Source organism: Chelonia mydas, chromosome 17 (genome assembly GCF_015237465.2).
Source record: "Chelonia mydas isolate rCheMyd1 chromosome 17, rCheMyd1.pri.v2, whole genome shotgun sequence".
Classification (NCBI taxonomy): Eukaryota; Metazoa; Chordata; order Testudines; family Cheloniidae; genus Chelonia; species Chelonia mydas.
In genome coordinates, this window is record NC_051257.2 from 8,149,536 (window position 1) to 8,214,307 (window position 64,772).

At 43.6% G+C, this 64,772-nt stretch overlaps 1 protein-coding gene across 2 annotated transcripts; it reads right to left on the bottom strand.

Annotated features, from left to right (window-relative positions):
* Positions 1–9,230: 9,230 nt before the first annotated feature.
* Positions 9,231–32,664, bottom strand: HEATR6 (HEAT repeat containing 6). Of its 2 annotated transcripts, XM_037880352.2 has the most exons (20): positions 32,404–32,664; positions 29,753–29,860; positions 29,168–29,308; positions 27,235–27,350; positions 25,496–25,610; positions 25,049–25,150; positions 24,344–24,481; positions 22,855–23,150; positions 22,257–22,434; positions 20,636–20,842; positions 19,946–20,045; positions 19,380–19,732; positions 18,520–18,642; positions 17,802–17,888; positions 16,495–16,629; positions 14,999–15,121; positions 13,414–13,538; positions 11,899–11,995; positions 11,091–11,295; positions 9,231–10,327 (listed from the first exon to the last, which is right to left on the bottom strand). In XM_037880352.2, the coding sequence occupies exons 1-20, from the start codon at positions 32,647–32,649 to the stop codon at positions 9,777–9,779; spliced, it is 3,546 nt and encodes a 1,181-aa protein (XP_037736280.1). In that variant the 5' UTR covers positions 32,650–32,664; the 3' UTR covers positions 9,231–9,776. The 2 variants fall into 2 exon arrangements, with proteins under 2 accessions (XP_037736280.1, XP_037736281.1); XM_037880353.2 differs by lacking the exons at positions 27,235–27,350; positions 32,404–32,664.
* Positions 32,665–64,772: the final 32,108 nt, after the last annotated feature.

Here is a 64,772-nt window from a genome sequence, read left to right on the forward strand (position 1 = left end):
GAGCTGCAACCTGATCTTTGAACTCACTCCACTGCTTGACTTGGAACAAAAAAAAAGGAAAAAAAGTGCCTCCCTCCCAAGGAAAAATGCTTCGAATCCAGGGCTGCAGATTGTAGCAAGTCAGGATTGGAACCTCTTGGGATTCCTTCTCAGCCAGGTGAGTGCATGTCCTATAAAGGAGAGATTTACTGAGTCACAACTATATGTGAATGCAGGCTACACAAGGTCAGCTGGGTAACTAATCCACTGGATTAGGAGACACCTTCAAAAGGCCCAGTCAGTCCTTTGGTGTCCCATTCACTGCAAAGCCTGGCCCTGGAGTTTGGGAATGTTCAGATCTGGGATTTTGGCTCAAGTTCATCTTAGTACAATCAAGACATGTGGCCTTTCCAGCTCTCAAATGGGGGCGATATTTACCCATTGATTTACTTCAGAGAGGCTGTCGCAGACCTTTTCTTTGGTGTCAATCCCTGCAGATCTACACTTTCTGGGTCTGAGTCCCTCTCACGCTTGTGTACATTGGGAGCAATTCCAGTGAAATCGATGATGCTCTACTGGGGCCTGATCTAAAACTCACTGAAGCTAATGGAAAGACTCTCATTGATTTTAATAAACAATTGTCTATGGACTAGGCCCCAAGAAGAGAGTCAGCCTGCATGAATTTCGGTTCAAACACTCTCTAAAACTTAAAGCCAAACCCAGGTGGCAGAACCTAGTTTCAGCGGGCTTTCTGTTCACCCCTTTCCAAATTTTGCATGGTTTCCATTGCAAAACCATAGCTGGATCTCCCCAGATTGGCTCAAAACTGGGCCCAGGTTCTCCTGGAGGGATCATTAACGTTCAACAAATCTAGGCTGAGTTTCAAGACTGGAACAAAACTTGAAACCAGGTGAGTTTTTATGAGGACACATTTCGCCCAATGAGTTTCGCACAGCTCTAAAAATAACCCTCAGATTCATGCTGTACATGCCCCACCTCTGCATACTAGTGCCACTAGGAACACACAAGTAACAATGCAGGCGGAGCCATTTTGAAGGCCAGGAAGGAAAAGAGAGTAACTCCTGATCTAAGAGCTCAGGATCATCATCCACTGAAGGTGGTTTCTGCATCTTGCTCTTACTTGGTCAGTTCTTGGTTCCAGCACCGGGAGTGGAGTTGTATGGGGCAGTTTTATTGCTTTATGAACCCCAGTGCCTACGTCACAAATCATTGGCACGTCATGATTTTTTAAATATAATAAAATTGCCAAGGGATTCAGCACACACAATGGCACCATTAAGTAGAAGGAGATTAATTTACAGTGGAAATGGATCTGTACAGAATCGGGAGAAAATTGGCTATGCTGGCATCTCCAGTACAGCCACAGTGAATCCCTCATTCAGTACAACACAGGTAAGTGCATATAAAGACGTCCACCGCCAATTAACGAGGGGTGAGTATGTCTCAAGAGCCTGCTCTTAAAGAACACTTGCAAGTTCTGCCCACTCACGACAATGAGGGTTGCATGGATATACATGAGGGCAGCATTTGGTCCTTAACTGATACACAAGGACTTGTGCATGGCCCATTGCACTGGAGTGACTTTTGCCCATGGACAGTATCCATCTAGATATCGTATTTTGGGGTGAACTACCCTCAAATGATTCTTCAAGTAGAAAAATCCAATTGTCTAGCCACATGCTCCATTTCATTATGAGTTACGAGGTTTGGATATTAAAGTCAATACGGGCTTGTCTACAAAAGGGAAACTGACCACAATAGTTCCTGGGCAATAAGCTATGAGAGCGTCCACACACGGTGCTATTTTGCAATAAATATTCAGGTCAATTTCCCAGTATAGACATGCCCTAATTTCCACCTTGTATCTGGTCCAATTATCGACAGGTACAGTAGGTTTGATAGAAGAGTCCCAGCCCTGTAACTAATCACAGAGCTGGATGGAAGAAGGTATTGACACCGAAGGCCTTTTATATTCCATCTACTTAGTGAACTTAGAAGAAAACAAGCTCTGTGCTAAAACATGTAGATTGCCTTTCAAAGAGCCGATGTGTAGCTTGAATGTCCCTTGCCACTTCTTTGGCTATAAATCATGCTGCATGTGATAAGGTAATTACCCTCTCCTTGAAACAATTCATAGAAAAAGCTATAAAAAGCCTGGCTTGTAAACAGAACAATAAAGAGGCAGCACAATAAAACCTCATTCAGGGTGGGGAGGGTACTACATTTCTGCTGGCCATTAAATGCCTCTTGTTTTTCCAGACCATGGGGCAAGGGATATGTGCGCGCGCCCTGGAACCTGGAGATGCTTTACAGAGGCCTTTGCCATCAACTCCCTGGGAGCTCCTACATTCCTTGCACAGGGACAATGTACCCGCTATAAAACAAAGAGACGGCGGAGGATAACACCACGACATCTTCTCTAGCATCAACAATGGAGTGTCTGCAGCCAGGACAGCCCGGCCAGCCGCCCAGCATGGGGCTTGCTCTCAGGCCAGGGAGGGCCGATGGGCATGGGCAGCCCATCAAAATTCACCAGTCTTGTCAATAAAGCTTACATTTGCCACCCAGTTACACCACTGTAGTCTGCCTGCCCCTTGCAGGCCAATGCCTCCGTGCTCAGAGGAGCTTCTTGGTTTTCCTTGTTCCCCTTCCCTGACCTTCTGGCTGATGGAAATCAGCTATAGCTCTTTCCAGAGCCAGTCAGTGCTGGTAGCCATGGTTAGATCATCCAGAGGAGAGTTGCTAGAGTGTTTTATGAAGCAACACCATGGGTTCCTCCCAGGGCCGGCCCACAACATTTTGGCACCCTTTGAAACTCTGTGTACTAGTGGTGCCCCCCCACAGTCTGGCACCTGAGATGGCCGCCTCAGTTCACCTCATGGTAAGGCCAGCCCTTGTTCCTTCCCCGCCCTTGCCAACGTAGCACTCGCTTTCTTTTCCAGATAGATACATTGTGGGGCATATCGTTTACAGGGGTGGTGGATTTCTTCACAGCCAATCTTAAAAACAGAGCAGCCATATGGCCATTAAAGATGCTATAGCTCTTTTTACAAGAGGAGAGGTTTGCCCTAGACCCCACTGATAAGAGATATAAGAGAGATTGCTAATGATGAGGATAACAGATTAGCCTCTCCTTTACCTGATAGCCTGGGGACAGGTGGTTGATGTTACAGGTTCTCTCTTTGCAGAAGGAAAGTGCATGATTGTGAAGGCTCTGGGAGGGTTATTCTGCCCTCTAGGTTGCCTTACAGACACAGTCACTGATGGAGATTATTAACCCCAACTAGGGGGCGGTTACAGGTCTGGCTCCTCCTCTGAGCTGCCTTTAGATTGGCCCCCAGATTAAAAGCTGGCTATAAAAGCATCCTTGTGGGTTTCCCAGGGGCTAACATGGCTTGAATGTCTCAACAGGACTTTGTTAGTGGTGGAGCTGAACCTTGGGTGGTTTCACAATAACTCAGTAAGAAGAAAGCTGATGCAAACAGCTTCCAGGAGCCCACTAGGCAACTTGGAACACCAATAATTGACTCAACTTGTCTGCCTCTTCTGACATGTTTGGGCCTCTCTGCACAAAGTGAAGATGCCTTGAACCAAGTATTTTCTGTCTTAAGTTTGGCATGAGGCCCAGCACATCTACGCTCTAGATGGGCATAGGTGAGTAGTGCTGTATGCATATAAGCAAGGAGCTCTGTGTAGAGGGAACCCTGTGCTGCGTCAGCGTCCTTGCTGGTAAATGGCTTTGAGCTCATTTAGGATCAAAGACACTCTCATGTGGTTTGCTGCTGCTCCGATTCAGGCCCTATGCTGACATCTCCTCTTTAGAACAATTGGCCCACCCCAATTAAACTTTTTCAGGCTGTACATCAAAATACAAGATATTTTCAAATCTACATTATTTGTTTTAAAGATGGGACAAGCCCACAGCTTCAAGCACTCCCAGTGTTCAGCTACGCAAGTAAGCTCTTCGGCTCAGGCCAAGCTCTGATGTTTTGGGAATAGCCTGTAAGTCCATGTAAAATGACCAGCAGATAGAACTGGCATGTGGCTAGCAGCAGAGTATCTGCTGCTTTATAATGTGTCCCCACAATACTTCTTAATAATAAGGGGTTCTTTCTGCCTGGCACCATAGGGTTCTCCTGTCCTGGACCATCACTATGTATTATTCTGTGCTGGAAAATTCAGTGGCACACATGCTTTTCTAGTATAACCAGGAAGAGAGATGCAAATTTAATTCCTTTCAAAACCAAACAGAAAAGCCCTACCCTGGACTTAATACACCACCACTCTGTGCTGACCCACCCTCCTCTGTTCCCATATTAAAGGCATAAGCCAGCATCAAATTTTGAGGTACACATTCTCAGTGCTTTGCAAAATATCTGGCAAATCCCTGCTGGGGAAGGTGTTGAACAAACCAATTTGCTTTAATCAATACCTAATACGTCAGTTTCCTCATTAAAAGGATTGCTGATAAGGGGAAAGATGGCTTATATCAGCTCTACTGAAGGTGGTATTTTAGAAAAGCTACCTTGAGTAATCTTTCAAAGATAAAAATATTCCTATCGTCCCTGCTGAGCAATATTAGCAGATCCATAACCACAGCTTAACGTGTGTATTGTGGAAATAGATAAAGCGAGATATGCTAAGCATAAAAACACTACAACCAAGTTTTCTGCCATAGTGGCATCTGCTGCACTGACACAGATGATTAGCTAAGGATTGCAAATGTTCTTTTATGTTTGTTACTCTCATCTTTCACCCTGGCTCGCTTGTTCGGCTCAGCCACTTGTTATGTCTCGTGCGTAGGATAGGTGTAGCTACACACCGCAGTGAAAAGCAATCTGCATCCGCGCTGCGGTGTGTAACTACATGTGGCAGCGAAAGGCTCTGGTGGTAGGGAGGAAGGGGGGAAAGACTCTGGCAGCGGTTTGGCGGCTGCCCACCCTCTCTGTTAAGAGTCTTTCCCTGCAGTGGGGAAAGGCTCCAGACCTGGGGAGGCAGCAGGACACTAGAGCTTGGGCATGGAGAGAGCTGTGTAGGATGCGTACCCTAAAGATCACACACGGCCTTACCCTACTTGCCTAACCAGGACCTCCCCGTCTACACTGCCATTTCTATCCATTCTAGGTGGGCGTGCAGCATCTATACTCAAGCTGACCACTCCAAGTGTGGACCTAGCCTTCGAGGACAAGGGCCAGATCTGTATAGGTATGTAGGCCCCTAAAGATGCAGTTAGCCCCTACGTGCTTTTGAAAATGCCACTGGGCACCCAGCTGCATTTTTAGGTGCCTAACTGCCTTTGAAAATCTGGCCTGAAGCTCTGTGGGGCAGGGGCTGTCATTTTCTGTGGGCTTGTGAACCCATTCTGTGCAATGTAGTGGTAAAGAAATAATGCTTCCAAAGGTTGTGGGTGACACAGCAAGGAAGAAAAATAAACACCCGTGGGCACATTCCAGAGGGGTCTCCTTGTTCAGTTTTCAGGGAGCTGAACAGAAATATGCAGCTTTCCATTAACGTTCCTCTGGGATTTGGCTTTTACAAACCTTAAAGGGAACGGAAGCCCTGTCTCGTCACCTTATTTTACAAACAGGGGACAGCCCGAAAAGGGCCACGCGTTTCTAGATTGCAACCCATGTAGCTTCTTAGCAATAAAGTAACAGCTCCTTTTCTCAAGGACTCTATTAACGGGCTTTTAAGTCAACTGTGGGTATTCCTCAGGTCTGAAACTTGGCATGCAATTTTGGCTGTTCTGCCTATCACTGGGTGTTTAAGCACTGGTCACTGTTGAACCATCAGAACAACCCATGGCTCTGCCTATTTTTCCGCCTGCATCACTGCTAAAATATGGGGGAGTAGGGAGAACAAGTCAAAGGAGAGATCCTTGGAGTGGGGAGCACATCTTATTCTATGTTCTGTACAGGCCCTACCGCACACTCAGCCCTCCAACAATGAGAAACCTCGACTGGGGACTGAGTGGCTTTGGCCACAGGCAAGTACTTGGGATGTGCACCTCAAGCTATCTGTACAGAAACAGGGTGTTGAGCTCCTCTGTGGGTCCGCATGTAACCCTATCACTAATTAAATAGTTGAAATGTTTGTGCAGCTGTTTGGGGAGGGGGGTTTAAGCCAATGGCTCCTTTGAAATATGATCTTTGATTAAACACTCGGTGTAAAAAAAATAAAAAAAGAGGAACTAATCTCAAGTTATGTTCTGTGTCTCCATCTTCTGCCCATGAGCAGGGCACTCTGTACATTTCAATCCACGCATTAGATGCATTGCATTTTCAGCTTTGAAACCTTCACAAATCCTGGGTGTGCCTCAGTACTGTCCCCTTCTGTCTAATCACAGTTTTATAAACAAACGAAGAGAGAGAAGAGGTTTGTTTCTAGAAGTGATACGAGAGACTGCAGGATAGTTTCCGAGGCTTGCCGCTCAAAGGAAAGCTATGGAAAAAGCAAGAATTAATAAAGTTTCATGCGTCTCCCTTCTCAGCCTAGAGAGCAGGGATAAACTAGAAAGTAGGCTGACAAACGAGCTCCGTTGCATTAACACTAAAGCCCTTTACACTTCTCGGGCAGTGTAAGAGCTTTAAGGTGGGTGGAAGTACAGCATCGGATTGTGATTTCCATAAAAGATCCTGGCTGCAACTCTTGAAAACAAGGCTGATGGTTATGCTTGACAGCAATAATTTTTGGTCTGCAGCAGTGCAGTTTAACGTACTCTTCCCCAGACAGTTGCTGAGTGTATCAATGCTTTTTAGCCAGCCTCGGATGTAAACCAGCCACTGCTGTGTTTGTTTCTGCTGTGGCAGAGTCAGAGGGAGACAGTTCAGCAATGGGTGGTAATAAAATGAGCTTTTCAAATCTACCTAGGGAATCTGGAGATCCAGTTCCATTAATTTGAATAGGAACTGGGCATTCAAATTGCTTTAGGCAGCTTTGAAAACTGCAGACGTAGATTCCAGGAGGGAAAAATGTTTTCAAGGCTGTAACAAGGATGGAGCGTGTAAATAAATGCACAAAAGCTCTATCTGAATAAGCTTCTGTAACAAAATTAAGACAGGGCATCTCTATTCTTTTTGTTAATTTAGGCCCAGTCCTGCAACGACCACTACATAGACAGACTCCTGTGGCCACCTGGAGCTCATGGTAGGATAGGGGTCTTAGCTCTTGAAATATCTAACATGCCTGCTTACCCCAAGGTACCATAACATAGGCATAGGTAAATGTGTAGCCCCCAAGCTGTTTGGGACCTGTGAAGTTAGGTATTTGGTACTCTGAGGTGGGAAAGGGAGGAATTATTTTGGGGAAGTTTTATGGCCTGTGTAATACAGGAGCTCAGAGTCCCATCACTGGCCATGGGAAATATTTGCTGCTAGCAGTTGAAGATTGGCTGCATACTGTTATAGGCAGTCTCATCAGACCATCCCCTCCATAAACTTATCAAGCTCAATCTTGAGTTTTTCCCTCACTGCTCCCCTGGGAAGGCTATTCCAGAACTTCACTCCTCCGATGCTTAATTTCATCTAATTTCAAGCCTAAACTTGTTGGTGGCCAGTTTATATCCATTTGTTCTTGTGTCCACATTGGCATTTAACTTAAATAATTCCTCTCCCTCCCTGCTATTTACCCCTCTGATGTATTTATAGAGAGCAATATCTCCCTTTAGACTTCTTTTGATTAGGCTAAACAAGCCAAGCTCTTTTGAGTATCCTCTCATAAGGTAGATTTTCCATGCCTCAGATCATCCTAATAGCCTTTCTCTGCACCTGTTCCAGTTTGAATTCATTGCGAAGATGAATGTACATAAAATATGAGGAGTTATGTGTATATATAAACTAAAAACTATGTTCTCTAGTCTGTAGTTAAAAAGCAGGTCAATCAAAAGTATCTTGTGTCGAACAAACTTCTCCAGCCAGGAACTGGAAGACACTTATCTGTATGGTGGACCATTGTGTATTGCATATTATACAACAGGAATCTATGGTCAAATGCTAATGAAGAGCTGGTGCAGACTTCAGAAGGAAATTAACAGGAAGAGGTAAACAAGGGGGGGAAGAGGGGACACACCCTATTTTCAGGTGCCAAGACACATCCTTGTATTCCTTCAATCTGTGAGGACAAGCCACCAGCAGGCCTGATCTTATGAGAAGGGATCTCAGCAAAACTGGCTGAAAACACTGGGGACAGGGACATGAGTTAAGCAATCTTATAGAGACATAGGAATGCCTTGTTAGTTAAGTTTAGGCTCCAGAAATCGTGTTATGAATTTGTTTTATATGAAGCGATTTGCTTCCAATAGTCTATCACTTGAATATCTGGTCTTTGAAAATAAGCGTATTCTTGTTTTCACTATCTCTGCATGTGTCGTGTGTTAAGGAACGTGATGATGCTGAGTTGAATCTTACCAGCTGGTGTGTATTATTCCTTTGGGAACCGTGAATCTAAGAGTTCCTGAGTGCTCAGTGGAACATGGGTTGATGTACGCTACGGCTAACCTGTACAGGGAGCGAGGTCTGTGAGGCAGTGCTTGTGTTGCCAGAAGCTCATGGTTTCAGGGAGCTGATCCACAGCAGGCACGGACACGACTTCCTCACGCGACGGGCAGGTGCGGGGCAGGTGCCTCACAACCCTGGGTACCCCTTCCCTCCTCGGAAGCACCACCCACAGCTGTGCCTATCTAAAACACAGATCGCTCAATGGGGAAGTCAAGCCAGGCAGCAGTCCTGCTGCAAGCTATCAATTGCAAGGTGGGAGCCCAGTACCTGTAAACATACTCCATAATAAAAGTAACCAAAATAATAGTTTATACTCAAGAGGTGACATGTCCAGCTAAATCGCAGAATGGGAACAAAAATCTGAAAGACAAAACCACGTAGTGCTTAAGCACTATATCTATGCAGAGATCAAATGAACAGAAACTATGCCTGGGATTTTCAGTACAGCCTAAGGGAGTTAGGCTCCCAAATCCTCTATGCCAAAATCTCAGCCCATATTCTATGAACATGGTTACCCCCAAGAAACCAGCTGCAGCTCTTGGGCTGGTCAGATAGCATCATGGCTGCTATACTGCACTATCAAACTTGGGACTAAAAATCCAAGACTCGGGCAGGAGTTTATTTTTGGAGAGCGATGAAGTCAATGGCCCTGCACTGGTGAAGCAGTCCACCTGTGCAGGAGGGGGGCTAGAGTAGTGTGTGTGAATTGATTTGCATCAAGCTGTTGTTCAAACATTCCAACTGATATTTGAGTTTATTGTACAAGGGCAATAAATGTGACAAAATGGCATGCTAAGAAGAGTATACCAACTCTCCATATTTAGGATCAATCTGATTTCCAGAAAAGTCAAGGCAGAAAATACCAATTCTGCCCATGTCCTCTGTGGGCAAGCTTTTGAAGATAGCAGCCAACTGTGATAAAAGGCTTTGGAAACAAACTCATAAAAGGCTCTGTTCTTATAAAATATACAAAGAATAAAAAGACATTTGTTATCAGAGTGATAACTCTATATCAGATCAGTTACCAGCCAAACCAAATGGAGACAATTTACAGCGAACTAAATAGTCAGAAAGTAAATGAGATTAAATGTTTTTTCTCAGCATTGTAGAACTTTTCTCAAGAGTTTCAACTGATTCAAATAAGTTTGAAATAAATGTTTTAATGTTGCCAATAGGAAATCTCTCTCCTGGACATCTTGCATACATGGAAGCAGTGTACTTCCCTCTGGATATAATCAGAAGGCACAATTTACTGGTCATTAAAGCAATGGATTTCTCTTCCTAAGCCTCCGTCAATTCAGTGGAGTTGATGTGGTTTGTCAAGATATCTTCTAGATAAGCAGCTACTACTACTTTAGCTTTGCCTTCTGACAGTTCCTCAATACCACAAATATGCTCAATAGCTCTTTTCAACAATCTGTCTCTTCCGTGGGATTTTGTGTGTATTCCTGCTTCATCTTCTTCAACCCCTGATTTCATATATTGCAAGACATAGGATCTGATCACATCCCCATTTTCTGCTATAGTTTTCCTAATGAATGGCAGGTCTGTACTGTTTGCCAAGCTTAACAAATGAATCAGAGCCTGGCAGATCTGCGTTCTCAGGCTGGCACTGTATTTGAACTCCAGAAAGTCCTCGGTGTCTTCACTCTTCTGCAAAGCGATAACCAAGGCACTCCAGATCTGGGAAACCTGTTCAGTGGTTCCGTAGCGCTCCCTTTGGGTAGGGATGGAGAGGGCCATGGCAGATTTGATTCGGACTTTGAAATTCTTGCATGATTTCACCACTGATGTAAGAGCATTATAGGCTTGTGCAGTCCAAGGAGCTTCTCCTGGGAAGCGCACAGGTTTGCAGTCAATAAAACATGCAAAATCAATGTTACAAAAGCAGCTGTTCATAGAGATTTATTACACTGATCAACCTTGTCTTCATTTGAAGACTCAGGATTTTTGCCATACACAGAAAATTATCAATTGATTTATTGAAATAAAAAATAATAATATTCTAGCCTTTTCCTCTATATCTGAAAAAAATATACTCAAGTGACGCTACATTTAGACTCCACCTGTGTAGCTTATATAACAATTCTTCCAGATAATCTGAATGATACTTTCTGGAAGCTCAGTGATTGAGTAGATGCCATTTATTACAAGGCAGAGGCCTTAACTTATTTTGTTTTGGTTTCACTGAAGGATGAAATTTATTAGTGAGTCCAATATTTTTACATTATTCTGAGTCACTAACCCTCAAATCTAGCACCTGCTATTGCCCTGATTCTTCAAACATGCACACACTTTACTACCATGAGTAGCCACATTGAAATCAATGTAGTCAAGTTAAGCATGTACGTAAGTATTTGCAGGAATGAGGTCTATTTAATTTCAAATGTACATTCTGGGCCAGATTCTGCCCTTGGATGTGAGAGAAACATTCAGCCCTTTGAGGGTTTCTTTCTTTTTTTAATTCCAAACACATGCATATGCCAGATCAATTCTTAGTAAAAACACAACCTTAAGATTTTTTTTTTGCACAGCTCGTTGTGCATTCCCCAAAGAGGTCAGTGAAAAAATTTTTAAAAGGAAGATTTTACTTACCAAGTGGCAAGGCAGGGTTTTTAAATACGTTTCCCAGCGCATAACATGCATTCCATCGTACTTTCATGGTGGCCTCACTCTGGACAGTAGAAATAAGGGCCTGAATAGATTCCTTAATGGTTTCACTGAATCTGGGTTTTACTATGTGATATGGTTGAAGGAAATGAAGCAGATTTCCTAGGGCCCGAACTGCATTGCTCTTTACCTAAAACACAAAGCAAAAAAATTTTTTTTTTTCCAATTTATACACATGCATCTGGCAAGGCCTCTCGGTGCATATACAGAAATAATTAAGTGCATATGGTGCTGAAATAAAGTAATTTCAGGGTTTTTTTTTGTTAAAAACCTTCCCATACCCTGTCAGAAAAATAACCCCTCAAACTGCTTCTTCAAAAAGTTCCTGGGAAAATAAGACAGGCTTTACAAAATGCCCGGAACTTCAACCAACTTAGGCTGTGTCCAACGGACAAGAAAAAGCGACACTTTGCACTTCACTCAGTGCAAACACCTAGGTGCCAGCAGTCCATATCTCCAGATGAGATAGCATTATTTTATTCTACACTAATCTAATGGTAGATGTGGGTTATGGTAATTCCAGTTGGCGGAGTCTTGACATATTTTGCAGTATGGCACACAGGATTTGTTTGTATGCAAGTATTGCTGTTACCTTCCCCGGTTACGCCATTCTTATGGATTATTCAAATGAAACGTTGTAAAAAAAAAATCAAAAGCAAGTAATGAGTGATTTTAATTTTGCTCTTGGCTTTATGCTTGGATTTATTCCTTTCCCTGCCCCACTCCAGCGTACCTTGTCTTTGTCCTTGGATGCTTCCGTTGCTGACCGTAACATTTTCAATAGTAGGAGATCTGAGAATTCCTCTTGGAAGCTCTGCCCCATCATTTCCCTAACAAAATAAAGCACACACCATCCAGGATCAGAGCAGTTAGAAATGAAAAAGACCAGATCAGAGTCAAGCCTCCTGTGAAGATAAGATACAGTTCCCCTATGTAAGATACATAATTGACTAAGTTGACAATACTCTTGATTTTAACTAAAATGCTGAGCTGTAAGACAAACACACTGAGCATAGTAAAAGCATATGATATTACACCTAATGCAATGATGATTTACATTTTACAGGAAAGCCTGCTGGTAGCGCAATAAGACTAATGAAATGCAAAGGTTAATAAACTGCTAACTGAGAGACAGAAAATGGCGTAGGAATCAATGGTAAATTTTCAATATGGCAAAAAGTTAATAGCAGGCTGGTCCACCGTTCTGTACTAAGACTTGGTTTGATTAATAAATACATTCACAATCCTATTTACCCTTTTATGTAACACAAGAATAAAGGAATATTCAATGAAATCAAAATGTAATAGATACAAAAAGGATAAAAGGAAATCTCTTTCTTATGCAGTACATAACCTGTGGAACTAATTGCTCTAAAATATGAAACTAAGAGTTTAATAAAAAGAAAAGGAGTACTTGTGGCACCTTAGAGACTAACAAATTTATTTGAGCATAAGCTTTCGTGAGCTACAGCTCACTTCATCGGATGCAAGAGTTTAATGGAATTCAAAAATTGATTAGATCTGGATAATGAAAACATCCACAAGCTACAGAAGGTAGGAATACAAATCCTCACGCTTTGAGGCATAAGGCAAACTCTAATTAAGAGTGGCTAGGAAGAAGCTTTTGGTACAGGCACATTAATCTATAACTGTCCTCTACAAGGGTTCTTGCACCTTTTTCTGACATTTATGGTAATGAACACTGTCAAATACAGGATATTGATCTATTTGGACACTGGTGGCCAACCTGAGCCTGAGAAGGAGCCAGAATTTACCAATGTACATTGCCAAAGAGTCAAAGTAATACGTCAGCAGCCCCCACATCAGATCCTCCCCCTCCCAGCACCTCCCACCCACTGGCAGCCCCACTGATCAGTGCCTCCCCCTCCCTCCCCACACCTCCCAATCAGCTGTTTCCTGGCATGCAGAAGGCTGGGGGGGGGGGGGGGGGGGAGCGAGGGCATGGCAGGCTCAAAGGATGGGGTGGAGTGGGGGCAGGGCCTGTGGCAGAGCCAGGGGTTGAGCAAAGTTGGCGCCTGTAGCTCCAGCCCCGGAGTCGGTGCCTAGACATGGAGCCGCAGATTAACTTCTGAAAAGCCGCATGTGGCTCCGGAGCCACAGGTTGGCCACCCCTGCATTCGGACCATTGGTCTGCCCAGGTATGGCAATTCATATATTACTGGGGGGACTAATAATAAAGATCTCAAGCCATTTATAAAGTTCTATTAGCCAAAATGTTGCTACCTACATGTTGACAATCAGTGTGTCTGTAAGGTTGCCCAAGGACCAGGCTGCTTTGGCACGGACGTTTGGAGACTTGTCCTGGAGGGAATTCAGGATAGCATTTGCTGTGTCGGCAACAAACATCACATCCTAGAAAATTTAAAGTTTTGTCGTTTTTTTAAAATGCATGGAAGTTCTTTCTTTAAAAGTGGATGGATTTCCTTAGCTCTGTATGCTTCACTGTCTTTGTCGTCACAGTGAAATCTGCAAAAACACCAGCTCTATTAAAGCAACCGTCTGTGCTAAGTAACAACTTTAAAGTATCTCTAATGTTCCCAGTACAGCTTCGTTTGATCTCTGGTTAACAATCTAACTCTAAAGTGTCCAAATTTGCTCCTCTCCTGGGTGACTGCTTCTACATGATTTCACTGCATATTTTAATTTCATTGGTACTTTAAGTTACTTTGATTTAAACATAATTACCTGGACTGACAATCTCATACTCATCAAATGCCATTGTCGAATAAGTAATTACTTCTCCAAACTCCCTGTTGAGCTGTCTCTCTAATGTTCTCTTTCGTGGCATGTTATATTTCGTTTCCATTTCCTTGTCTATGATTAAAGCTTTTCTTTCACAATATTTTAGACTAAAATTTCAACTTCAGCTACGATTCAAGTTTGTCAAAATAGTCACCCATGTAAGACTTCACAACCATGTGGCAAAAACAACGGAATCCTCTCTTGCAGCCAGGTGGGTTAACATGGCTCCAAAGGGCAGTTTGGTCCACCTGCACAGTTGCAAATCCACCAGCCATATGCACACACTTCCCCCGGGCCCCGCTGCATGCTGGGCTGAAGGGAGCTTTACAGTACACAGGGACAGACTCGGGCTAAGATGTTGTGCTGCACCTCCTGAGACAGAACTCAGCACAGAACTCGCAGTCCTGACAAGGGCTATCCTTGCTCTGAACTAACTTTGCACCCTCCCCATTCTGGGCTGCTCCACAGCCCCGGCTGTAACAGACAGTTCTAGGCCTGTCTAAGTTACGGCAACCTGTCCCCAGCTGCTCATGGGCCACAACCCTGCCTGGAAACTCTGCAGCACTACGTGCTCTGACTCTATTCTTGACATGCCCCTCCTGCTCCAGCCCCACTCTCACCATGCCCCCTAAGCGAGGGCTTGTGTAGGAGTCTTCAGCCCTACAGCTGCCTTCTGCAGTTCTTGCACCAAGGCAATCCTCTCCCAGCCAGATCCAGGGCTTTTAGAGCTTCCTCATACCTAGCTGGCCCTTTCACCTGACAAAGGGGCTGGAGGGAAGGTGAGGACCTTGCACTGCACCAACAGACACTCCACCTCCTGCCACATTTCACCCAGCAAAAACTGCACGGGTTCCATTGCCCATAGTGCCCAGAGAACAGGGTGGGCAGGGTTGGAAGAAGTACCAGCAAACCTCCAAAAATATTTCGAGCTAATATCTCAGCGTGTTGTATTACCATTGGCCTAAGAGGGAGGCCTGCTTCCCACAAAGAAACCTCATGTTCTACAGCTTGCTGCTCAACAAATGCATTGTGAAGAGCTCCGAGTAAGATAATAATGGCCCACTGCTAACCTGCCTAAGACATGAGAAGAGGACGTAGACTCCAAGGGCTCGGGCAGCAGCAGCTTTCACCAGTGGATTCTCACTGTGATTCAGCCCCAGCAGGAGCGTGATGCACAGTATCTGCTGGTCATCCTGCAATTAGCAATGGAAACAGAGAGAAGCATTCCTTAAAAGAGAACAGCGGTGACAATATTGTACTGCAGAGCCCCCTCTTTGGGAGAAAAAGAAAAAGCTAAGAACTGATGTGTGTTTTAAACAATGAACACCAAGAGTCTGCAGAAGCGATGGAATGTCCCGTATTCCCATACAGCAAATAAGTGGAAGAGCTGGCTGGCATTTGGATGCCACCCAGGAGACAGGAGTACTCCCCACTTTTAACATAAATAACCCCAACGCTGGTAAACAGGGCATTGTTGATTTCACCAAGCTGTATCTTTGTGATACAATGGCAACCAGCTAGGGCATGTGTGCTGGGGGAAAAGGACCAACAAAAAGGATTGGGGCAGACAATAGCTTCACTACCCACCTGGATAGAACAGGAACGATTGTAACTGTAGGGGAGCCAACATGCCATGAGAGAGAGTCACTCTTCAGTGTGAAAGCATTAAAGAGGGATCATAAAGCACGTTAAAGTTCACATTTGTACGGTTTGTGAGTATACAAGCCTGCAGCCAAGTCAACTGTGCTGCATCGGAGCCCTAGGTCAAAGTGGGCAATGACTGACACCAAAGGCTGAAAGGGAAGTGGGATCAAAGTACAGAGATGAAGTACACACTGTGCTTGGAGAAGCCAGACCAACAGAATTCCAGGGATATTGCTGCATTAGCAGTTCCTCTGTAAATGAGACCTGGCAGGGTTCTCTGAGGCAAGCAGGGCACAGTGACATGAATGGAGCTGCACAATACAGTGGCTATATGCTGCCAAGGCTTTAAAGCACAGAAGCATATTTCATTGTGTAAAAGGAGAGTAATGCCATCAGATTCAGTTGCAATTGAGAGAGAGAGCAAACATTACAGTTTCAGCTACATTTTGCTAGCCAGCCAAATGAAAAAAAACCAAGTGTGTGAACAACATCAGTCCACTGCCTTCAGTTCAGCTGTCTGCATGCTTCGCTGAACTTTATCAGCAAAATAGCAATATCTTCCACATCTCACACACAGAATGAGATTCTAAAGGCCTTTGTTTGCCATGCAACACAACCAGGCTATTCAACCAGGCCATTAATATTCAAGGCTTTGAAACAGTCTATTGCTTCCTTGAGTAGCCACCTCCTAAAATGCCTCTACAATCAAACTTTTTGAATATTCCCAAGCATGCCTTTTCTAATCTTAATCGGTCATGGTTTACACAGGGTTTTTGAATGTGAAGATTGGATGTTAAAAAAAAAAAGCAGTGACCATCCTTCATGTGAATTTAACACAGGTTCAGTATTAATATAGTTAGCGGGATAAAACCAGAAGACTCTAGTACTTAAAAAAAGACAACCAAAAGACATCATATTTTACCCGCAGACTGCTAAAAGCTTCCGGTAAGATAGAAGAAAGAGCATCACAGGCACTTGTCTGAAGGGTAGGATGCTGAGCATTCTGAAGGGCACCAGGTAAAGGGCCATTTAGCATCATAGTCCAAAAAGTTACAACCTGTAGTGGAGAAACTATGTTTACCAACTGAAACCATTAAACAATTGATGCTGATGTCAGGTGAACTTGACAATATTGCCCACATCTCTGAAATGAATGGTCTTTTCTAAGATCATCTTTAAAACATACCTAGTATCACATCAGTGGGTATAAATGAGCAGGAAATTGACTACTCCAACTATTGGAAATCTTAAAATAGTTAGTTGTACAAATAATGTTTTGGCTCGAGCTGCTTGTTTCATTTCTGTTTTATTTATTAACATTCCCTAAAATCGTTTTAAAAATAGCCTTCAGTTCACAGAAAGAATATTCTAACAGACCTACATTATTGCCAGAATCCCAATTTCTCAGCTTCAGCAAGCTTGTCAAAAACAGCCCCAAGCAATGGATTTCTCCGTGATCACACGCACTAGCATATCAGCCACCTCCTCAGTTCTTGTAGCAGGCAGAATACTGACGTGGGCTCTTGGACCACTTTCCTACGAAATGTCACTGAGGCTGTGTCTCTATCTAGGGTTTTATATAGCCACCCCTATCATATGTGGTATCTGAGCTCCTTGATATTCTTCCTGATCCCAAAGTTACAGCAGAAAGCAGGAGCAAAGGGAAAGTGTACAGTGAATACTTGTCTCTCATAAAAAGCACTTGTCCATGAATCTAAACAACGCTAGTAGGTCTAATTTTAGGCCTACCAAATGTGACAGAGCCCCTTTATGTATAAAATTTCTGACTCAAGTAGACAGACAAGAGATGCCCATCATACCTTGCTGTCACTTTCTTAAATTAGCTTGATATTTATCAGGAGATTTATTCAGCTTTGACAAAGGTTGCTGTATCTATCCTAGGATAGAACATGAACACACACACACACACAAATACTGTGTTAAAATGATGAGTATCAACAACAGCAGTTCCTGTCAGTTCATTTGAATAGCAGGAAACAGCCTATCACAATAAAATCCTACAATCCATGCTTATTTGTAGATCTTTACACTATCATAGTTTGCCGACCTCAGTGTATACCATACCAGCATCTAAAGATACTTTGTACTCTCCCTCCACTTTACATCAGATTGTTAAACATTGACATTCAGGGTCAATCACTTTGCAGCAGCTTTCACAACATGAGGCTTAATCAGGTGGAATCCCACCTCTAAAGTCCATATACTTACCAAGTTGACAGGTACTTTCTCATTGACAGCAATGGTTGAATCTGGTTTATGCTGTTGTACTATGCCTGTGCCCAGCTCCTCCAGAAGCTGCCAAGAAAAAGAAAATGAACTGGCTCCTTATCAAAGCAAACAAGTATTATTTGACTATGGAAATATTTAGCACAAACCACAGTCATTTACAGAATGAATGAAATCTGTTGTTACTTTACATTATTTTGTATTACACTCTCTGACTGCTAGCTCAGAGTTAGTGGAAAAGCTCTCCTAAATAAAGTCTCCAAACTTCTGTGCCAAAATGGATAGAAACGTCTTATGGTATCCAGAACAAAATGAAAACTCCCAAATCAACTGTTGTTAGAGTAATAAATAAGCGTCCAATTCTGGAATGCTTCCATAGCATTCAATGGAATTATGAGGGTGAAAAGAATGCAAGACTGGGGCCCAAACTTGTATTTCTTGATGTCCTAGAGTACAGTATTGCACAATTAGCTACAGTATGGACAAGGTATAGGTCTTGTTTGTAGTGTACTGCATGAAATAGACACATAGAAGCACATTCAGAGCTCTCCTTCCATACAATTGTCTTGAATTATAATAAAGGTATTGTCACATCAAGCTTAGCTACAAATACTTTTAGAGCATATGTACAGAGCAACACTATCTAGAGTAACACTTTACTAGATAGTAAAAAGCTATCTGCATTTCTCCAAGCTCTTACTTTGGCACCGTGGAGCTGAATGGACGGATCTGTTTCCTCCATGCATTTGCAAGCCACCTCTCCAAGCTCTAATAAATAGCTCTGAGCCACAGAGAAATAGCCCTTCACAAGAAGTGCCAAGACCTGCAGAATAGGAAAAAAAAATACTGAATGGAATTTACCAAAATGAAAAGAGAACATTTTAGTCAATGCAGTAACCATACACTAAACTCTAATATGAGAGCTAGAAAGTACAACACAAACTAGCGAACACAAAAGATATTTGGACTCTGTAGAGTCTATTGTCTTGTTTAACAGAACACGTCGAAAGCGCTATCAAGCAGGAACTTGCAGTATATTCATTTCTCTAATTTAAGTGAGCTCTCCTGTAGCTAACAACTACCTAAGCAAAAGAAAATCTGCAAAAGTGACAAGCCTTGAATCTCCTGTAGTTTGGCTGTCCTGGTTAACGAAGCCAGCTGTGACAAGCATCCATTACTCTGGCAAGGGAATGAGGTTGCTTAATTTCCTCGGGATGGAAGCGACAAAATTATACTTTTCTACATTGTTGCATAAAGAAAAACAGAGGTGAGTTTATGAGTCTCAACCTTCCTATACCGTGCTTCACGCAGGCCAAAGTCATCTACTGTTAGTATTTCACTGATAGCAGATCTTTCTAGTCAAGATTTAACTTATATGCAACACTGGAAAGAGAGAACACAGAGAACACTCCCAATTCTTACCAGATGCATACACGCCCCATCATCAAACAAGGTTACCAAATCATAAGGGCAGAAGAACCGGCTGGTACTGGAGAGATTTGACATTTATTCTTAGTTTCATACATTTAGTTGGCTCGTCTAGTCGTTTTCCATTCCTACCTGTAAAGATTCCAGTCGAACAGGAGATGGTTCATAGACAGTACCAGCTGTGAAGCTAGTATCGCTATCAGAATAGGAATCCTCTCTGGGCAGAACAACAGTGGAGATACAAAGACGTATGAGCCAGCAAGGCTCTGAAGATGAACTCTCCCAATTGTCCGTGGCTTCCCCTTGCGAAGGTGGTGCTCTTCTCCACCACTCAGAGGAACTGAAGCGATGAGGGGTTGCCGTACCACTGCTACTTAGTCCGGAAGAACTAGGCTGTTGCAGAAGTAACTGTACTTCTGGAGAAGGAGCTTGAGCAGATACTATAGCCCCTAACAGCGTGAGGCTAGAAACCCGAACATTAACATCTGTTAAAGAAAATAAAGGAAAATAAAATAAAAGGTAAACACCACTAAGCGGTGGAGTTATTTACATAGTTACCAATCACGGGAAATGTTTCTAAATAAATAAATAACAAACCAAATAAATAAAATAAAAAAATACTAGCAATTAAGAATTCGTGCTGAGTTAAGAATCAACATATACAGCGAGAAAAGAATCCAGCCCAGTGCAATGCAAACCTTTATGACGAATGTATGGCTTTATCTGGTTCCAAACTCTTGTCAATAGACCAGGTTTTAAGCGGCTGTACGGTGCATTCGATACCAAATTTGCCAGGCACTAAAACACACAAGAGATAACCGCATGAGAGGTGACAGAGGCCAAACTGAAAATGTGGCTCTCTCGTTTTGTACTGTGGAGTTAGGTCATTTAGGCAGCTACATTGATTAAATTTGCAAATAACTGAAGAGAGTTGGTCAGTATTTGAAAATTTGGCCCGAAAGCTTTGCTTCTAGAACAATTACTGTGATCAAACATGACAAATCATAAAAATCAAGCTAGGGAAGGAATATTTTAGATTAAAAACTCAAATAAAAATTGCCATTAAAAAACGAAAACCCTTTACAACTACAGCACTATTTTGTACATCTGCTCAGCCCAGAAGCCATAAGAGAAATATGGAAACAAGAAAACTGTGTTCAAGAGAAACAATGGGAATTTCCAGGCAGACTCAATTTGCCAAGCCTTGTAAGAAAGAAAAAAAACCTGCTGTTGTGACCCAGGCAGCTCTCAGGATTTTTGCATAATCACCCTGTCTCAGGCATGTCTGGAAAGCATGAGGTCTGCTGTGAAGGTCATTAGAAAATTGCTTTGAGGCTGAATCGGAGACACTTACAAAGTGTAAGCACGTTCAAAGTAAGTGTACGTACCTTGATGATTTGAGTAAGCGTTTGTGAGGAGGATTCTGCCACTAGGGCTAGCAGCAGACAGCGATGTAACTCTCTGATGCTGGAAGCAATCGTTACCGAGAAAGGAGTGAAAGCTCTTTTATGGTCATGTGCGTCTTCAGCAACAGAAAGAAACTGCTTAGAACCTTCCAAGGTGGCGGAGAGAACTTGAAGAGCACAGGCCCGAGTCTGAAATGATACAAGATTTCAGTTCTGTTTCAATCAAAGAAACTGTGGGAAAATGTCAAACTTTCCTTATCCTGCTGCTTCACATTCTGTGTGTGCCTGTTACACAGCACCTTTCTCCTCGCTGGGAAAAAAATGGTTAGTGTGTGTGTCCAGGCTGCAGGATATGCTAACATCATGGAACCCAGCTCTGCTGAAGCATGACAGCATTTTGCAACACACTTAAAACAGAATGTCCTTGGCCTCCAAAAAACATGTTAATATGCAGAGTATGTACTCTATTACCTGCACAAATGTTATGACTGCAGGTCAACAGCAGATATTCACAGGCCTGGCTTTGAAACTCAATTATCATCAAGTGTCCATTTCTTTTCATTATTGGGGTATTGTGATTCAACACCTCGTCCCCCAGGTTTCCTTGGATTCTCCTAGCAAAAGCTTATAACTGTTCTGCCCTTTACCATTCAGGCATCAGCAAAGAGACCTCCACATCTGGAATTCAGGGCATTCTAAAATGCGCAATTCTGGACCTTGCAGATCTTTACCATGCATCAACTAGCAGTTTGTAAATGCTATGGGAAAGTGCCCATCCAGCTCAAAACACATATCCTTTTTGGGGGTTGGTTTAATTAACACTTTCCAGCTTTTTCACCACTCACCTTACTGGACGCCTCCTCTAGAAACAAACTGAGATATCTCAAATTCACATTCTGCTTCAATTGCCTTCCCTGGCACAGCAGTCCATGTATTTATTTATCCTGTGTGTGTGAAGCGCCACCATTTCTCAATTTGAAGGGACCACCCCCACTTTTTGAACCTCTTAGGGCTTGTCTATATAGAGAAAACGCCCACAATAACCGGTGAGCACTAGCTACTCCACACTAATTCCCCATGTGGACACACTGAGTGCGCAATAAGAGTGCCTTTGTGCACATTAGCTTAATACGCTTTGGAAGTGTGCTACACTAAACCTCCCAAGGGCACTGTTAGTGCACAAGAAGAGAGTGTCCACAGGCGGAATTAGTGCAGAGTAGCTACTCTGGTTTAAATTCACACAGTAGCTTGCTGCGCACTAACTTTCCTGTGCAGACAAATCCTTACCATAGTGTGAAAAGTTTTCTTTTATCTCTTCTGATTTGACCAACCCCTTTCATACATTTTAGAAACTCTTTGGTCACTTCAAAATTTTCTCCAAGAAAAATATGTTCAACTCCAATAACCTGGTCTCATAATTTTAGAGTCTACATACATAACAGATCTTTTGTTATCCTAATAATGCACCTGCTCTTTGTCCGGTACAGTGATACAGGCCACAAAGACCCCAGCAAGACTGCTCTATTATATTAAAGATCAAGGAAGGCAAATCGGAAGACTAGTTCTTGAAAAACAAGGCTTTTAGGACAGCAATTTCACTTACCTTTGGAGAGGGATCCTTCAATGCAATAGTCATCAAGGACACAGACTGTGGGCTGCCTATTCCAGGTGTATCAGGAACAAATGCTGACCAGTAGCCATAAAGAACTTTTTTTTCTATTGATTTGATAGTGGAAAGGAAACAGGCTAAAGCCCCTTGACGAACTTTGGCTTGATAAGATCTTTAATTAAACAAAGAGATGAATTAATAGCAGCTCTGAAAAAATAATTGATTTGACCTCATTTATTCAGGTTACTGACTAGCTATAAGAACTTCAGGTAGAATAGCTAAGGCCAAAAGGAAAAAAAAGAAAAGAAAGCATCAGTTTACTTTCAAACTACTACTAATTACCACCTTTCAACTTTCCTAGTTAATAAATTATACAAATCACATTAAATGATTTCTCTAAGAGTTTCATTTAAGAATCCAGTACTGGGATTGTGTGAGTGGGAGAGTGAGTAAAACGCTGCACATGGGCAAAACTGGTGCCAGATCTACAAAAAGGACAAAAAGCATTATTTAACATGCCACGCAAGCATTATTGTTATGAACCACAGTATTATTTGCTTCCATGTTTTACATTTACATGAACAACAATAACCTCATTTTGCTCTGTATTCCACCTTCAGCATCAGAATACTCCGACTCACTGCTGCTGATCCTTTTCCAGCTGGGACAGCATGATGTTAAGTGATCCTTTCCAGCAGGCATGTATGCAGCATCTAATGTGCGATTCCAGGGATTTAGACAAGGATTGTTTTGTGCATCGCCTGAACATAACTGAAATATATCCACTGCATGGATTGCTCCATCTCCTACATCACTTTCTAATTCTTCTTTCACTTCTTCCCCCAACTGTCCTTTCTTTTGTTTCCCCTTGGACTTTTTTCTTCGGGTCTGTGTGAACAGGAAAAAACAACACAAAAGGCTGAGACGAAAGTAAGAATTTTGCACCCAGAAAAGATTTTATTATTCTGCAAATCTCTTCAAATGACAACACGGTCACTTCTGAGAAAAACAGAGACCCCTCAATCCCCAAAAGTAGAATAAACTCTAGCGTGTTCAGTACTTAAGTTCACCAACATGGAGTTGCACATTTTATAAGCACATCGATGGCGTATTTTAGGGAGACAGATTGATTTTAGCTAGTCAAAGAAAAAGTTTTGGTCACAGGTATTTAGTTACTATTATGAAATAGTGTTACGTAAATGAATTATACATACACTGACACAATCAGATCTTAATCGATTTCAGCTTGCATACTCCATTTTTTAATAAGACAAAATAAACTTAATATTAACACCTTAATGTCCCATAGGTACATGTCACAAGACTGGTTTGCTTGGACATTTTGGATGCAAACCTCTAGATATACATAAACGCTAACCTCCAACTATCAGTGTAACTACAAGAGTTTCCACAATTCTCCTTTATTTTTCTTTAGAAAAAAGTATTTTTACACTGAGACACTTAACAGTAGGATATCTTTTCAGGTGTTTTATTTATGTATTCCTGTAGCTCTTTTGGATTTATAGGAGACACTCATTAACTTTAAAAGATTACAAGCCAACACAATGACCCTACAGCTTTATTTTGTTTAACGCCTTTCATGTAATCTGTAACCCAAAACATTTTACAGGGTTAAATAATAAACAGCAAAGGGAGAGAGAAACAGAGATACGCAAACAAGGGAGAAAACTCATTTTTAGATGAGCCTGACTTCCCCAGGAAAAAGTAAAAGTGATTGTGTGTTAGAAGAGAAGTAATGTAACTTGTGATGGAAAATGCCACCATCAGTCCCACATCTTCAGGCCGCAAGTTCTTGACTACAAATGAATAACTGATGCACACAGCTAGAGTCCATCAAATCAATCTCTGCAGAACCCTCTGTTTTAGTCATCTGACTTTACAGAGCAATGTGTTATTCAATGCAGACATTTATAATCAATGCCATTAAGGCAAGCAATGTGAAATACACCAAATGCCGAGAATGTGAAGGAACTTTCAGCCATTAACACCATAATAGGAAATATACAGTCAAAACAAATAAACACACACAAAAATCAACATGTGGTATAATTTAAGTTTACCCCTGTTTGTTTAATGGTGCTCAATTCCGACTGCTCCTGTTTGACAGGTGATCGTCCATCATACTGAGGAAGTGGGGCTGGGTACAAGACTGCAGGCATTTCCACGTTCAGTCCAGGAAGCCCATAGAACATGCATTTCTGAAACAGTAACAAGAACACCAGCGTTCTGGTCCATTCGGATGTGCAAAGAATTGTCGTATATTCAGGTGCTCACCAATTGTTTTCAGTTTATCTTATGACTTTCTTCTCCGGGTCTTGTCTCCCTACGCTCATACCCTAGCTGCCAATGGCAGATAAGTCAGCACGAGGAGACTCAACTAGCACAATAAAATGCCTGTATAGTAATTCTGATTCTCTAATCAGACAAATTTTGGCAACCAAATTCAACTATTTCTAGAAGGATTTTAGCAAGGGTCCAACTAATGAGAGACTTGCCTCTTAACCATCAAGGCGTTGCCACCACTTTCTTTGTGAGGGAAGTCCAAGTGAGAGAACTGAAGGCTTTATCATATTCTAGAGAGAACTTTTCCCCTTCTTCCATGTCTTTCATTCCATTTTTCAATCTTATCCTCCTTCCCCACACATCAGCTCTCCATCTGATTCTTTTTTCTGTCTTCTCTACCTTTTCCCACTGAAAGTGAAACAGGAGCACACACTACACAGTCTCTCTCTCTAGAAGTGGATTTAAACCAAGAAACTATTCACCTTTAACACAGCAAGAAGGGACCCAAGCTGATCAGTCTGCATTAGCTTCATCTTCCCACCGTTTAAGAGCAACTGGATACCTTTCAGAGCATTCTGTAACAGCTGAAAATAACTTCAAATTAGCCAACACACACAAATACAGCATCTGTCAACTTATGAACTTCATACCTTATATAGTGCAAAACAACATGACTGCTTAGCATCACTGAGATACTTGGAACTGTTTTCATGTTACTCAAGTAAAATGAGGTTAGAGATATTAGCCAAGTTTTAGCTGGCAATATTTCAACTCACAAGACGTGTACAGCCTCTGGCAAACAGGAAGCCTTTGATTATAACAGATTTACTTATTTCAAATCAAATTTTAAAAGTTGTCTAGATGTTCCACGGCAAGATGTAGTATAACTTTAAAATTAGTGTATTTCAGCATATTAGCCTCATACGTACCATGCAAAAAGTGATGTCATCTACATCAGAGGTTTTTGAAGACTGTAACACATTTAGGAAAGTTTGAAAGCACAGACTTCTGTAAGACTCATCTAAGTATGGCTGTCCAGGCACACTAAAATGAAAGCAGATGCAGCTAGTCAAGCTGTGGCTCTCAATATAAAGCTATACAAATTGTTCTTACAGATAACGTTACACAAGCTCAGATCTCTCCTTCCCCAGCATAGCAGAGACATGGAGTGGGACTGCACTTTGGCACCTACGAAGGATGAAACTCTAGCACCGTAAATACTATCTGGAAACACTGGTTAGTAAAATTTCAGTACGCCTAAAATTTACTCTAGCTTCTGGCTTCTCCTGCCTGATTAAAGTGGATTCCTATGTTTGGTATTCCAGGCTGCGAGTAGGTGCAGAATGACACTAATGGGAGCAGTGTCACTATTCTGCTGGGAATGTCCTCATATATAGGTGCACAGGTGATTTAATGAAGCTGCGTGCATATATCTTGGGATACAATTTAGCCCTTAATAGGACCTTGAAAGGCTTTTACATTTTCCTTCATTTTCACAAAAACATAGACTGCCTTAATGCAGTGACAAGTTTACCTTTTTTTAATTTAAATAGCCACCCATCTTTCTTTACTAATGAATATAAAGAAGGCAATCACTACACCACTTCAATCTGTGCTGCCTGCATATCATCTTATCATAACACGAGCATTACTGCAGTGGCTCTAGACTCATTAAACAACTTTCTTTGTGCTGGATCCCTAAGCAGCTGGTGCCCATATGTTTAATTACCTCAAGTCACCGGTGTGCAAGTTTGATAATGTTCACAATAAGGCTCAAATACTGCAAGTGATTTTCCTGACAGTAGAATCCAATTAGAAAATCACATTCAAAAGCGCCAGACGCTGCACTTTGCTCATATTTAAGTGACCTCATCCAGGACCTCGGTAGACTCTTCCTTTTTAAGGGTCCCATTCTGTGGGACATCAAACCTTCCTTCATAATTGCAAAGCTCTTTAGAGCAGCTCCAAACTCCTGCTCGCGTAGACTGATTGATTATTCAGTCTAAGTTTGTCATAGACAAACAAGAAAAAGCTTCCCTCTGTATTTGAATAGTTTAGTGAAGGTTTTCAGAAGTAACGAGATCTTGCTCTGGCATCAACTTATTAATTCTTGGAATCTTATAACAAATCATTCATAGACCAAACATTCCACTGCAACAGATAATCCCAATGCAAGATGTAATCAATTGTTTCATAAACATTAACAACCACCACATCAACCAACTGACTACTGCCTGCATAGACCAGGTAGTAGCACAACATACCTGCCTTTCCCCCCCCCTCCCTAAATTAAATGTCTTAAGAAATAATTTTAGTTTTGGAAATCTGAGAATTCCTGGTTTTCCCCAAATGAGTATGACAATGGCTAGGAGCACTGCAGTTTTAACTTTCACACACAAGTCATGTTTATAACTTCCAGGATGCAACACAAAACAAAGCTGTCAGGGAAAAAAATCTTCTCCTTTTGGCTTTCATCAAAAGGCAAAGTCCCACTAATCAATGGGACTGTTCAAGGCAATGGGACCTATTTATATAGCCCTGAAACCATTGCATTGATCTTGCCTTTACTGTGCTTAGCAGGTGGACTGAACAGGCTGGCTGTCAGAATTTCCAGATGCCCATCTTTTAAAGCACCCATAAAAATCACTGAAAAGACTTGATTTAATACCTGAGACATAGATTTGCCATGCTGTGTACTGCTGCCCTCCTGAGTTCCACATCAGGCTGAGCAAGATCACTGAACTGTACCAAGAGTCCACTCTTCCCCAGCAAATCCGGGAGATACTAAAATAAACCATTAACAGTCACTATGGGCCAACAAGATACACAGTCAGGTCTGGTGAATGCAAATCAATTGGCAAATTCCATTTTTACTTCAGAACAACAGATCTACAGTCAATATGATATAAATCAAGCTACTCCTTAAATCTTATAGCTAGATATAGATATACCAACTACAGAATAGGTTTGACTGATATTCAAACAGAACTAGGATTTACATATCCTCTGATTAGAAATGATGTTCATTTGCAAAGTTGTCATTCATTATTGTGGAGGCATTGGTCATGACCCTATAGTTAAGACTGAGTTCCATTTTGTACTAAAGCAGAGATGCAACCTCCTTGTTTTGTATGAAAAATATAGCACACCCTTCCCAAATTTACAGCACTTGCTCTTTGGGTATAGAATGAATTTTCTGAGCATTTAAAAGTAAATCCATTAACTAGTTTATAAAGTAAAATTAATTTAAAAATGTATTAAGAAATGTACTGTCTGTGTCAGTCTTTTCTCTGCCCCAGAAGATCTTAACAATGGAACACAGACACTTCACATTTTGCAGATAATTACAGTTAATTAATACCTTGTACAGAGACTATATTTGAAGACACTAGGTTGTAATTAAGCCAAGTTATTAACGATTGTTGTATCTAATTGCTATTGTTATACAGACTTCAGACGGGCTCAAGTCAACAGCTCAGGAACTCTTAAGAGGTATCATTGTGACATCACAGATAACTCAACCCATTAATACCTTTCTTCTGCACCTAATTTTCAAGCAAAAATTCTATTGGTTGTAATGAGTCAGTGGTGTCAGGGAGACTGTATGTGTGTCAGGAGTTCACAGTGGTAGGCCACTTGGTGCAGCTGTCACTGCTCTTTAAAGAGCTCATAGCTTCATGCTAACTCTGGCATCTGTGCTTGAAAGGCTCTCATGGCACTGCTATTTCAGCTCCATTCTACAATGAGGGTTTGATCCTTCTGCTGTGTGAACCTCAGGTTCCCGCTGAGCACACGGAGCCCCAAGGGAACATGCTTAACACCCTGCAGTGGCGCATAATCCAAAGCCCACTCCTGTGATGGAATCTGCCCTTATAGCAGGAAATAGGCTCTCACAGGGAGGCAGGGCACATGCTACAGCAGGGCAATTCTGTCTAGGTCACCTCTCCATCTGGCTGAGATGGGGACACCATGGGCTGGCCAGTCTTCACACAGCACTGGTCTCATCAACACAACCCTTTAAACCAATAAGTCAATTGCAAATTAAGGTCCACATTCACCAGTGTGCTGTAGCTGCTTTGTGCTGATCTGGCGATGCAAACCAGCTGTACAAGCAGATTAATTGGCTCATGTGCTCTGGGGTTACTTTGCCCTATAATGATGCTAAAAGTGGAAAAATATGGAAAAAAAATCTTAAGTAAAGTATATTAAAACAGTTTAATCTAATCTGGAACAACAAACAGTAAAACAACACTATGGTTATTGTACAGCCTCACTATAGGGCAAAGTTAAAGTTATTTGGTGCCTTAACTGTGCATTTCTTACCTTAATATGTTTGGATTTTTCTTCAGTGTAACCTTAACTTTGAATTTCATGGATTTGTAATGCTTGATTATAGAATTATTACAACATCCCTGTAATGCATTTTACCCTTCAATTACTGACACTGTGTTAAGATGGAGTTAAGGTTGAGAGTATGTGTGTCTGGGAATATGACATTTTTCTTTTCTTTTGGAGGAAAGACACGGGAAGGGAGTCTAGGGATCTGAGGCTTTGGAGATCACTTTCTCTTAGCAATAAATTCAGCACAGCTTTCAACCTACCTTCTGACAATTTGGTCCATTGTTGTAAAGAAGAGCTGCTAAGGCTTGCAGAATTTCAGTGTGTGTCCAAGAGCTGCACTGTTTGAGAGCAGAGATGGAATAGGATAGAAGAAAGTCCAGATTCTGTTCATCAACCACTACCTGTCATCATATAAAAACACAGAATTAAAAAAGAGCTTCCGAAAGGCATCCTTATTATATTGCACATTGTTCAAGTCAGGGTAACATTCCTCTAGCTGGGTAGTGACCCAACTGATTTGGCTGTTAGAAATTCATGCTGCTACAGAAACAGCCTACATTTAGGAAACGGCCATGGGATCTTGTTTTCCCCAAGACTGAAGGCATAATACACAAGCTTTTCTGTCTCCTGTGAGAGGGTCAGCACATGTAGTTCTTACATCAGCAACCCTTTAGCCAAGCAAGGACTGTAGACCAGAAGAACGGTAGGATGAATAGGAAGGTGAAAATCCAAGCACGTTCATATTAGATCCTCTTTATTGGTTATGCCTCATGGAGACGAGAGCCCTTTTGGTCCACATCCATGTGCTTGGAAGGGTAGGAACAGAACCATCAAATTTTCCATACCTGGAATCTGTTAAGTAAATGATGAATGAGCTGACAAACTTTGTTGACAAGATGTTCCTGACTGAGATGAACCAGTTGACAGGCTTGAACAAGTAGAGCACAAACATCCTGGAAAAAAAAAATTGTTAAAGAAAAAAGAGCCAGAAGCCTTAATGATTATTTGTCATTGACCCAATACAAAATTGTGGTTTCAGAGTAGAGACCATCCCATCAGCTAAGGTCTCAATTGTGCAAATGGATTTGCATGGGCAGAACACCTGGATCCATGGTCTAGATAATATTTAGTCCTGTCATGAGTGCAGGGGACTGGACTAGATGACTTTTCGAGGTCCTTTCCAGTCTTATGATTCCATGTGGAGCCCAACTGAAGTCAATAGAGCACCTAGTGAGTAGACTGTCCCACTGACTGTCCATATGACACAGGCATCCATGTGCTGGATCTGCCGCTAAAATATCACTTAAGAAACCAGCACTGAGAGAAATAATATTTAAAGACTAAGGCATAACATACAATACAGACCAAAGAAAAAAGAGGAGGCAGGAAACCAAGGAACAGAGGAAAGAAAAAAGGAGCAATGTGTAAAATATTAGGTGAAAGGAGAAGATTACCCTAAGCACTTCCAAAAATTAAAAGAAAAGCTGGGCAACTGCTGTGAAAAACAAATAGGAAGACTAATGGGTAACTGAAGATTGTCACTGCTTTAACGTCAAAGTAGCATGCTATATACAATGTACCCCCAATAAATTATCTTCATTTTTGCATAGTTAATGTGTTCCCCCTACAAAACAATTACTAAGATGTTGTGCAGTAATTGAGAATCTAAATGCTGCAGAGACAGGAAATTGTCAAAGAAAGTGCTAACAACCATCTTAATTATGTCCATCATCTTCTCCTACCCACGGCATATAAACCAGAGATGTCTGCTACCACTGACCCTACCCCACTGCACATGACTACTACAACTCAGCCCGGCTTCCATGCTCCCTGCTGCAAGAGCGGGAAGCATGGCACTCCTAAAAGCCGTGACTCTCAGAGTATGTCTATGTGGCAGGTGGGAGGATAGACAGACTTGAGCTAGCATGCTAAAAACAGCAGCATGGTCAGGATGGCTTGGGTTAGCTGTCTGTCTACACACACTTGAAAGTGCCCTCCCAGCTGCTGTGTAGACAGAACCTCATGGTCTAGGCTTCTGACACTACAGTAGGGAGCTTGAGAGGCTAAACTCAAGCTGGGGCTCTCAGGACTTCCAGGATTCCTGCTACTCAGCTGGGCTCCCCAGGATGCCCAACTCTCAGGGCAGCTGGCTTCCCAGGCTATGGGATTCAGGCAGCCCAGGGAGCCAACTTGCCCAGGAGGTTGGAAGCCCTGGGATCCCCAGTCCTGGGGGAGTGGTTATGGCCAAGCTGTCCCAGAGCTTGCTAAAGGGGCAGGAGGAGGGGGGAGACTGTGAAACTGATATGAATGATGTCAATTTCACAGAGGGACTGCAGGGGATCCAGGAAACTTACTTCCTTTCAGAAACAATGTATTTTGGAACTTCTGGTTCTTGGGAAATTTTGAAAAAAGCTGGGTTTGGTCTGAAACCAAACTTCAACATGATAAAATTTCCCATGAACTGGACATTCCAAATTTTGGCCAGCTCCAGAGTGTCATGACCTATAGATAAGCTAGTAGATCTATTAGCCATATGAAGAGAGTAGATGCGGGGAAACAGGCAGAGTTAACATGGTTATAACACCAGGAAGTGGGCAAAGGGCACTGACCTATAAGTGAATTGCAGCACAGGAGCAGAGTTAAGGTTAATGTTAACGTTACAATTTCCCGACTGGTGTTTCGGTAAGCATATGGGGCTGCACCAGCAATGACACTAGTTCAACAGTGGATTGCCAAAATGACCTGGTTAACACTTGAAAGTTGTACCGATATAACTGTGTTGGTTAGGGGATTTTTTTTTTTTAAAACCTAAACAGTTATGCTAGTTAGTAAAAGCGCTAGACATAGCCATACTGGTATAAAGGCGACTTATGCCAGTATAGTTAGTCCCCTTCTCACATGGGAATAGCTATACTGGCATAAAGCACAACTATCCTGACAGAAGTGCGTCCAGACTAGGGGTTGTACCGCTACCTACACCGTTAGAGTAGGAAAGAGGTACAACTTTCTAGCCTCGAGGTGGCCCTTCTGAACGTTTCCATCCTATGGGTGGGCTGCGAACAGGCCTGCACCGAACCATTACGCTCAACGGGGGCAACACTCATCCCCCTCCGTGGTACGGTTTAAATCAGGATCAGTCTCTGGGGGCAGGTGGCGACACGTGGGGAGCAAAGCTGGGGGGAGGGGGGAATGGCGGTGGCAAGGGAGCACCTGCCTCAGGTGCAGCCTGGCAGCTGGTGAGGCGGCCGGGTATTCGGGGACAGGGCTTTACCAGGCCCACCCCGCTTCCTTTCCTCCACACTCAGGCTGCCAACCCTGCGGCCTCTGCCCCACAGCTGCCACCCCACACGCCCCTGGGTCCCACCCCGCCCCATTCCCCCGGCCGATCCCCCGTCCCCGCGAGCCAGGCACCCCCTGTTCTCGGGGTCCCCGCCCCCCGGGGCGGCCTCATTCCCCAGCCCGGTCGGGACCCGTGGCGGGCTCGGCCCCCCGCTACCTGCGGGCTCGGCGCCCCCGCGGGCCCCGGCGCCCCCGGGCCGCAGTTCTCGGAGATGAGCTGGTCGAACAGCAGGTGCAGCTCGGTGCGGCGGCCGCTCCCGCCCTCGCCCTCCCGAGCCGGGCCGGGCCGGGGCCGCAGCGCGCCGACCCGGGCCAGGTAGCGCCGGATGGAGCCGCTGGGCTCGGGCTCGGGCTCGGGGCGCGCTGCCTCCTCCCCAGGCCCCGCCGCCGCCACCGCCGCCATCTTCCCCGGCCGGGCCGGCGTCAGCGCTATGGCAACCGGGTAGCACTTCCGGGTCGGGGTGACTGTGGGCCCCCATCAGCCCCCAGCTCCCTTGAGCTCCAGGGGCCCAGTCCCCATCACCTCCCAGCTCCATTCCACCCAGGGGCCCAGCCCCCAGCTCCAATGCCCCTGAGGGTCTCCATGTTCCCCAGCCCCAATCATACGCCCTAGCTCAATTGCACCCCATGGGTCGGATGACCATCTTTCTCTGCAGGGCTGGCCCAAGCTCTTCCTCCCACCCCAGGACTGGCCCAAGCCGCTCTCCCAGGCCCCCTTCCCCGTGCGGGGGGCAGGCAGGGCTTGGGCGAGCAGCGACGCACATACTAGATAGGGTGACCACATTTCCTAAAGGCAGGGACTGTTGTTGCTACTCGCCCAAGCCCTGCCTTCCCCCCGTGCCCAAGGCTGGCATTGCTGCTCCCACACATGTTCTTCCGCCCCCCACTTTTTTGACAAAAGTGGGCATTTGTCCCGATTGCTCTTGCCAACTGATCAAAAGAGTCGTGACGGCTGAGACGGGGCTTAAAAAAGAGATTGTGCTAGCCAAACAGGATGTATGGTCGCCCTACCCATGGGCTGCAGCCCCCATCACTCCCCCCACTGGACATATGGCCGATGGAGGTCAACCCCAGCTCTACATGTGTACCTATCACTTAGGGTGCCTGCAATTTGGGGGGCCTGTCATCTGTGATTATTAAGATTTGGGGCACCCATAATTTTGTTCAACAGAACCCCCCGTTCTGGGCACACAGCAGGGGATTGGTCCCTAACTCAGGCGGTCTCAACCTTTTCTGTACTATGACAGGTTTCAGAGTAACAGCCGTGTTAGTCTGTATTCGCAAAAAGAAAAGGAGTACTTGTGGCACCTTAGAGACTAACCAATTTATTTGAGCATAAGCTTTCATGAGCATCTGATGAAGTGAGCTGTAGCTCACGAAAGCTTATGCTCAAATAAATTGGTTAGTCTCTAAGGTGCCACAAGTACTCCTTTTCTTTTCTGTACTGTGTCACAATGTTAGTGCAGAAAAAAGTTTTGAGACACTCCCCTCCAATCTGGCTGGGCTGAGAACACACTGCCCAACTAATACAGCAGATAGATCTCTATTTGATTGGAAATCCAATGACTGAAACAAGGAATAAAATCCCAGACCTCTAATAAAGTCATCCATGTACAAACGCAGGCCCTGAGCCAGCAAGGAGCTCCTCACACATATGAATGCACAACCCCTTCCCTTACACAGCTCACAGTTTTTTGCTCGGAAGAGTTTATATTCCTCATTGAAACACACAGTCAAAAAATATTTGTTCTTATTTTATTCGTTTGTTTATTATATAGGAAGGAAAACTTAAATGCACAAATACAAAATGGGAAGTAACTCACTACGCAGTAATACTGCAGAAAAGGACCTGGGGGTTATAGTGAATCATAAATTGAACATGAGGCAGAAATGTGGTGCAGCTGCAAAAGAGGTTAATATCATTGGGGGGCGTATTACAGGAGTGTTGTATGAAAGACATGGGAGGTCACTGTCCCACTCTCCTTGGCACTAGTAAGGCCCCTGCTGGAGTACTGTGTCCAGTTCTGGGCACCCACTTTAGGAAAGAAGTGGACAAATTGGAGAGAGTCCAGAGGATAGCAACAAAAAATGACAAAAGGTTTAGAAAACTGACCTATGAGGAAAAGTTAAAAAAACTGGGCATGTGTAGTCTTGAGTAAAGAAAACGTAGGGAGGACCTGATAACAGTCTTCAGATATGTTACGGGCTGTTATAAAGAGGGCAGTGGTCAACTGGTCTTCATGTCCATTGAAAAGTAGGACAAGAAGAAATTGGCTTAATCTGCAGCAAGGGAGGTTTAGGTTAGATATTAGGAAAAACTTTCTACCTATAAGGAATAGACTTCTCAGGGAGGTTGTGGAATCCCCATCATTGGAGGTTTCTACCCAGAGTAAGAGGGCCCCAAAGAGCTTACAATCTGAATAGACAAGACAGACGAAGGGTTGAAGAAAGGAAATAGATGGAGACTTTAAAAACTGCCTTAAAATAAATCTAAAACGATGAAGTCTTCCTCCATAGGCAGTGTAGCCCAGTGGCTAGAGCATTGGACTGGGACTAAGGAGCCCTGGATTCTATTCGCAGCTCTGCCACTGGCCTGCTGGTGACCCTGGCCAAGTCACTTCACCTCTCTGTGCCTGTTTCCTCATTTGTAAAATGGGGATATTGCCCCGACTTCCTTTGAAAAACGCTTTGAGATCTACTGATGAAAAGTGCTGTATGAGAGCTAGGTATTATTATTATAGGACAGATCTGCAACAGAGCACAGGATACTAAAAGAAAACTATATGCTTCAGGGGTGAGAACAGGCGCACCTGTAGTTTGCAACTACTCTGACACTTGTGGACAGCTTTCTGGGAGCGCAGACACTGCACACATTTGTTATCAATAATCTATGCACACAGCCATATTTTCTAGTGCTCATGTTGTCATTGATAGCTGAGCTGCTTCCTGGTTATATTCCCCAGCAATATTCTGCAGCTGGTCAGAACTGTCCTCATCCTTTGTTTGCAGGGAGAAAGGCCCAGAGCTTCAAGGGTATTTAGGCCCTTAACTCCTATTGATTTAAATAGGAGTTAGGCACTTAAATACCTTTGAGGATCTGGGCCAAAGTGTCCAAAGTCAGAATGAACGTGCAACAGGGATTCAGGCATGTGTGTGAAAGGATGCAGGGATTCAGGGATGGGAGTGAAAGGATGCAAACATAGGCGATTTGAAAATGATGAGTATATGGTGCCTTTGGGTAGGACAGGAATTAAAAATTTTCCTTTTCTTGAAAAAAAAAATTGGGGGGGGAGCAAAATAATTTAAATTTTGTAAAGGAAAAAAACCAGACCCCCAATTTTGAGTTGTCAGGTTTTGTTTTTTCCCCCTTCATTGTTTCCCTTTTCCATTCTGTCACTAAAACAAAGGGGGGAAATGTAAAAGGGGGAGAGAAAAACAAAACCTGAGAAAGTGAAGAATTTTCAATTTTTGGTGAAAACCAAATATTTGGGGTTTTTCAGTATTCAGGGTTGGGGAGGGAAAGAGGGCTGGAAAACTTCCAAAAAATAAAGAGAATCTATTTCTCATTGAAAAAATGTTTTAAGCAGGTCTAACTGACTACTCACTATGGTTAAGTACAGGTTTCAGAGTAGCAGCCATGTTAGTCTGTATCCGTAAAAAGAAAAGGAGTACTTGTGGCACCTTAGAGACTAACAAATTTATTTGGGCATAAGCTTTCGTGAGCTACAGCTCACTTCATCGGATGCATACAGTGGAAAATATAGTGGGGAGATTTTATATACACAGAGAACATGAAACAATGGGTGTTACCATACAGACTGTAACAAGAGTGATCAGGAAAGGTGAGTGGTTAAGTAGGGCAGTTGCTCTCACTGAAATCACTGTAAATTTTAACACTGACTTCTTTGGAAGCAAGGGTAAGCCCAAGGTTAGCAAGAATTCTTTTCCAAGCCACGGCAACATATGCCTCTTTCTTAAAAGGTGTCTTAACATTTCCATCTGCCTTCAAGAAAGAAAAGCAGAAACATGCTACTGCTATTCCAGTTTGGAAAAGGAGAAAGTGCCCTATAGCGTTAAATACTCTCTCTTTGTGCAGGGTGACTGGTCACTTAAGTCATATGGCAGTGTTTCTGCTTCCTGATTACAATATTTCAAAACACACAAAGAGCTTTCAGGATGGTCATGTGAATGCTTCATTTGAATGCTCTGTGTTAGTACATATTTGCACAGGAAATATGCCTTATGAACAAAATTTTGCTCACACAAATTATTATTTAACCCTGATATTATCATAGTATGCAAAGTCCCCAGTCATGACCAGAGCTCCATAGGCTCTGTCTAAAGACATCCGAAGGGACAGATTTTTTCACATAAAGCAAACAATAGTAGACAAGGATGCTAGATACAGTATTTGCTATTCTAGCAAATTTGCAGTTATACAGATAAGTGTTTGCAAACACTTTTACACAGCATTTGCCCAGCTCTAGTACAAATGTCTGTATAGCACATCTAATTTAGTGAAACATCTTGGAGGGAATAGCATGCCACACTGTTTCTTTATTTAGAAAAAAAATTAATGTGTTTAGCCTAGCTGAGAGTGATTTTTAGGGCCAACAGATGTTTAGTGGATTAGATGATGAGATTACAGTCTAACATTCACAATGGTTTTCTCAACTGAGTGTTTGATGTTGTAATTTTCCAGGATATTAAAAAGCATATGACATGTTGCGAGGACAAAGGGCCTTTTATTTAATATGTTTGTTTCTGGCTGTATTTGCTAGTTGGATTAGAAATATCCCTAATGAAATGGTTTTCAGGCCAACACTAGCTCCATATCAGAGAAGCTGTGTTGTGCCTTTTCTAATGGATATTACAGTGGCTCTGGTTGGGGCTCTGTCTTTGTAGTTTCTATGCATTTTTGTAATGTCAGTGCATTGATTTATTTACCTAGCCATCTATCATGAGCCATATGATAAAGCCAGACCATCAAATACTGGTTAAAAAAACAAACTCTAGCCAACTGTACACTCAGAGGGATTGGGTAGGAGCCTAAAGGCCCACAAGGCAATCTGCTCACCTCAGCAAAAAATCAATTCCCAGCCGATAAGAGACAGAGAAAGAGAAAACAAACAAGCAAAGGAGAAGGACCTCACAGTAAATGATACAGAAAATGTGTTCCTCAAAGTCAGCTAGCAAAGGACTCCATTTCCTTTGACAGGTTTAGAAGCACAGTGCCTGTGTCATTTTGTACAGGCATAAGTAGGCTTGGAAGAATTAGATTTTTATTATTAAATGTTAGTAAATATTTATTTCGCCATCCACCCACAAACTGCAGAAACAATAGTCCCATTGATAATTGAAATATACAGCTAGACAAAGTAAGAAAAATATTGCTTGAGAACTTATTAGAGTCAAAATCCAATGATTTAGACTTTTTTGAACCATTTGAGTTACAAATGGACTAGTGAACAAATGGTAAAAACAGGTCTGGATTTAAGGACATTTACATTCTATACTTTGACATGTGATGCTGATCGTTCACATTAATGGTTTATAAAGTTTTAACTTTTTGAATCTAATGGTCTACTCTCATTAAATATTTGTCTGTCCCACCCGTAATTTCCCGCAACTGTGAAAATTTAAATCAAGACAAATCTAAAAGACATCAATATCTGTCAAAATGATAAAAAAATTAAAATCAAATTCCGCCAAGCCGAGGCGTAAGTGACATCTTGATGTCCTTGACGGAATTCTAATTTATTTCATTGTTAAACAGCACTATTTAACAGGTGTTTGCCTTGTTTCACAGCTGTGGTTTTACAGATGAAAATAAAACAGACCAGGTTTGGAACTGAATGGGGTGTGGTGGTAGGTGCGAATCATGCAGAAGCCCTGGAGATGAGAGTAGGAAACAATGGATAGAGCATGGGATGCTATTCATGTACCTTTCACAGTCCAACTCACGTGGTTTACATATGACCAAGGAATGTGAGTTTTAAACATGACACATAAATTATAAAATTCTACTTTGAGATATTGAGTCTAAGCTAACAGATATGAAGGAAACATGGGACAACACGCTCTTCTCTACCCAGGCCCAAATCTGAGAACAGAGCAATGGAATGACCCAGCATCAGCCCACTGAAAGTTTGCCCAACGAAACATCTAAATAAAGGACAGCTTGGAGAGTCTATCTCTTGTCTGTGGGAGGAGGCATTGTGACTCTAGGTATATGGCATCTGGTTAGTGCACAACAGGGTTTTCGTAAACGTAATGATAGAGAGACTATTCATTCTAAGTCCTCCCTGTCCTTAACGGAGCACGGAGCCCAGAGTTACTTTTCAAAATCACCCCTTTCCTGACTTTTGGATTTATTAGGGTTTATCTCCTCATGGAGTTATTCCTGATGTTCCTGATTAACTCCATGTGTGGACATTCTTATTCTGGAATAAGGATCTGTCTACACTTGACAACTAATTCTGATTAGGGTAGGGTATGAATTTAAAATGCAAAAGATATTCTTGAATAATTCCATGTGCAAACAAGCCCTAAGAGTGCTTTCTTCCTGATTATCTTAATCCACTTGCATAGTTAATCAGGAATAACTCCATAGGTTATTCCAGAATGAGGTAGGATATGAATTTAAAGTGTAATAGCTATTCTGGAGTAACTCCCCATTTGGACTCTTATTCCAGAGCAAGAGTGTCAACACAGGGAGTTATTCCAGAATAGCTATTCTAGTCAGTTTTCTCTTATAGATAAGACATTGGTAAACTCAGAAACAATAACACAACGTAAACCTTCCCACCCAAACTCAGCTGTCCCTGCAGCTTCACAACTGGACTTCATCTGCCTTAGTTTCCTCTAGCCCAAAGAACCACTCCCTCCCTCTTTATATCCTGGTTAAATCCAAATGGGCCTGCCTGCAACATGACTCAGCAGTAATGTACCATGAATCTTAATGCAAGGTTTACCACCTAAAACCTAAGGAGATACTACAGAAGAGCCCTACATTCCTGTATAGGGTCTTATACCCAGCTACCTTGTTACAGCTAATGTAATAATATCCTACATGTATATCGCTCCCAAAGTGTATAGATCTCAAAGTGCTTTATCAATTAACCAGTTGCTCTATAAACTACATAAGGATCACTTCATACACTACCGAAAGGCTGTCACATCTAGGATGAAACCTAGCAGCTGTTTAACAGTGCACAATTACATTAAGCAGCGGTTTAGGAAAGTGTGTGAAGAAGAGTTCTTTATCTATTGGAAACTGGAGGGAGAATTTAGGGTGGACGAATAAGTATTTGAACTTGAATGTAGCTATGATGTTAGGGCTAACACCCTTATTATCACAAAAAGTACCAGGGGATTTTTAATGCGCTTGAATGTTCAGGATCCTGGTTTTACTTCTCAACTGAAAGGTGGGTACTTCCTTGTGGGATTCTGAGGCCAATGATGAGGTGAAGAAAGGACACGAGGAACTATTTGCAGGGCTTTTGCATGGTTTGCAAAGTAGCCAAGCGTTGTGGCTGATAGGTGGATTAGGTTCAAGCATCTGCAGAATAATCTACAGTAGGTGGCACTAACTGACTATGTTTCCCATCTGCGTTGTCACAAAGCCCCAGGTGAGTAAGCAATAGACTCTTCAGTGTGAGTTCAGTCAGAAAGGCAAAGTGAGAGGTGGCTGGGTTTGCCTTTCTCTGCTTAACAAGGTGACACAACTCTAAGATCAACTGTTTAGAAAAGGATCATGTAGCTATTGATCATAGATAGGAATTTTTTAAAGTCCTTGTTATATTTAATTGGAGGGAAAGGAGAATTGACAACACTGGGTACAACAGGTGATACATATTATGTCAGGAAATAAGGCCACAGTCCATGGCTCTTGGCCTCCATCACTCCCAGGTCTGCATATGTTATCCACCTGTTACCCTTATTTTATAACTGACTTGAATATACTCATAAAAGGTGACAGATACACAGCACTGGAGAGTTGAGGAACTCGGAATCGGGATACAGAATCTTTCATCTCTAGGACATCGGTCTAGATTTGGGCTAGACAGATGTTAACAAAGTCATTCCTTTTTTGATGGCTGTTTGGTGGGTTACATTGCAGGAATTGGTGATCTCATTCCATTCCCTTGAGAATAAGAAATTTCAGCAGGAAGCCAAGGAATTGAAGGGGTGCGATGTTGTCCCTCTAGGTTAAAAAGCCTATTAGAGAATAGCCTGTACTTGCTACCAATCATGTTGTACCTGCTCTTTGCATAGAGGAATTCAAGTAGAGGTAGAACAGGACACCTTGCAGTGATTTAGTGAGCTGGTGTTTTTTTGTTTTGTTTTGTGGTAGCCATTATCTCATGCCCCAGCTCATGGCAAGTTTTCATTTGAAAAGAAAAAGTCTCCAACCCTTATGGTTGCAAAAAGAACCTTCCAAATGTGCACTGAGCATAAAGCAATGAACCTAGGCCTTCCTGAACCCGCAGACAGCCTGAAACAACAGCTCTGAGAGTTGTGAACTGCTCCCGTTCATTTCAGTGGGATGTCAACTCTGGAGCCTAACAAGATAAACATCAACATGGTTAATCATTTCCCTGCTGATCGAACCAAGAAAGAAGAGGGACATATATATTATGACAATCTCTGGTGTCACAAGTGAGTGGAACTTGGGTTTTGGACAGAGCTTGGAAGATGATCACTACTTTTTTTTCTCCCTCCGTCTCCGTTCAACCCCTGGATTTATGGATGCAGATTCAGTGGCTTTTACCTGCTTTAAATTCACCAGACATCTCAAACAATAACCGCACATGATTTAACACCAAAAGTGTTGCATTGTTTTCTAATTTGTTCTTGCCTTTTTATTTTGGGGGAGGGCTGTTTCATTTCTTTGCTAATTACCTTTGTAATTATAATTATTACTTATTAGTTATACTGCAGTATCACCCAAAGGTCCTGATTGGGGCCCCAGGGTGCTAGGGACTGTCCAGCACATCATGAAAAGCATCCTTTGCTGCAGGAGCCACCTTACTATTCATATGTTGTACTAAGGCAATTTTAGTGAGCTTTTTACCTTCCCAGTCAGACTCTTGCTCTCGGGGAAGCATCTGCTTCCGGTAATGTAAATATGCTGGCAAGTGGACTAGAAAGCCGAGCATATGGCCACCTCCGCCATGGCGCAGACTTTGTCTCAGGCTCATGGTAATCATTTTAGACACACTCAGGCTTAGTTTCAGAGTAGCAGCCGTGTTAGTCTGTATCCTGGAAGTTGTTAGTGCTCTATTCAGCCAGATACCACTCTGCAAGTACTACATTCACTGTGGACAGAGATCAAGAACAATTTCTAGTACAATAATTGGGAATGGAAACCTATGGGGCTTACCATGTTACAGTAAAAACACTTAAATACTAAACCCCAAAGCATGTGTCATTTCTGTCCTTCTTTTCAGACTATCTATGAGTCCCATATACCATGTATGCAGGAATTTAGCTATGCAACTTCCATTAACACCAAAGGGAGTTAGTTAAGTTGCTTAATTCCCCGCATGTCACTTTGAAATTAGTTAGACCCCCATTTTCTCAACACCTATGCCATGGCTTTTGGGGTAATTAAGAAAGACTATAAAGTGAAAGTCTTATTCAAGTGACACAAGATCAGTATGTTGCCAGCTGGAAAATTATACATCATGAACTATGTTCAAGTAAGCAAAAGGGAAAATATATATAACAAAAGCACATGGATTTATACTTCTTTATGAAAATCTTTTGGTAAGCATGGCTTACGCCACTTATGGCCTCTTTACTTTGGAAAGATGACATGCAGTGGTTCTTCTGTCTGTGCTCAGGATCTGAGTACAATGTTCCTCTAAACCCTGTGGCCAAAATTTTAAAATATGCTGGAGATTTTGGGTGCCCAGGTTGACACAAACGTAAAGAAGCCTGATACTCAAAAAGTCCTAAGCAGCTGACCCCTTTTAAGTGCCTCCAGTTGATCACCCAAACACTGAAGGCTCTAGAATCACTAGTCACTTATTAAAATCTTGATCTGTGGTTCTTGGAGCATCGTCTTTGGGTGTTACATAAAGGCCTATTTAGATTTAACACTTAGAACAGTGCCTTGTCTATAAGGCGGTAGTCAAAGTATTCATTTTAAGACCGGGGAGGGTTCAATATTCATTGATGTCAATGGAAGCTGGATTAGGCGCTAGATAAACTGCACAGAAGAACTTCATCAAACTCCAGAACACATAAGTGAATAATAACAGAAGATGACATAAAATGTGGCGTGGTTCGCTTCTAAAAAGTGACTATGCAAAAATGGCAACCTCTTGCCCAACCCCTGTGTGTATCTGTTGTCATTTCTGTCATTACTGACTAAAATAAGATTTGACTACTGTCAACTGCTGCTGGCACTGAAAAATTGATACAGCTACAGAGAGAGCTCACACATCTTTGACATAATTTTTACTAAGTTCGGATTGTAGAAATTGTTGGTGATGCATGAGCCAGAAAAACCAAGGTCAACTTTCAGGTCACAAGTTGAGTTTCCAGGGCTGGCAGCTACTAAAAAAATATCTTTTTTTACCTGGAAGTTGAGCATATTCTATCTGGGAGTCATAGATATAGGACCTCAGAATGCTATTTGTTCAGAGTAATTTCTCAGAATGGAAACACGCTTTGATGCACTGGTTTGTGCAACAGCTGACAACTCTCTCCATTTCTTAATTTTAATTTTGAAATACATGTTCAGTGCCATCTTCTCCCTGTCTCCCATCCCCCTTAAAAAAGAAAAATTAGTTTTCTAGGCATTGTGACATTCCCCAGGGTACAATCTGGACTGCTGCACAGCTGTGTCCCCTCAACTTTCCAACCTGGGGTGCCTTTCACACTGCTTCACTGTGAAAGCAACCACTCCTGGCCTGCTCACACACAGCCTCTAGCATGTAAATTACTCCCAGCTGAGTAATATGAGTGCTTTTAGCCAGCCGTTCCTGAATTATATTGCAGAGCGACACCAGTAAATTCCCAGTCGCAGTCTTGTCCCCAGACATGTGCATCTTGTACTGCCTAGTACCCTCCTGGACAATACAAGCTCATATAAAAGCTCATACAGAACGCCACTAGCCATCACCTTCAGCCCCCAACTAAAACCTCTCCAATGCATCATCAAGGATCTACAACCTGTCCTGAAGGATGACCCAGGACTCTCTCAGATCTTGGGAGACAGGCCAGGCCCTGCTTACAGACAGCCCCCCAACGTGAAGCAAATACTCACCAGCAACCACACACCACACAACAGAACCACTAACCCAGGAACCTGTCCTTGCAACAAAGCCCGTTGCCAACTGTGTCCACATCTCTATTCAGGGGACACCATCATAGGGCCTAATCACATCAGCCACACTATCAGAGGCTCGTTCACCTGCACATCTACCAATATGATATATGCCATCATGTGCCAGCAATGCCCCTCTGCCATGTACATTGGTCCAACTGGACAGTCTCTATGTAAAAAAATAAATGGACACAAATCAGACGTCAAGAATTATAACATTCAGAAACCAGTCAGAGAACACTTCAATCTCTCTGGTCACGCGATTACAGACATGAAAGTTGCTATATTACAACAAAAAAACTTCAAAAACAGACTCCAACGAGAGACTGCTGAATTGGAATTAATTTGCAAACCGGATACAATTAATTTAGGCTTGAATAGGGACTGGGAGTGGATGGATCATTACACAAAGTAAAACTATTTCCCCATGTTTATTCCCTCCCTCCACCCCCCACTGTTCCTCAGACATTCTTGTCAACTGCTGGAAATGGCCCACCTTGATTATCCTTACAAAAGGTCCCCTCCCCTCCCCCCCCGCCCCCCCCCCCCCCCCTCTCCTGCTGGTAATAGCTCACCTTAAGTGATCACTCTCTGCTTTTGAAACCACAGAGTTCCTTTTGTCTTTTCAACGTTCTTGCTTAAAATGGGCATTTAAATATTCATGACCAGGGATCCCTTACCTTTGAGTTCATTGTGTCACAGCTTTATTTTCTGATATATTATTTTTAAAACTTTATATTTGTGGCCTTTTTCATTGTCCTCTCTTTATTTCTACTATAGAGCCAAAATATGACTTTTGACTAAAAACCCCTTTTCCATGATTCCCTGACTCAATCTTTGAGCACAAGATTGAAACATTCTGTGGACTCGTGAAACAAACAAAACCAGACAGCATGCCGTATCAAGACACTGAGCCAAATTCATTGTGGGTGTAATGCCACTGAAGCCAGTGGGGTTGCACCAGGGATGAAATTGCACAGATGTCTGCTAGATCAGTCAATGTTTGCTCTCCCCTCCAAGACCAAAAAACAGAACAAACATTACACAATATCCAGGGGCGGGGGGCGGGGGGGAATAGCAGAAGTTTGCAATTGTTGAATAAGCTCTGCTACTCTCATGTAAATACATCTGGTAGCAGAGAAACAGACTTCAAAGGACATATAAGTTTCATAGTTATTAGACTCACAGTTCAAAGAAAAAAGTGAGCAGCTGGTTTAAGCCATCTGGTAGGGGACATAAAATGGTCTCTTTCTTCCCCAGTCAATCTATGAAATTGTCATTAATTGTGTGAACATCTTCCAGTATCAACTGCTATAATATTGTTAAAAATGAAAGTCTTAATAAATCATCAAAACTCCTTTCTCAGGAGAGCAAAGCTTTTACAATCCAAAGCCTGTGGGTTCTTTGCACATGTATCACACTGGGCTATCATTAACATTTTAGCTTGGGATTTTCAAAGAAGCCTAAATCAATGGGATGTCTAATTCCCATCAGCTTCCTTGAAAATCCTCCCACCCATAGATTTGAGTACAGATTAGGTAGGCAATTACTTATGCCATGGCTGAGTCTCCTGCACTGATTCCATACTGCATAAAGGAACACTTTTTGACTGAAAAAATCATATATAATGATAATGTTCTTACCTGGGTTATTACACCTCAGATGAAAAAAATGATGTACTCATTATTATTTGTATTAACAGTAGCACCTATAAGCCTCAACCAAAATCAGGGTCCCATTGGGCTAGGAACTCAGAGACAGAGTTTACAATCTGAAAAGCAAGACAGGCAAAGGAAATAGTGAATCCTTCACTGAGCCAGGAGACAAGGGTTGAAATCCTGGCCCCCTTGAAGTCAAAGGCAAAACTCTCATCAATAGAGCTGGGATTTTGCCCTTGGAGTCTAGACACACAGGTTCTACTCCTGGTTCTGCCACTGACACACTGTGCGCAAGTCACTTAGACCTACATTTGCAAGAGTGGCTTCTCATTTTGAGCCCCTCCATTTTGGGAGTTCCCCCCTGAAAGCAGCTGAGATTTTCAGAGCTGTCACACATACTTTGACTTTTGAGGGGTTTTTTGGTCAAGAGATCAAATTCTCTTTGATAAAAAGTATCGGGCTGGCAGACAGACCCCAGTGTACTCTTTGCAAAACTCCTTCACCAGCTCGTAAGAATAGCCCTAGGTACAGTACACTGCAATAATCTACCCTTGATGTAGCCTCTTGATTCAGTGGGTGTACTAGACCAAGCTGCTAACGGGGCAGGAGCACCCTCCGACCCAGCACCACAGCCCTAATCCCAGTCCGGTGAGGAGGGCTCTGACGGACAGGCCAAACCTGACTGGTGGTGCAACCCTGTGCAGCAGGTTGCACTACACACTCTGGGCGTTGTGACCTAGGACACAGGGTCGCAGCGCCACTCAGGTTTGGCCCAGCCACCCATCCACCACGACGGGCCAAACCTGAGTGGCGCTGAGTCCCTGGGCGCCAGGTCGTAATGCCCAGAGCAGGGAGCCAGCCCTGTGGGACAAGGGCTGCTGCTGCAGGGTGAGTGCAGGGCTGATTGGCTGGCTTTCCAACGCTCCCAGCACCAGGGCTCCTCTCCACAGCAGGCCAGGAGAAGTGTATGTTTGTCTGGTTTTGTACCCGTGGTTTCATGATTTCTGTGGGTGCCATTGACCCCCTGAAGTTCGAACTCACACAAAAGCCATCGTTGCTGTGGTTCAGCATGATGAGGTCTTCATTAGAGAGGAAGGTTCATTGTCTCTGATTGACCCACGTTAACACAGCGTGGCTCTTTGTCCTCTTCTAGTGTGTAGACCTGCACTGAGTACATGCCATAGCTGTCACCCACATATCTAGAAGCAGCCATGGGTCCAACAACACTCCCAAGAAAGATGCAGACCAATAATGGCAAAGGCCAGGGAAACGACTTCAGGACAGATCACACCCTCAGCCAGATACCCGCCCTTGTCTCTCAGCATCACCACACAGGATGAAATGTGCTCTGTAATGCCAAGTTATTATTGGACCGGATCCTGCAGTCCTGACTCAGGCAAGCTGATTTCAAATGAGAGTTTTCCCTTGAGGAAGGACTCAGTAAGATTCAATCCATTAACATTGTTATTATTTCAAATAACGTACACATAATAACTAACGGCGAGGAATTTTCAGCCAAATCAATGGCTTTACAACTGCCTGGGGGCAAAATAAATATAGAATCATAGAATCATAGAATATCAGGGTTGGAAGGGACCTCAGGAGGTCATCTAGTCCAACCCCCTGCTCAAAGCAGGACCAATCCTCAATTAAATCATCCCAGCCAGGGCTTTGTCAAGCCTGACCTTAAAAACTTCTAAGGAAGGAGATTCTACCACCTCCCTAGGTAACACATTCCAGTGTTTCACCACCCTCTTGATGAAAAAGTTTTTCCTAATATCCAACCTAAACCTCCCCCAAATATGTGTCATTATGATGTCTGGGGCTGAACCACAGAACAAGAGGGGTGTTTTCACACCAATGGCATGTTAAGAATCCTTGTTGATGTCATCTTTAAGTTCAGAATACTTCTGACCTGAGCCCAGGCCTGCCAGCACCCCCATGCACATGCTGGAATTGGATACAGTTCCCTGAATCTTAGCAGATGTCAAATTGGAGAAAAATTCAACTCTGATACGTAAGAGCGGATAATTCCAGTCTGAGACATCCATATCCCAGAGACTCGGATAGTCTCTTGAGACTGAATGTTCCAGTTGAATATATTGAAGAGTTCCTTGAAATTCGGTTAGGTGATTTGATAATATGGGAAGGGTGCCGGCTGCCAGGGGGAGTTAAACTAACATGTGACTATGATACACTGCTCTTGTGTATCAATGCCATGTGTTCATTTTGACAAAATTACGACCAGGGATCATTTCTATCTGTCTTCTTGCATTTCATATTTTTCAGCCATGTCTGTCCCTATAAAAGAGGGATGTGGAGAGAATTCAACTTCATCACATCTATCTTTGCAAGACCTTGATAAAGAGAATTGCTAAGGGGAAAAATTCAAATCCGACTCCTTTTTAGTCCAGGGATCTCCTGGCCATACATACTTAACCATTTCATGAAGTCGTCCTTCAGTTCTTTATTGCTGAAGACTTTCCAAATTTACTATTGTCTCATCTGTTGTATCAGTCTGAGCTTGAGACAAGTAGATGGAATACTCTGACCCAGAAAAGCTCTGACTTTCTGATATGACTGTATGTCTGAAGAAGTTAACGTAGATATATTAATAACACTTTTCACTTACCTAGTGCCTTCCATTGGAGGAGTTCACACCGTATAACATCCATTAGTGAATTTGTTTCACTAGTCCTTTATGACCTATTATCACCATCAGTTTACAGATGGGAAAAAACAAGGCACAATGATTTTTAAGTGATTTGCCCAAGATCACATGGCAACTCAGTGGCGGAGATGAAAACAGAACCTGATCTCTCAATTCCCAATCCTGTGCTTTGGCCAGAAGTCCATCCTTCTCCTGTTCTAATGTCATTAACACACTATTACTCTTCCAAGTTTCCGAATGTTCCACCATGTGTCAAATTCAAAGGAAAACCAGTATTAAATTCCCAATCAGAACACATTGTATAAGGGGTGGCCAACAGGGCAGGCAGCTGGCCAAGGCTCCAGTCAGGATGGAACACTGCATGCTGGGAATGTACTCTTCACAAAGTTCTTCAGTGCAGCCCATGGTCATGCTGGTGGAGCGTGCAAGTCCCAGAATGCAATGCTCCATCTTGATCAGAATCTATCAGTACAAAGTTTTGCACATCTCTAATCCCTACCAAAACTAAGGATTCTGCAGCTCCACGACTGGTGGCTACAGTGGAGATGTTCATGCAAACTAGCGTTTCAACCACATGTTGTCTGACTCTGCTTATACCCTGGCTGCACTAGACTCATGGGATTTCACCCCATTAGCAACTGGTTGGCACTAGCACTCCCACTGAGGGAGCTGCACCAGCGGGGAATTTTAAGAAACAAAGCTAAGTGTAGACCAGGCCGACATGTTAAGTAAGAAGGTGCCATTTTTGCAGTCACTTTTCTGAATAAAAACTGCCATGTGAGGTAGAGAAAGCTGGGTCTCGCTGGGCTTAGAGGAGAAGGGAGAAAGAGGAGGAGCTGACTTCCACATGTTATAGTGTAGCTCAGGGGTTCTCAACCTTCTTCTGACCATACATGCCTTAAAAACTCCACAGCCCACCTGTGTCACAACAACTGGCTTTCTGCATATAAAAGCCAGGGTCAGCATTAGGGGGTAGCAAGCTGGGCAATTGCCTGGGGCCCCGTGAAGCTATATTGATCAGGCTTCGGTTTCAGTCCAAAGTGGCAGGACTCAGGACCCCGGGCTTCAGCCCCATGTGGCAGGGCTTCGGCTTTCTGCCCTGGACCCTAGGCTTGGCAGCCCCCCTGAAACCTGCTCGCCACCCCCCCAGGGGACCCCGGACCCCTGGTTGAGAACCACTGGTGTAGCTAACAGACACAGGTGCCATTGCATGATAGCAGATCCATTAGTAAGAAAGGCTTTTGCTTTCACCCTGTATGGCAGAATGTATTCCTGTTACAATCCACATACCTGAATTAGAGTCATGGTTTATGGGAGCAATGGGCCTGGGATGAAGACTATTTACTGATTTAGTGAATTCCCTTGCCTTGATGGGTTACTGTAAATATTAAAGGGGACATTCTCCAAATGGTATTTGTGGACTCAGCTGAACTAGGAAGCGTTAGCTTAACAGATGTCAAGGGAGTCTCTCAAAATGCTTTGGGAATTTCAGTTACTCTCGTGTTCCTCAACCTGTGGTCCATGGCTGGATGGTCAAATGGCTCCAGCTCCTACTTGTTTTCAGATGCTAAATCCCATTAAAAGACAGACATAGATACTTTAAATACTTTCCTAATCTTTTATTTCCTCAAGTAAGCAATTGTGCTCGTTGCCTGGGGAATGTCATGCAATTGCAACTGGGCTAGGAGGTGGTCCATACAATTCTCAGCAGGAGGCGTAGTGCTCTGTGATATTGTGAATGTGCGGGTCGGGATCCACAGGAAATAAAAATGTTTGAGAATCCCTGAGTTATTCCATTCACAACCAATGGACAGACTGCATCACCCTCTTCTGCCAGTGGTGTTTTTTAGCAATGTCATCCTGAACTGTACATGTCATTCTCTCACTTAGTAATAATACTGTGTATGTTCACAGTGTAACAGTTTGGGGTAGCTTCGTATGTACACCTGCCCCTCCGATTGACTTCAACTGGAGCTGTGGGCACTCAGCCCTTCCGAAAATCAAGCCTTCAGGGTTGCATTTTCAAAGGCATTCAGGTACCTAAAGATTTAGATAGGCACCAAGTGGATTTTCAAAACTACCTGAATGGGTTAGTTGATGGGACTAAGGTGCCTAATCTGCATTGGTGCCTTTGAAAACACCCCAGGGTGCCTCTCTGGGTCTTTAGACACCTGAATACCTTTTAAGATGTGGCCTCAGGTCACAAATCAAGAGGCAGAGCCAGGAACAGAACCCAGGCGTCCCGATGCCCAGCCAACTTCTCTAATAACTCTACCGTGCTGCGTTGTTTAAATGACACCGTCCCAGGCCACTCGCACTCACATTTTAACAGACCTACAACTGCTGCCTCATCAGTAATATTACTATATCATATGCACGTACACTGATATTTATGGTAGGCTGTATATATGTGAGAGTGTGTATGTGACAGAGTGCATGTGTGTATGTGTTTGTGAGTTAAAAGTGGAAAACAGACATGTGACAAGTGTAAGCTATCAAAGCCAAGGGCTTGTGTGAATGACAGAACATGCAGTTGGCTGCTTTTCTCTCCCTAAATCTCTCTTCATCCTCCTTTTGCTCCTCTCTGTCTGTCTTCCCCCTCAGCACCTTTTGAATTGAGAACTCCCAGTGCAACATATTTATGAGCAGCCAGCAGGCACTTTTGATTGGCAGTTAAAGCAACAAATCGGCACCGAAATTTCAGGTCATTATCCTGATGTATCTCAATTCCTCTTCTTGCCAGTACCAAATTAACACATCTTCAAAGCACTAGGATTCCACAGCATTGGCTGCAGTTTGATGGACAATACAATCAACATGGTTTTCTAATTGAATTGCCAACGCCATCAAAAAGCTTTACAATGAATGCAACATCTTAGAAACACTGTTGTTTTTAAAAAAGAACAGGAGGACTTGTGGCACCTTAGAGACTAACCAATTTATTTGAGCATAAGCTTTCGTGAGCTACAGCTCACTTCATCGGATGCATACTGTGGAAAGTACAGAAGACGTTTTTATACACACAAACAATGAAAAAATGGGTGATTATCACTACAAAAGGTTTTCTCTCCCCCCACTCCACTCTCCTGCTGGTAATAGCTTATGTAAAGTGATCACTCTCCTTACAATGTGTATGATAATCAAGGTGGGCCATTTCCAGCACAAATCCAGGTTTTCTCCCCCCCCAACACCCTCCCCCCCAAAAAACACTCTCCTGTTGGTAATAGCTTATCTAAAGTGATCACTCTCCTTACAATGTGTATGATAATCAAGGTGGGCCATTTCCAGCACAAATCCAGGGTTTAACAAGAACATCTGAGGAAGGCGGGGGGGGGGGGGGGGGGGGGGGGGGGGGGGGGGGGGGGGGAAACAAAGGGAAATAGGTTACCTTGCATAATGACTTAGCCACTCCCAGTCTCTATTCAAGCCTAAGTTAATTGTATCCAATTTGCAAATGAATTCCAATTCAGCAGTCTCTCGCTGGAGTCTGGATTTGAAGTTTTTCTGTTGTAATATCGCAACTTTCATGTCTGTAATCGTGTGACCAGAGAGACTGAAGTGTTCTCCGACTGGTTTATGAATGTTATAATTCTTGACATCTGATTTGTGTCCATTTATTCTTTTACGTAGAGACTGTCCAGTTGGACCAATGTACATGGCAGAGGGGCATTGCTGGCACATGATGGCATATATCACTTTGGTAGATGTGCAGATGAACGAGCCTCTGATAGTGTGGCTGATGTTATTAGGCCCTATGATGGTGTCCCCTGAATAGATATGTGGGCATAGTTGGCAACGGGCTTTGTTGCAAGGATAGGTTCCTGGGTTAGTGGTTCTGTTGTGTGGTATGTGGTTGCTGGTGAGTATTCGCTTCAGGTTGGGGGGCTGTCTGTAGGCAAGGACTGGCCTGTCTCCCAAGATTTGTGAGAGTGTTGGGTCATCCTTCAGGATAGGTTGTAGATCCTTGATAATGCGTTGGAAGGGTTTTAGTTGGGGGCTGAAGGTGACGGCTAGTGGCGTTCTGCTATTTTCTTTGTTAGGCCTGTCCTGTAGTAGGTGACTTCTGGGAACTCTTCTGGCTCTATCAATCTGTTTCTTCACTTCTGCAGGTGGGTACTGTATTGTAAGAATGCTTGATAGAGATCTTGTAGGTGTTTGTCTCTGTCTGAGGGGTTGAAGCAAATGCGGTTGTATCGTAGAGCTTTGCTGTAGACAATGGATCGTGTGGTGTGGTCTGGATGAAAGCTGGAGGCATGTAGGTAGGCATAGCGGTCAGTAGGTTTCTGGTATAGGGTGGGGTTTATGTGACCATCGTTTATTAGCACTGTAGTGTCCAGGAAGTGGATCTCTTGTGTGGACTGGACCAGGCTGAGGTTGATGGTGGGATGGAAATTGTTGAAATCATGGTGGAATTCCTCAAGGGCTTCTTTTCCATGGGTCCAGATGGTGAAGATGTCATCAATATAGCGCAAGTAGAGTAGGGGCGTTAGGGGATGAGAGCTGAGGAAGCGTTGTTCTAAGTCAGCCATAAAAATGTTGGCATACTGTGGGGCCATGCGGGTACCCATAGCAGTGCCACTGATTTGAAGGTATACATTGTCCCCAAATGTGAAATAGTTATGGGTGAGGACAAAGTCACAAAGTTCAGCCACCAGGTTAGCCGTGACATTATCGGGGATACTGTTCCTGACGGCTTGTAGTCCATCTTTGTGTGAAATGTTGGTGTAGAGGGCTTCTACATCCATAGTGGCCAGGATGGTGTTTTCAGGAAGATCACCGATGGATTGTAGTTTCCTCAGGAAGTCAGTGGTGTCTCGAAGGTAGCTGGGAGTGCTGGTAGCATAGGGCCTGAGGAGGGAGTTTACATAGCCAGACAATCCTGCTGTCAGGGTGCCAATGCCTGAGATGATGGGGCGCCCAGGATTTCCAGGTTTATGGATCTTGGGTAGTAGATAGAATATCCCAGGTCGGGGTTCCAGGGGTGTGTCTGTGCGGATTTGATCTTGTGCTTTTTCAGGGAGTTTCTTGAGCAAATGCTGTAGTTTCTTTTGGTAACTCTCAGTGGGATCAGAGGGTAATGGCTTGTAGAAACCCAGGAACCTATCCTTGCAGCAAAGCCCGTTGCCAACTGTGCCCACATATCTATTCAGGGGACACCATCACAGGGCCTAATAACATCAGCCACACTATCAGAAGCTCGTTCACCTGCACATCCACCAATGTGATATATGCCATCATGTGCCAGCAATGCCCCTCTGCCATGTACATTGGTCCAACTGGACAGTCTCTACGTAAAAGAATAAATGGACACAAATCAGATGTCAAGAATTATAACATTCATAAACCAGTCGGAGAACACTTCAGTCTCTCTGGTCACACGATTACAGACATGAAAGTTGCGATATTACAACAGAAAAACTTCAAATCCAGACTCCAGCGAGAGACTGCGGAATTGGAATTCATTTGCAAATTGGATACAATTAACTTAGGCTTGAATAGAGACTGGGAGTGGCTAAGCCATTATGCAAGGTAACCTATTTCCCCTTGTTTTTTCCTACCTCCCCCCCCTTCCTCAGATGTTCTTGTTAAACCCTGGATTTGTGCTGGAAATGGCCCACCTTGATTATCATACACATTGTAAGGAGAGTAATCATTTTAGGTAAGCTATAACCAACAGGAGAGTGCTTTTTTGGGGGGGGAGGGGTGTTGGGGGGGGGGGGAGAAAACCCGGATTTGTGCTGGAAATGGCCCACCTTGATTATCATACACATTGTAAGGAGAGTGATCACTTTACATAAGCTATTACCAGCAGGAGAGTGGGGTGGGGGTAGAGAAAACCTTTTGTAGTGATAATCACCCATTTTTTCATTGTTTGTGTTTACAAAAACGTCTTCTGTACTTTCCACAGTATGCATCCGATGAAGTGGGTTTTAGCTCACAAAAGCTTATGCTCAAATAAATTGGTTAGTCTCTAAGGTGCCACAAGTACTCCTTTTCTTTTTGCAAATACAGATTAACACGGCTGTTACTCTGAAAACTGTTGTTTTTCTTCACCCATGTGGAGGATTGGGGGTGGGGGGGTAAAAGAGTGAGGGACACTGATGCAGAACCCCTCACCCCCCCACAAAGTCTCCTGATTGGGGATGAACAGTTCAGAATTCATGTAGCAGACTCAGAGGCATTAGCAATGAAAAAGGCTTATAATATCTGTCAGTCCATGACCACGCCGGAGCAGGACATAAAGCCTAATCCAAACCCCATGGAAAGCAATGGACAGACTCTCATTGAGTTCAGTGGGCACTGATCATCCCTCAGTCCCTAGCTCCAGGATAATAGACGCTACTCTTGATTTTACACAAAAGGTCCCTTTGGCCTTGCTGGCTCCCACTAAGCCAGCAAAGGGGGAGGAAGGAAGTGTTGTCGGATTTCAGTACATCTTCCTGCTGTGTTTTTCCATTTGCAAAAGCAAGAAAGAACTAGAATAATAACATGAAAACAGGCATCCTGGGACAGACCAATGGTCCATGTAGCCCAATATCCTGTCTTCCAACAGCGGCCAATGCCAGATGCTTCAACGAGAATCAGAACAGGGCAGTTATCGAGTGATCCATCCCCTGCTGGCAAGCCCCAGCTTTTGGTGTTCAGAGGCTTAGGTTCACCTGGAGCATGGGGTTGCATCCCTGATCATGCTGCTACTAGCCATAATGGACCTGTCTTCCATCAACTTAGCTATCTACGTTTGAACCCAGTTATACATCTGGCCTTCACAATATCCCCTGGCAATGAGTTCCACAGGGTGACTGTGCACTGTGTGAAGAAGGACTTCCTTTTGTTTGTTTTAAACCTGCTGCCTCTTAATTTCATTGGGAGACCCCTGGTTTTTGTGTCATGATTTTATAGACCTCTACCATATCCTCCTTGTTTCTCTTTTTTCTGAGCTGAACTGTCCCAGTCTTTTTAATCTCTCCTCATATGGAAGCTGTTCCAGACCCTTAATCATTTTTGTTGCCCTTCTCTGAACCTTTTCCATTTCTAATATATATTTTTTTTAAATAGGGTAACCAGAACTGCACGCAGTATTCAAGATGTGGACGTACCATGGATTTATATAGAAGTAGTATGATATTTACTGTCTTATTATCTATCCCTTTCCTAATGGCTCCTGACATTCTGTTCGCATTTTTGACTGCTGCTGCACAGTGAGTGCAGGTTTTCAGAGAACTCCCCACAATGACTCCAAGCTCTCTTTCTTGAGTGGTAACAGCTAAATTAGGCCCCATCATTTGGTATATATCATTGGGATTATGTTTTCCAATGTGCATTACTTTGCATTTATCAACACTGAATTTGACAGAGGGCTGCGAATGACACAGTGAATGAGTCATTAAAGACTTTATTTAATATAAAATAGTAAGCTAAGCAAACAAGCATCATACTGTTACCATACACTGCCTTGATACACACATTCAGAGATCAAATGATGCATTATGGCATGATCAGTCCCTAAATAAGGAGAACAGGTATAACTCATTTTCTAATGGTACCCTGATGGGAGATGGGTGTGCCCAATCTAAAATTAGCATGCTACCCTTTTTATAATAAATTATAGTAATGCCCTTTAATTAATTAACATTAAATCCTCCATTTTAATCACAATTAAATATTTTCTACTTTCTCATTGGCCATTGAACATTAAGCTCATCAGTAATTAGCATCTGTGTAAATGCCATACCGATAACTGTCAATACAGATAGCATTTTCCAAGACATTAACGTTTTATCTAAAATGCTTGTGAAAACCAGTTAGGCAAAATATGTCTACAACATGACCTGGGGCTATGTCCTAAGTTACCTGCAACTTGCCTCTGAACTGTCCCACTTCCCTTTACTCATAGTTTACTAGGCCTCACTTGACTGTTGTCAAGCCTGTTTTTAGAAAATAGATTTTTGGGCCCACTTACATTTCAACACATTTCTGTATAAACATAAGCAAACATCATCTCTAGAGGTACATGCTCCAGTGGTCCTCAACCTGCAGCCCAATCGGTAGGGTGATCAGACGTCTTGTTTTTAAAGGGACAGTCCCATACTTAAGCCCTCCTGCAGGTGTCCCACCTTTTTCTTAAAAACGGGCAAATTGTCCCGTATTTTCTGTCTCCACCCATCAGTACTGGTGGGTCGTACTGCTGGCCGGATCCCTGCTCGGCCCCCACCCGCCCACTAGCAGTGAGTGGGGGGATCCAGTGGCCAACAATGGGGGTGGGTGTGCAAGGCCCTTTATGTGCTTCCCCTCTCGCTGTCCTCTCCCTGCTTTTCCCCTTCACCCCTCCAACCCAGCTGCTCCTCTATATCCCGCCGGGGGGCACGTCCCAATCCCAGCGCTGTGTGGAGAACCAGACTCTGGTCTGCACGCTCAGCTCACCAACAGCCTGGCTGGCACGCTCCTTCCTTCCCCCATTGCCTCTGGCTGGGCCGGCGCCCCAGGAGAGCCCAAGACCCTAAAGCCCAGGGTGCTGGCCTGCATGTGCCAAAGCCCCGCACAGTGCTGGCACAGGGAAGCCTCTCTGCCCTTCAGCTAAGCTCTTGAGTGGTGGGGGGAAAGCAATTTCCAGCCTATTCACGCCCCAAACCTGCAGGCTCCACAGCAGTCCCCAGGGCAGGGGATTAGCATCCTCTTCGTGCCCCCGACCCTGGGTCCTGCCCCCAGGGAGCGCAGGGCTGCTTTGTCCCCTAGGCACCTTGCTCTGCTGAGCCACCTCTCTGGCCGGGTTCACTGAAGTCCCTGCAGTCAGGTTCCCTTAGGACAATGCATCCTTCGGGCTTAACCCCTTCCTGCCTGCGCTGTAGCCGGGAGACAGGACAGGAGGTGGCTGGGATATGTCGGTGGCCAGCAGCACCCTGGAGGTGTTTAGCTGCCTTTTGACACTGTGTGTGCGGGAAGGGACAAGCTGCTTCCAGCCACATGGGAGCAGTATGGCGTGGGAAGAGAAGAGCTCTGCAAAAATACAGGCCAGGTCATCCCTTCCCCCTGCCCTCCTCCTCCCCTGAGGCAGGAAGCAGCTCCCGTCCCTTCCCTCCCGCACAGTGTTGAAAGGTTGCTGCTGGCCACATTCTGATGTGAACCCTGGCAGAAATCAGGGGAGGGGGGAGCATGGGACCCTGCATCCCACCCCCCATGTGTTTCCTCAGGAAGACGCAGTGCTAGGAGAGGCGGGTCTGTCCCGGGGGCCCAGCCAGGTATGGAAGATGGAGAGTGCCGGGCAGGCAGGGTCAGATGGGTCAGTCAACCCCGCACCCATGTGAGAGAGAGGTATACAGGAGTGTGTGTGTGTGTTACCCCTCCCCACGTGTGTGGGGGAGAGGGGTGTGTTGTGTCACCCTTCCCCATGTGAACACTAAAGCCTAAAAGATAAAAAGGTAAATAAAAAGAATCCAACTACGGCAGGATTTCTTTTTAACAGGGGCTCAGTCAACTTGATGTTAATTTGAACGTCTGTACGATTGATTGCCCTTGAACTCGCTTGAATACGAGTAATTTTACCAGGTGTCCCGTATGCCGCATAGGGAAATATGGTCACCCTACCAATCAGCAGACAGCTGTGTCCCATGTGACAGCCTCAGGGCCATACAGTAAATATACTGTAAATACATTGTGTGTAAATAGGAAATATATTGTGTGGCTGTGGCCCAAATGACAGACAGAGAGCTGCATATGTGGCCCGCAATAGGCTGAGAACCACTGCTCTAGGCTCTGTGTGTGTCTGAAGTTATGCCAGTAAAAGCCATTGGGCCTGAATTGTACTCCGCTGCATAAATACTTTACCTTTATGTTGCATGGGCTTTAATCTGATGGGTTTCCTTTATCATCCTCTTTGCTGGGCTTTATCGTTATAGACTCCAGGATATGCTGGTATATTTCTCATTACCACTTACCTTGCTTCCCAGAAAAGACAGCAGTAATTTTCCTTGGCTTTTGACTTTCTTATGTACTAGCCACCTTTCTGACTTTAAGGCTGAGATTTTTCAAAGCTACCCAGGCGTAGGAAGTATCTGCCTAAAGGATTGAATATATTTTCCCAAGAGTATATATAAAATAGCACAGACTTGCGTTGTTCTTATTATTATTACCATAGCTAAATCTTTTGCTATCTATTGCATGTATCTTTGTTGGTGGGTTTGTTTGTTTGGAAGGAGCATCACACACTGAGGCAGCAAAATCACTTGCTCTAGGTCTGAAATCAGTTAGGGAACATAAGATGCCACCTTTAATAATACTTTTGATTTCCAAGATCTGAAATTCTGCCTGAGGTTATTGCCCACACAAAAGGTATTATCAGTGAAATGTGGCAGTTTTCAGCCATTACCACTTAAATTACTGTGAGCTGCTAGCATTCAGAGAGTATGTTCAGATGGCTACAGAACATATAGAAATTCGCTGAGGATTAACACCAAACATGATCTAATCCCTAGCAAAAGCAGAAGTGAAATCATCGTTCATATGCATAATTCATGTCCATAATTTTATCTTTGCTATGTATTCTCCAAGGATGTAAGATAGAAAGTGCTTTTTTTCCCTTCTTGCCCTTTGCAGAGCCATAGCTGCAAATCACTGGAGATGGCAAGAGATACTAGCTTTGCTGAATTTCTAAATAAATGCTAAACTTGTCTGAATTTCTAGCCTACATACTGGCAAGTTACACAGATTGAACATACACACGCATTTGAATATACACACTGCCACAGAGTCCCTGGGCAATGCTCTGGAACTGCTCCCTATGAAGCCAGGCGGGACTCTGGTGAAGTCTCCTCTCTGTGAGCAGATTGTCTTCAGGGCAAACAGCTCACACAACTTTCACCTTCCTGGGTCTGACCTCTGAGCATTCAGCATCCTCTTCCCCTCCGTGCACTTCCCACAGCAAGTCCGCCCAGGTGGGGTCCTGGGGAAGCCAGAGGGTCCTGCACCCCAACTTCGCAGTCAGACGTGACTCTTAGCCGGCCAGTAAAACAGAGGTTTATTAGATGACAGGAACATGGTCTAAAACAGAGCTTGTAGGTACAGAGAACAGCACCCCTCAGCCGGGTCCATTTTGGGGGGCAGTGAGCCAGACAACCACGTCTGCACTTCACTCCTCCACTTCACTCCTGGTCCCCAGCCAGCCCCAACTGACTCACCCTCCAGCCCCTCCTCCTCTGGGCTTTGTCCCTTTCCCGGGGCCAGGAGGTCACCTGATTCCTTTGTTCTCCAACCCTTTAGCTCTCACCTTGCAGGGGGGAAGGGAATTGCAGCATTTTAATTACTTTCATTGCCAACCCTGGCTTCTGACTGTATCTGCATGGAAAACTGTAACAGTTTGCACTTGTAAACATTAAAAAATGTTAAACAATAATGGCAATTAAAGATAATTATAGTTATTCTGAAATAAGGATTCAAGTTAGATTCCAAGAAGACAGCCGAGAAAAAAATGGAATTGCCCTGTTTATCATACAAACTGCAGGCTGCTTTTTGTTTGCTGAGAGATCAGCCAGATTTAATTGTTTAATGATTTTCTATAAATTATTGTATGTAATATAATATCTTAAGATGGCCCAGGCTGTTCTTGCCTCGCATATGTGTCACTTCTGCTGAAGTACAATCAGAACCATGAAAACAATGGCTCAGCTTTGAGCATCTGCTGAGTGAAAAAATATTTTCTCCTTTCATGCTAATTATTGTTTACAAAAATGCATGTGGCCTTTCAGACTCTCTTGCGCTGCCTTCCTGCCGGCGTGCTGTGGCCCTGCAGTGGAAGAAATCATCACTAGAGGTTGAATGAAACCTTCAGTTCCTGTGATGCATCTATCTTGGCCTCTCTCTTAAAATGTCCAATTCTGGGGGTAGTTCTGCAATGTGAAAACCTATGGCTCTAGATGGGCTACAATCTTCTCTTCCCTTCCAGTGTGTGTGAGACCACTGCCATTCTCCTGTGATTTACTGGTGCAAATGGAGATAAGTCAGAACTCATAATCTATTTTCTACCTTAGGCTATGTCTTCACTGCAAAGTTAACTCAAGTTATCTACACTAGAGTTAACTCTGCTCGAGTTAGCCTAGCTCAAGCGAGAGCAGCCATGCTGTGAAATAACTCTCAAGCTGCACAGAGAGGTTGTGTTACCGGCAGCTTATTCCTCCAGACCGGCCAGCCACACCAAGTTAAGGGTGTGCGTGGATGGGACTTAATTTAGGGGCCATACTCGAGCAAACTCAGCAGTGAAGACAAGCACTATGGGTATGTCTTCACTCAATTCAGCCTCTTACTCGGGTATTGAGCCCTGACCCCCTGTATCCCTTGTGACACTCTGTACCCCATGTTCACCACTTTTATATGGTTATGAATTATTTTGTACAAAGTATGCCTTGTGAGGTATCATTTGAAAACTCATAATAAGCTGAATATGCTTATCCTGTGAAATGAATGTAACAAGGCTGTATGTAAAATTATGAGATTTTGCTATATGATTGCTACTGAAATATGTTGTAGTTCTGGGTAACGTCCACAAACCAGTTTCTCGGAGATAAAGACACATTAGCATGCCAGCAAGGTACTAAAGGGCCATTACCTGTTTAATTGGCCATCCAGCAGCAGGGGAGAAGGTATAAACAAGACTTTTACATTTCCTCCCAGAGACGGTTCGAATCTCACTGTTTGTCTATATCACGGCGAGGGGGAGGTAATCCTCAAAGAGAGGAAGAGCATATAAAAATAAGTGACAGTTACCTTCACATCGCCCCTCTCTTTCTCCCTTCTCTCTGCTCATGACATCAATGAATACCTGAAGAACACTGAACTGGTGGAGGGGTCCCTGGCTGAAAGGAAATCCACTGCCGAAACTATTACAGCTTATGGTGAGAGAGACATTTTTCTTTTTAGGTATTAGCTTGCGGTTTTACCTTTTTATTTCTTTTGAAACCAATTCTGATTTTTATGCCTTATCACTTGTAATCACTTAAAATCTATCTTTCTCTAGTTAATAAACTTGTTTTATCTCAATCCGTGTGTTTGGATTGAAGTGTTGGGGAATCGCTACTTTGGATGACAGTGCATAATCATTAACCAGTGTTGGAATGACAGGCTTCCTATGAGTTTACACTGTCCAGGAGAATACTGAGCAGTGCAAGATGCACATTTCTGGGGAACAAGGCTGGGACTGCGGATATACAGGTGTCGTCCTGTAAGTAATTTATGCATGGCGATCTTACAGCTCTCAATACTGTGTTGATGGGAGCAAGTTACCTGCTGGAGGCTGTGTGTGAGCAGGTCAGGTGTGGCTGTTCTGGCAGCAAAGCAGTGTAAGAGGTATCCCAGGCTAGAGAATTAAGAAGTACTGCTGTTCAGTAGTCCAAACTGTACCCTGGGGAATGTCACACCCCTCTCCTATCCACACACAAAATCTCACCCAAGTTTGGTGCTGTTTTCAGCCTGGGTTAGCTGGTCTGTCCTCGTCTTATAGACTAAAATCGATGGAGCTTTCACTCAGGCTGGTAACCCACCCACTTTGCAATGAGGATGCAGGCTAAATCACTGATAATCCTCCTGCGTCTTCCCACAATTCCCCCCATGCACTCAGAGGAAGAGACAAGTTCTCCCACAAATTACTGGGAAGGAATTCTAGAGCATTCAGGTCACTATAGCACAAAGAATCGCAGGATATGCCCCCAGAAGCCCTTGTGATACACATTGGGGGACTGCAGCACGAGCAAGGACCCAGTATGGCAAGATAGGTAGGACTTTGTAATGTAGCTGCTCACACCCAGGTGCCAATCACCAGAGTTAACGTCGCAGTGAGGATATCACAAATGGCCAGACTTTTATCGGTCCTCAGCTCCTTTCTCACCAGCAGTGTGGCCTCCCACATTGGATGCATCAGGGCTAGCTGGCTGGGTAACAGAACAGACCTGTGGTGTTCTGCCTAGCTGGGCATGATATTAAGCATTCCGTTTATTAAAAAGTGTAATCAAATGTTTAACATCATGCCAAGTGCAAAACATCTGTTTAACATGAGATTTCCACTCCTCAGCTCCAGTTTATGGAGTAACATGTTAGATCTCTGTTTAGTGAACGTCATCTTGAAACATCCAACGTTGCCAGCTAAACTATTTCCATTTATATTATCACAGCTTGGCATAAATCTGCTTAACCTTGATATTTAGTTGTAAAGAGCCAGGGTTTGCAATTTAATTTAGTTTTGACTTTGCAGAGTCTTTTTATTGGTAGGATACTTTCGTGGGTGGCTGGCAGGGACCAGTGATTACTCCCTGTAGTTATTAATGGTGATACCTAGTGGTCTGTCTCACTTTGCACCTTCAAAGTACTTTGCCCAGGTTGGGCCATATTCTGCTCTTTTGAACACCAGCATCAAACCAGAGTCACTTCACTGAAGCCAGCAGAGTTCCTCTTCATTTGTACTAGTATAAATGGGGGCAGAATTTGAAATGCTAACCAAGGCCTGGTCTACACATGCTTTTCATACCGGTTTAACAATTTTGGTTGGGGGGGTGATTTTTTTTTATACAAACCCTGAAACTGATACAACCTCCCACACAATGTGGACACCGTTACAGCAGGGAAAAGGTGCAGTATAGGTTATTCCCTTCTCCTACCAATAGCTATACCAGAATAAAGCATAGTTATACCTGTATAACTGTGGGCACACCAAGGAAGTTTTACCATGTTAGATATACCAGCATAGTTAAAGCAGTACAGCCTTTGTGTGTAGACCTCACAACACCTCAATAAGGTAGCTAAGGACCATTAGCTCCATTTTACAGATGGGGAAATTGAGGCAGTATCGGTCTGGTGAATTGAACATTAGAGTGGAACCAAGGAGACCTGGGTTCTAATACCAACTTCTCCTGAACTGCAACAGGATTGTGGCAACTCACTCAGCCTCTCTGGGCCTGTTTTGTCTACACAGATTGTTTATTCTTTGGAGCGGGGACCGTTTCTCCCCACATACAGCACGAGCACAATGGGGCCCTGAGGCTGGTAGGACTGACAACAATAACAGCAAAGGTTCAGAGACATTTCCCAGGCTACGAGAGGCGTTGGTGTCAGTGCAAGAATTAGAGCTCAGAAGCTAATCTGGCACAGGCAGATCTAATAGCTATTTGTGGTGTCTGACTTTGGGTTCCAGGAGTTCTTATCTCCCAGCATTGTGCTCAGCTGTCTAGAAAACACTCCCTATTGTCTATTAGACAAACATCTGTCAGGGATGGTCTAGATAATACGTAGTCCTCCTGCCGTGAGTGCAGGGGGCTGGACTAGATGACCTCTCGAGGTCCCTTCCAATCCTACAATTCTACAACAGTAACTGCCTATACAAGACCTGGGAGAGTGGGTTGGAATTTACTTGTATAGATCATAAGAATAAATAGACCGCTTGATTAATGCTTGCAAAGTGCTTTCAGGACTGAAAGCATGGTATAAATGCTGACTGCTATAATTATACACTGTGGCACCAGGAACAGGCTTTAAATGAAGCTGAGGAAGTTCAGGAAGAATGGGAGCTAGGAATTGCCATGGTGAATTCCTTGGATATTTTGATGGGTCATAAACAAGTGTCAGGACACATAGCAACTCTTAGGGAGCTCCTCCCACTCCTGAAATCATTCCATTCAAAGACAAGTGAGAGGGAGGAAAGTTAGAGGCAAAACAAAAGGCCACACACACACATATACATTCCAAAAGGATGCTACAACAGGGCCATTTTTTATACAGTTTGCACTTTGCTTTTCAGTCCTTTCTGAATAGTATGCAAGTGGGAAGAAAAATATGGGGACGTTCCTGTAATGCTGCAGCTTAGGGGGTGAGCTGGGGCGCAGGGCCGAGCAGGTGATATAGGAAGGCAGGTGAGCTGTAATCTGGATAGCTGAGTAGCAGCTGTAAATCTGCCACTGTGACTTGCCTCCATTGGAGGCAAGAAAGGAACTGGAAGGATGCTGCTGCATCTGGTGCTGGTGCGGGGAGGGGAAGAAGAAGGAGCGTAGCAGCTGCACCCAGAGATAAAGTTTTCTTGAGGCTGTTGGGAAGCAGGGGCTGACGTGTAACCAGGTCAGTGGGGTTACAATGCACATTATAAGGAGGTCTATGATGGACCAAGAAATAGGAGCTGGGGAAATGCTCAAATCTGTTGAGACCCTCCTCCTATTAGCCCCACGTTACCAAAACTGCTTCAAACTTGCCACCTGGACCTGGGATCTAGGCTTTTTGCCCAACAAGGGAGACTCTTGGGACACATGCTAGGGTTCAGCTCCTGCTGGGCAAGCTGCTGCTTAGCATGTGAACCTGGGAAGCCTGAAGCGGAAATCCATGTCCTGAGCAAGAGCTCTGTTGGTGCCCCACGGGCATCCCTTGCAGTGCTCACGGGCTCGGGACAGCAGGTTGCACTGATTTGTTCTAGCTGAAAATACACAGCATGGGGGCTCTTTTCTATTGTCCCCTTTGCGAGGTGGGGAAGCAAAACACAGGCACTGTCTGCACAAATGCACAAGCCTCAAATCTCTTTGTTACCGTGTTCAGTACATAGCCCGTATTTTCAGTGCACTCTGCACAGCTCCTGAGCTCTGCAGCAGCATGGCTGACAGCCTTCAAGAGGCCACACAACTCTCTATAACCAGGAGTCCAGGCCATGCTCACCTGTCTCAAGGTCTCCATGGCAGCAGGATAACCAGATAACGTAGAGCTACGTGAACCTGGCAACCAAAACACAGAGGAAAATGTAGCTCAAATCCTGGGCTTCACTGATCTTGACATTGACCCTCTCCAATGAGTATATCTGTATGCTGGAAGCCAGCTGAATGGTAAAAACATGCCTTGGCAAAGCT

What these genes read in the sequence shown, in the direction of transcription:
- HEATR6 (XM_037880352.2), bottom strand. Translation starts at nt 32,649, where the DNA reads ATGGCGGCGGTGGCGGCGGCGGGGCCTGGGGAGGAGGCAGCGCGCCCC. An exon ending in GCCATACATTCGTCATAAAG is followed by an intron (nt 19,733 to 19,945) that starts GTTTGCATTGCA and finishes TTTCTTTAACAG; the next exon opens with ATGTTAATGTTCGGGTTTCT. An exon ending in TTCGACTGGAATCTTTACAG is followed by an intron (nt 18,643 to 19,379) that starts GTAGGAATGGAA and finishes CCTATTCTGCAG; the next exon opens with GTCTTGGCACTTCTTGTGAA.